Source organism: Mauremys reevesii, linkage group 2 (genome assembly GCF_016161935.1).
Source record: "Mauremys reevesii isolate NIE-2019 linkage group 2, ASM1616193v1, whole genome shotgun sequence".
Taxonomy (NCBI): Eukaryota; Metazoa; Chordata; order Testudines; family Geoemydidae; genus Mauremys; species Mauremys reevesii.
This window is the reverse complement of record NC_052624.1, coordinates 205,488,752-205,549,699: the sequence shown is the minus strand read 5'-3', so window position 1 is coordinate 205,549,699 and position 60,948 is coordinate 205,488,752. Positions and strand designations below refer to the sequence as shown.

Here is a 60,948-nt window from a genome sequence, read left to right as displayed (position 1 = left end):
CCACCACTTCCTGCACACCCTCCTGTAACCGTCCTCCCCCCAGAGACCACTGTAGGAGCAGGAGCCTGTCAGTCCTTGAGTGTAGAAGCGGTCTGTACATCACTGCACACCGTACCCACCACAGTCTGCGTCCCTGTTTGAACCCTTTAACGCGAATTTGTTAGTAAAGAAAACTTTGTGAATTAAAAATGTTCCAATAAATTTATTTTTAAACGTCTGTTGGAAGGGGGGAAACCTGGGGAACGGGGTATGTAACCACTGAAAAAAGTCAATAGTAAGTGAAACAGTGGCAGGTTCAGCTTCTCTGTAAAGAGACTGGACAGTCATAGGTTACCCTGCTCTCTGAGGAACCTAGCTTTCAAAGCCTCCCGGATGCACAGCGCTTCCCGCTGGGCTCTTCTAATCGCATGGGTGTCTGGCTGAGCGTAATCAGCAGCCAGGCGATTTGCCTCAACCTCCCATCCTGCCATAAAGGTCTCCCCCTTGCTCTCACAGAGATTGTGGAGCACACAGCAAGCTGCAATAACAATGGGGATATTGGTTTCGCTGAGATCCGAGCGAGTCAGTAAGCTCCTCCATCTCCCCTTGAGACGTCCGAAAGCACACTCCACCACCATTCTGCACTTGCTCAGCCGGTAGTTGAAGAGCTCCTTGTCACTGTCCAGGGCGCCTGTATAGGGCTTCATGAGCCAGGGCATTAGCGGGTAGGCTGGGTCCCCGAGGATCACTGTAGGCATCTCCACATCCCCAACACTTATTTTGTGGTCCAGGAAGAAACTACCTTCCTGCAGGCGTCTAAACAGACCAGAGTTCCTGAAAACACGCGCGTCATGAACCTTGCCCGGCCACCCAACGTAGATGTTGGTAAAACGTCCCCTATGGTCCACCAGTGCTTGCAGCACCATTGAAAAGTAGCCCTTTCGGTTAATATACTGGCTGGCCTGGTGGGCCGGTCCCAGGATAGGGATGTGAGTGCCATCTATAGCCCCACCGCAGTTTGGGAATCCCATCGCGGCGAAGCCATCTATGACGACCTGCAGAGGGATGGGGTGCAGGGGTGAAGGCTGCGGGGTGTGGCGGCAGATGAGGGGTTTGGAGTGTGGGAGGGGCTCAGGGCGAGAGTAGGGGTGTAGGGGGTGAGGGCTCTGGGGCTGGCAATGAGGAGTTTGGGGTGTGGGAGGGGCTCAGGGCAAGAGTAGGAGTGTGGGGGATGAGGGCTCTGGCTGGGACTGAGGATAAGGTGTTTGGGGTGCTGGAGAGGCTTGGGGCTCAGGCAGAGGGTCAGGCTGCGGGGGGGGGATGAGGGCTCTGGCTGGGGCTGGGGATAAGGTGTTTGGGGGGCTGGAGGGGCTTGGGGCTCAGGCAGAGGGTCAGGGTGCGGTGGGATGAGGGCTCTGGCTGGGGCTGGGGATAAGGTGTTTGGGGGGCTGGAGGGGCTCAGGACTAGGGTAGAGGGTTGAGGGTGCGGTGCGGGGGGGCTCTGGGGTGGGGCAGAGCTGGGGATGAGTTTGGGGTGCAGGCAGGCTGCTCTGGGACAGGGGCCAGAGAGGACCCCCCAGCTCTTTCCCTGTCGGCAGCAGCAAGCTCTGTGGAAGGAGCCCCCATTTCCTGCCCCCCAGCAGCACACTGTCACTGTAGCCTCACTCAGGGGTGGCTCTACATATTCCGCCGCCCCAAGCAGTCATGCGCGGGAGGCGCCCCGGAGCCCCGGGAGCAGCGGACCTCCCGCGGGCTTGACTGGTGAGGGTCCGCTAGTCGCGCGGCTCGGCTGGACCTCCCGCAGCTGCGGGCGGTTCGCTGGTCCGGCGGCTGTGGTTGAGCTGCCGCAGGCACGCCTGCGGGAGGTCCAGCCGACCCGCGCGACCAGCGAACCGTCCGCAGTCACGCCTGCGGGAGGTCCACTGGAGCCGCGGGAGGAGCGCCCCCTCCGCAGTCATGCCTGCGGCAGGTCCGGTCGTCCCGGGGCTCCGGTGGACCTCCCGCAGGCATGACTGCGGCAGGTCCGCCGGCCCAATCTGCCGCCCCTGCTGGCAAGTGCCGCCCCACGCGCGTGCTTGTCGCGCTGGGGTCTGGAGCCGGCCCTGGCCTCACTGGGGGTGAGGGATGGGGCTGCCTCCTTGCATGGGGCAGGAGTGGTGAATGCGGGCAGAAGGGCCCCCCCCTGTGCTGCTTGAGGGTCCTGCCGGAAAAGGGAAGGGTTTGAGGAGGAAGGGCAGGCTCAGAGTCAGTCTGTCCTGGCCGTGGTGATGGGGAGCACTAGGACCCTGCAGCAGCAGTTGCTGGGAGGCAACATGGAGCTGCTCAGGGAAGAGACAGTCAGTGATTCTTTGCTCCCGGCCCGGGAAAGACGAGCGGGGGCCAGGGCCCGGTGGCAGCAAGTCGGGGCCATGCAACACTCGGGGGAGGCATGGGGGGGGGCTCCACATATTGCTGGAGCTGGGCCCCTGGTTCTGAATATTGCTGGTGCCCGAGCACCACATGGGTATGGAACTCGCCGCCTATGCGCAGCACTGTCAGGCCAGGTACCACTCCAGGCTGGGGGAGAGAGCCAGGGGGTCTGGCTTCGGCGTGTGCGAGTACGTGCATGCCCCCTCCCCTCTCCATATTGCAGTCAAACTACACCTATGGTCAGACTCCACGTCCTGCAGTGGAATTACTCCTGCTTTGCATCTTTGTAAATGAGAGGAGAGTGAGGCCCTGCAATTGGAAGTGAAGAGAAAGCAAGTACAAGTGTTACTGGCTCCTAACAGTGAACACAACTTAGATGGTGAACAGCTGCATTCTGCACTAGTGGAAGCTTTCAAGGGCTCTTCAAGGGAAGTGATCCAAGCAGAGCACTTTGCAGTAGTCTATCCTAGAGGTGAAAAACAAACGGATTTGTGGATTTGGACTGTCTGTTGTCCGTCCATCACAAATTCATTTATCTACTAAAACTGGGAAAAGCGCACCAGAAATCTTTGTTTGTTTGTGAACCCATCATGAAATCCTTATCTATGGAAAGGTAAACAAGATTTCCCCTTTGTGACACTTTGTTAAATTTATTCTAGATTCATAGGAGGCTAGGAGGGAAATTCAGCCTCACCGAGACTATATCTATTATTTTTTCAAAGGCTGGAGAGGAAAGATTGTCTAGTGCTTAGGTGACTGGCCTACAATACAGAAGTTCTTGGTTTAAGTCCTTGATTTACTCCAAAATTTTTCTGTATGACTACGGGCAACTCAGCTGGCCTCTCTGTGCTTCAGTTTCTCAGCTATAAAAAGGCAATAATAATATCTCACAGGGGTGTTGCAAGTATAAATGAGTCAAAGAGCATAAGGCCCTCAGACCCCAGGGGAACGGGAGCACTGAAAAATGATTTTGGACTTATATAAACTTCACACCAAAGGGTGGCCAACCAGAGCTCTGGGCATGCTTGACGATTAAACACAAAACCATAGGACATACAAAGTAAAAATTGACTAAAGCAGCAGCACTTCTTCCCGTTACTCTACATGTATCATTTGAGCATCAGTCATGTGACCAATACCAGTTTAAAGCCCATGTTAGTTTCCCACCAGACAAATCCTTAGCCCTCTTGTCAAAGCCGATTTAGAGTAGTGTAAATGTTCAGATCACTTTACCTGTAATGTCAGACTTCAATAATTATTGCAGCCTAGTATATAGGTCAGGGGTCAGCAACCTGTGGCACGCGTGCCAAAGGTGGCACGCGAGATGATTTTGAGTGGCACTCACACTGTCCAGGTCCTGTCCGCTGGCCCTGCTCAGCCCGCTGCTGGCCCTGGGTTTTAGCCACCGGTCCTGGAGGCTCTGCTGCCATCCTGGGGGTCCCAGCTGCCAACCCGGGGCTCTGATCCTGGCCTCGGCCCGGGGCTCTGCAGCCGCCCCCAGCTGTGGCCCACTGGCCCCAGCCTGGGGCAGTGAGGGGTGCAGATAGGGGCAAGAGGGTGCACAGCTCACCACCCCCACCTTAAAAATTGTTCCAGCACCACCGTACTGGGATATTTTAAAGTCCTGATTTGCTGCTTACGTCACTATCATATCACGTGGAACAGCACACTGCGTTTGACGGGTGTGCCGTCTGTCACAATTTTTTTCCCCACTGTAAGTTGAGGGGTACATTTGACAAAATGTCAGCTCCTAAGAAAGCAAAGTTAGATGTCCGTTCATTTCAGCCTTCTTGGAAGATACATTTGGATTTATTCAAAAGAAGGACCGTGCTGTTTGTGCTTTCTGTTGTGAAAGTGTTATTTGTCGCACATCAAGTATTCGACATGTTCAAACAAAGCACGAGAAAACCTTTCTTGATGAAGCAGACAAGACTGAATCAATCGAAAAGGCAGTAGCAGGATATGAGAAGCAAAGCAGTGTTTTTAAATGCTTAAATGTAAGTAAAAATCAAAATACAGAAGGAAGTTACAAGATTACACCGTACATTGCAAAAATGGAAAACCGTTTACAGATGGGGAATACATAAAAGAAGTTTTTCTCAGCAGTTCGGATGTTTTGTTCAATGATTTGCCAAATAAAGATGCGTATCTACAATAAAAGAACTGCCTGTCTCTGCCAGAACAGTTGAAAGACGCGTAAGTGAAATGGCAGAAAACATTAATGAAAAGCAGATGACTGCATTAAAAGACACAGCATTGTTTAGCGTTGCATGGATATAAACAACATTCCACGTTGGCAGTTGTTGCAAGGTATTGTGCTTCTGATGAAATCCAAGAGGAACTTTGTTGCCTAAAACCCCTGCATGGCACCACAAAGGGGGAAGATATAGCAGATATTTTGTAAACCATTTTGAAGAATGAGGAGTTGACATCAGAAAAATATTTTGAGAGACAACAGATGGTGCTCCTGCCATGGTCGGAAAACAGAAGAGATTTGTAAAGTTACTTGAAGATCAAATGGGCCGCCCGACAGTCAAATTTCACTGTATCATCCATCAAGAAAACCTGTGTGCTAAAATGTCTAATTCAGATCTTAATAATCTGATGAATACAGTGGTGCAAATTGTGAATGTCCTTGTTGCTTGATTTGCTTTGACTCACAGACAGTTTCAAGCACTGCTAGAAGAGATGGACAGTGCTTAGAACGACATTCCACTTCACAGCAACATTCGGTGGCTAAGTCGTGGCAAGGTTTTGGTGCAATTTGTAAACTGTTTTGATGCAATCAAGGCCTTTTTGTTGGAAAAAGGACAAAATTACCCCAAACTGGATGATGACAAATGGCTGTGTAAGCTCATGTTTCTAACTGACATCACTGCTCACCTAAACGAACTCAACCTCCGTCTCCAGGGTGCAGGGCAAATGGTTCTGGATCTTTATGAAACTTGGAAGGCATTTGTTGTAAAACTAGCAGTTTTTCCTTGGGATATTCGAACTTTGACTTTCTGCTACTTCCAACACATAAAAGAGCTATCGACACGTTGCACTGTTAGTGTCAATAATATTAGAATGTACATGCAAGAACTGGAATCAGAATTTTCTGACAGATTTCAAGATTTCCAGCAATTTGGCCCAATGCTTTCTTCTCTAATTAAACCTGAAAAGTTCAACGAAAGCAGTTTGGATTTGTCTGTATTTCAGTGGATGGGTGTTGAAGATTTCGAAATGCAGCTCATTCAGTTAAAAAGCTCAGAATTGTGGGCATCAAAGTTTGGAGATCTGCGGAGTGCACTTGAAGCTACCGAGAGAAATCATGGGGCCTCTAATCTGACCTGCTGGATGTCCCTGCCAGTGAAATTTAACTGTTTGAAGAAAATTGCATTTGCAATGCTTTCAGCATTTGGATCCACATACCTGTATGAACAGGTATTTTCACACATGAAATCTGTCCTCTGTCCCTCTCAGAGCTGGTTAACAACTGATGACTCAGAAGCCTGTGTGCAGCTTAAAGTATCCAAATATGTGCCAGACATTGGAAAACTCAGCAAGGAAAAGCAAGGGCAAGGATCACACTAAACTGATGAGATCTGCATTTTAATTTAATTGAAGCTTCTTAAACATTTTTAAAACCTTATTTACTTTACATACAACAATAGTTTAATTATATTATAGAGACAGACCTTCTAAAAACGTTAACATTTATTACTGGCACACGAAACCTTAACTTAGACTGAATAAATGAAGACTTGGCACAACACTTCTGAAAGGTTGCTGACCCCTGATATAGGTTATACTTCAACATCATGCCCTCATTTGTTCTTCTGAATGTCCTTTCTTTGAGTGACTTATTATACAATCACAAACATATAGGGCAGGATGGGACCTCAAGAAGCCATCAATTCCAGCCCCCAGAGCAGTGGCAGGACCAAGGAAACTTTACATCATCCCTGAGAGGTATTCATCTTGTTCTCAAAAACCTCTAATGATGGGGATTCCACAGTCTCCTTTGGAAGCCTATTCCTGAGCTTAACTACCCTTTTAGTCAAAAGTTTTTCCTGATAGCTATCCTCAATCTCTCTTGCTGCAGATTAAGCCCGTTTCTTCCTGTCCTACCTCCCTGAAGGACTTTATGTATTGATTTAACCATTTAGAATTAAATATGATAGGGATATTTAATTAAGTAGATATTCAAGTTAATAGCTATGGGGACTGAAATCTTCCAGTTTTGTTTAAGGAGTGTTAGTGAAAGCTTTGGCTGAAATTTTTTTTTAACCATCTTAGAACATAATGTAAAGATGAAAGCTTTATCCCAAGATCAACGTAGGAGCCTCTTTATTTCTCCTGAATATGTTAATTAATTAATTAGCATGTCTATGGTGCTCGTCACCATTGACATGATCACTGAAATCATAGGGGAGTTTTATTTAAAAACTGATGTCACAATATGTCAGGGCTGGGTCATGGGTGGCCAGCCTAGTAGTTAAAGCCAGAGTCAGATATCAGGAATCAGAGTTGCAGTTTGATCTGGGGTCAGGAACCAGGGGCCAGAGTCAGGAGTCTAGGCTGAGTCACAACCTGGGAGTTGGTGCCAGGAGGTAGGCCAAGGTGAGGAAGCAGAAGTCAGAAGCAGGAGACAAAGCCAAGTCAGAAACCAGGTATCGGAGCCAAGAGGTAAAGCCGAGGTCATGAATTAGGGATCAAGAGTAGCATGAGGAAGCAGGGTCTGTAGCAGCAGTTAGCTGAAGTTCCACCTAGTTGTACAGACAAACTTTCTGTAGCCTCTTCAGGCTTAAATAGTATGTCATCAGGACTATCCTGTCTGTTAGACCCTGTGTGGGCAGCACCTCTTGTGGTGTGTGGGCCCCTGAGGCTCATACCTGCCAAGTGTTTCTGCAGCCAGAATTGTTAGGTGGCAGTGTGGTTGCTGATCAGGGACTCTCTAGATACATTTCTTGATTCACTGCTCCTTACACAATAAGGCCTATAATATCGTTGATCATGCATCAATAGTGCACTGAGACTGTACTCATTTAGGTCTCAATTCAGGTAAGCACATCACAAAGTCCACACCTTATTCAGGAAAAGCACTTAAACACATGCCTAACTTCAAGAATGTGCTTTAGTCCCATTGACTTCAGTGGGACGCAAGCACATGCCTATGCACCCATCCTGAATAGGGATTGTGACGTTGTCCAATTAAAACATAATTATACAAACCATTGTTGCTACCACTGCTATATAATTGCAACAAATCTTATACAAACTATAACTCATGGCCAGAAAGGGTTAAACAGCTTGCAGGCTGAATAACCCAAAGCCGATCTTTAAAGACATGTTAGAAATGGTAATTAGGGCCATTCTATGGATAGGTAGTCTAGAACTTTGAAATGCAAACCTATATTATTAGAAGTTAGAAGTGATATTAATTGTGTGTATCTTAGATGCTACCCATTTAAACAGACAGTTCCTGTCTGTCACTGTAACTACTAATTCAAAGATCAGAAGGGAATATTAACATTTAGATGAATCTTGGGTGAAATAATGTCATTGTCTAAAGCAACAAGGAGTCCTATGGCACCTTATAGACTAACAGACGTATTGGAGCATAAGCTTTCGTGGGTTAATACCCACTTCGTCAGAGGCATGTCTATATGTCATTGTCTATATGTCTCTTTGAAGTTTGTGATAGGGCAATTTATCCATTAAGCAGTCTATGTTAATTTGTATAACTAATGACTGGTTTGGTGTTGGAGCCGAAAGCAGTTTGGAGGAGAGCAGTTTGCAGAAGTGCTGTGGTGGGCCAGAAGACCAAGACCCTAGTTAAAGGAAAACCCGGCTTGTGCAGAGCAGAGGAACTCCACAGAGACAAGGGGTTGAGAGAAACTTGGCCCAAGTGGAGAGAGGGCAGGAAGCCCCCACAAGATAGAGGGCCGGAGAGGGAAGTGGCCCAGGGGAAAGAATCGCTAGTTCAAGTGGTCTGCCGCTATCCCTAGGGCACCTGGGCTGGGACCTGGAGTAGAGGGCAGGCCCGGGTCCCTCCCTCTCCACTCCCCTTCTCTGGGACACTAGTGGGACAGCTGATACACCAGATCAGGGGCGAGAAACGGTGCCCTGAAACCCCCGCAAAAGAGGAGAAAGCGCGGGACCCATTATAATACTGCCAGCAATTTGCCACACTTAGCAATATCAGTAAGTAGAGAAAAAAATAACAAATGGGTGAAATCAAAGTTTTGAGATTTGGTCCTAGCTATAAACCAATATGCCTACTCTGTTCTTCTATGAATTTCTTATGGATATGTTGGACCCAAGGCTCAGTTGGCTTATTTCTGAGTTTTGATGAGAGTAAATATTTCAATTACTTGCAAAACCTGAGTACAGGCCTCCAGGTTTCTTTGATTCCCCTGCTACAGTTGTTGTCGTCATCACTAAGAAAAGTAGCTCCTGCTCTGCTTCAAGTAAGTACAGCAAGAGAAGCAGCAGAGAAACCTCAGGGGCCGGTATTGTGTTCTTGGCAGGGAAAAGGTTTTCAGTTCATCTTTAAAACTGGTGAAAGTTTGTATGACTGTTACCAATGAATTCAAATAATGATCCTGGGAAATACCAAGGGTCTGGTTCTGCTCTGCTTTGCATCTTGGGTAGTCATATAGGCCCTAATTTATCCAGGTACTCAAGCATTTTTCCAGTTTTAGTCTTGTGAATAGTGACTTCAATGGGGTTCTTCAAGTGTTTAAAATTAGGCACCTGCTCAAGTATCTAGCTGAATTGATGCCTTAATCCTGTGCAAAAAGTGAGTGATCAGTCTGAGCAGTCAGAATGATAGCATTTTACCCCTTTGCAACTGGGCCCAAATTTGTCGTATTAATACTGTATCCAGGGCAGAGTACTATTTACGCTTGGACATCTGGCAGTTTCCTAAATATTGGAGATGGATCCAAGCTGCAAAGTATGGATCCAGATCTGGATAAGAAGTCTGAGCCAAACCATCTGTTTCAGAAAAGTTTCACAGCACTGGGGTAAAGAGTCCTATTTTGGATCCATAAACATTACGGACACCTTTCTGAATCGAAAGCATTCTCTCATTGTGCTGTTATGGTAACGAAGAGACCCAGTGGAACCCCATCTCCATTCCTAATTAATTCTGGTGGCTGCCATTGCAGGTGACAATCTAGGTTCCTCTTATTTTAGACTTTGCTGCTGGTGGAATCACTGCAGCTACTACAGCTGCTGCTGCTGGTTTGTCTATGGCCTCTGAGGTGAATCTAGGATCACAAATACATGCTCCACTGCATGAGGAAAGAAACCTAATTTTGCGCCTCAGGAAACAGAACTGTTGGTGCACAGTATCACCAAGTATTACAGCCTCTTTTATGGAGTGGGAGCACTGAAAGGGCAGCTTGAATGTGGAAGACAAGTTTGACTGCTAACAATTCTCCTGGGTGGCTACTACAAAAGATATGGGAGCATTAAAACACAACAACTTGGAAAAAAGTATCAAAGAAGACTGGTGGAGGTGAGCGGGAAAGAGCACATGGCCATCCCTGGCAACTGTGAAAGACAACTCTTCACCACTGCTAGAAGAAGTGAGTTCCATTCTAGAATTCCACTAGAAGAAATGATTGTAGGGACACAGACCACTCAAGTCAGCTATGCTAAAGGAGAGGGGACTTACTCATTGGTTAAGTGTTAGAAAGTATATTTGCAAAAAGGAGGTGTCTCCTGACTCAAATAGGCAGTGGGGTATTGATCCTTGCATCGGCAATGCACATACTGCATGTTTTTAGGGATATAGAATATGAACAGCATTATAGTAAGCTAAATATTTAAACAGAAAAATAAGGAGAACAAATATTGCATAATATGACAAAGCTCACATTGCTGGGGAGGCTATTTTCAGTTGAATCTCCACAGCAGTCGAATAGGGTGTGAAAAGATAAGACCGCTTGAGCTCCCCAGATTCAATGGGGGAACGATGCATGTCCCCACTCCACTTCTGCCCTGCTGACTTTCCCCTTCATCCACCCACTTTACATGGGAGTAGGGTCAAGGGGTGCAAAGCAGTGGAGAATCAAGTCCTCTTTTCCGATTCATGGGGATAATCTGGATCTACACCTGTCTAATTGCAGCAGGATTTGGCCCATGATTTTTAAGACATTTGCCATTTATCTATACTATCGTTCAGCATCTGCTGCCACAGAATTTCAATGAACAATGCATATCATGAATGTTAGAACTGTTTTATTACTACTGCATGCTTAGGTAAATTAAAATGTACAACAACAGATAGATGGCTACACACTGGCAGAACATAACAAACACTTCGCCCAGGAATCTGTTTTCTTCTGTGCAAGAGAACTTTAACATGTGAAAAGCAGACCCTTGGGCTTCATTCTACACATACAGATTGGGATGAGTATGTCATCCACCATCTTAGTTTACCTACATAGGCTATTCTGCCTAGAGACCTACATTGTCAGAACTTTAGCTAGTGTAAGTCAGTGTAGCTCCATTGAGTAAAATGGAGCTACACTGATTTACCCCTGCTGAGGATCTTGCTCCCTGTCTCCCTAGATTGCTGATCATTCAGTGCTTGCATTGTCCTTTCCATTAGTGCAGGATTCCATTAGACGTAAGGACCCAGTTAGATGACAACAAATCCTTAAATCATGCACAACAGCCATTGACGTTTTAGGAAAATCATGACAGTGGCATTCAGTAGTGTGACAAAGTTCCTCCTCTACCGTGGTGGATCCTGCGCTTATTGGCAGATTTGTTCACCTCAGTGATCTTCCCCACAGTCTGGATCAACTCCTCCTGTGTCTGATCAGGAGTTGGGAGGTTTGGGGGGAACCCGGGCCCGCCCTCTACTCCAGGTTCCAGCCCAGGGCCCTGTGGATTGCAGCTGTCTATAGTACCTCCTATAACAGCTGCATGACAGCTACAACTCCCTGGGCTACTTCCCCATGGCCTCCTCCAAACACCTTCTTTATCCTCACCACAAGACCTTCCTCCTGGTGTCTGATAATGCTTGTACTCCTTAGTCTTCCAGCAGCACACCCTCTCACTCTCAGCTCCTTGTGCCTCTTGCTCCCAGCTCCTCACACACACTTCCTCTCCTCTGGCTCCTCCTGGCCTGACTGGAGTGAGCGCCTTTTTAAACCCAGGTGCCTTGATTAGCTTGCCTTGATTGGCTGCAGGTGTTCTAATCAGCCTGTCTGCCTTAACTGGTTCTAGCAGGTTCCTGATTACTCTAGTGCAGCCCCTGCCCTGGTCACTCAGGGAACAGAAAACTACTCATCCAGTGACCAGTATATTTGCCCTCTACCAGACTCCTGTACCCCACTGGCCTGGGTCTGTCACAGTAGGTTGAATCAAATCTATACTGAGAGGACTAACGTGTCTGGCTCCATGTACCACTCCATGCTATAATTCTATACATTCTTGGAGTTGTGTTGCTCTTTGGCTGCATAGATTTTGGTGGCAGGAAGAACAATACATTCCACAGATGTTATGCAACTTTGATTGGTATAGTCAACGGAGCCTTGTAGACTATGCAAGCATTCAATATAGAGTCATAGAATAGAATCATAGAAGTGTAGGACTGGAAGGAACCATGAGAGGTCATCTAGTCCAGTCCCCTGCACTCAGGGCAGGACTATGTAATAACTAGACCATTCCTGACAGGTGTTTGTCTAACTTGTTCTTAAAAGCCTCCAGTGATGGAGATTCCACAAACTCCCTAGGCAATTTGTTCCAGTGCTTAACTACCCTGACAGGAAGTTTTTCCTAATGTCCAACCTGTGAATATCTTCAAATGGACAATCTGACGGTAAGAAATTTCAACTCCCTTCACTCTAAACTAATATTTTTGATTGGGAAGAATCTGGAAAGAAAAAACTGGATTACCCAATACACCCTGGAAAAGGATAGCAGTAGGCTTGGGTGAAGAAAAGGGACCTACATATCTAATAACTAGGGCTGCGTGTCTGTCATGGAGGTCATGGGTTCTGTGACTTTCCATGACCTTCCTGACTTCTGCAGCGGCTGGCGCAGCTGGCTCCACCGGCTGCTGCTGGGGCAGTTTGCATGTGGAAGGGGGCTCAGGGCTTGGGGCAGGGGTTTGGGGTGCAGGGCGGTGCTTACCTGGGCGGATGTGGGCGTGGGGCTCACTGGAAGCAGCCGGCATGTCCCTGCAGCTCTCAGGTGGAGAGGCCAAGCGGCTCCACATGCTGCCCGTGCTTGCAGGCGCTGCCCCTGTGGTGATTCCCGGTCAATGGGAACTGCAGAGCAAGAGCTCATGGTGAGGGCAGTGTAGGGAGCCCCCTTGGCCTTTCCTCCCCCTAGGAGCTGCAGGGACATGCAGTGCTGGGTAGGGAGCCTCCCAGTCCTGTCAACCTCCCCCCCAGCAACAGCAGGGGTCCTGGGCTATGCGTAGTTGCCCCCCCCAGCACCAGCGAGGGTCCCAGGCCACACCCCAAGCATCCGCAGAGCCCCCAGACTGCCCCCCGCAGAGCACCCATGGCCCCTCTGGCCCAAGGTTTAGTCAGGGGTATATAGTACAAGTCATGGACAAGTCATGGGCCATGAATTTTTGTTTACTGCTCAAAGCAACAAAGAGTCCTGTGATACTTTATAGACTAACAGACGTATTGGAGCATAAGCTTTCGTGGGTGAATACCCACTTCGTCAGATGCATGTAATGGAAATTTCCAGAGGCAGGTATAAATATGCAGGCAAGAATCAGTCTGGAGATAACGAGATTAGTTTAATCAGGGAGGGTGAGGCCCTCTTCTAGCAGTTGAGGTGTGAACACCAAGGGAGGAGAAACTGATTTTGTAGTTGGCTAGCCATTCACATTCTTTGTTTAATCCTGATCTGATGGTGTCAAATTTGCAAATGGACTGAAGCTCAGCAGTTTCTCTTTGAAGTCTGGGCCTGAAGTTTTTTTGCTGTAAAGTTTTTTTGCCTTTACATCTGCTATTGTGTGTCCAGGGAGGTTGAAGTGTTCTCCTATAGGTTTTTGTATATTGCCATTCCTAATATCTGACTTGTGTCCATTTATCCTTTTACGTAGGGACTGTCCAGTTTGGCCAATGTACATAGCTGGGCATTGCTGGCACATGATGGCGTATATAACATTGGTGGACGTGCAGAAGAATGAAGAAGAGTGATGTTGTAGCTGATCTGGTTAGGTCCTGTGATGATGTCACTGGTGTAGATATGTGGGCAGAGTTGGCATAGAGGTTTGTTGCATGGATTTGTTCCTGGGTAAGAGTTGTTATGGTGCGGTGTGTGGTTGCTGGTGAGAATATACTAAAGGTTGGCGGGTTGTCTGTGCGCGAGGACTGGCCTGCCTCCCAAGGTCTGTGAAAGCGAGGGGTCATTGTCCAGGATGGGTTGTAGATCACTGATGATGCCTTGGAGAGGTTTAAGCTGAGGACTGTAGGTGATGGCCAGTGGAGTTCTGTTTATTGCTCATGACCTGTCCATGACTTTTACTAAAAATACCCATGACTAAAACGTAGCCTTACTAATAACCATTTATTTTTTTCTGAATTTGCAGAAATTTGACTTCTCACTAGACCCACAAGCTAACAGGCCATAGAAAAGTTAAGACATTTTCTTTTTGCAATATGTAAGAAATAAGTCCCTCTCCATAGGCCACAGTTTGCCAACTATGAATTCCAAGATTTTGGGATACAGAATGACTTCAAGCAAGAATTGGCTTCAAGGCAATTATCTGGTAGAGAAAGCACTACAGATTATTACAACAAAAATATTAGCTCTGCTGAACTATTTAACCCACTAGCCATATCTGCCATCAGAGTCAGCCCAACTCAGCTGATTACGGGTTGACAGATCAAAAAATGCAGTCAAATGTAAAGGTAAGTCTGTTTCCTAAGTATTCTGTTTAAGGTTGAGAGATGCCAAATCTAAGAGGGATTAGTCTTTCTCCTTCAACCATTGCAATGTAGTTTAACCAAATTTAATTCAGGAGATCCAGAGATGAAAAAATGGAATGAGGAAAAATATTGGACTACCACAACTGTTATCATTAGATGTAGCTAATTGCACTAGGAGATCCTACATGGTTGAGGCTGATCAAAACACTCAGTGTAGATGAAAAAAGTGGCTGTTTCAGAACTCAGCTGAATAGTAGTGTGGCTCTAGTAGCAATGAGCCTCTCACTCAGCCTTTGTGAAGGGAGAAAATCCTGTTGGGAAGATCTCTACACTTATTGAGCAGGAGTCTACCCCTTTGGGATTTGACAGTGTAAATGAATCAACAGGCTACAATCCTCCTCATGGCCAGGAGAGGACCAGATTTGGACTAGTGCTGAAAATGGTGACTTGTCTGGATCTATAATTTTGGTTTTAATCATGAATTCTTGGTGAAGATTGTTCATACAGCAAATAAAGGGGGAAAGATGTTATAGGTTATGTTTCTCTGAATCTGTAGCAGAAAGCCAGGAAGGAGAGGGCCTGGGGAAGATTCTAGGTAGAAGCTCTGCAGCTGAGACACAAAGAGGGACTTCAACGATTAAAACTATTTTCCTTTTTCTAATAAAGGTTCTTGTTCATTGTTGGAAGACAGTGATTCTTTACTATTGTCACATGACATAAGGGACAACAAATCTCACAATTAAGGTCTAAACTGATTGCCACAGAGTTTCTAAGGAAATTCCTCCCTCATGTACAGCATTACAAAATTGACCAGGGGCCTGATCTAATGCCCATTGAAACCAATGTGAGTTTTCCATTGACTTCAGGGGGCATTGGATCAATCCATTATGATGGTACTGGTGTTTTTGCCTTCTGACAAGTCCTATGTTCCTAAAAAGCTAGTCTGTTGCAGTGTGCTAACCCCCCTCACTGTAAATCCTATGTTTATCAAAAGGACAAAGGATACCCCACATATAGCAAAATGTGTAATGAACTATGCAAAAATATGTAAGTATGGCTTAATCTGTGACTGAAATTGCTCAGCTAAATCCATCTTTAAATAGGAATGAACTTGATATACTTTTCAGAAAATGAAACAAATACAGTACAGCTATTCAAAGCAAACATCTGTTCAAACATAATTTTCCTGTTTATTGAGGTTTCTACTATATTGAAGAAAAAGTCTCAAGGAGGCTGAACAAGTCAATCACTGTATACCTTGTTAGTGTGACAGTCCCCTGTGTATTGTTTAACTGGAAACAAAACACAAATACATAAAACCCCTGCAGTGTCTGCTTCATGGTGCATAAATCTACCATGTGTCATGTCACTTGGAATATGATGGCAATGTACCAAATGGGAGAAGAAAATACACACTCAGGGCTAAATTTTCAAAAAAATACAATTGAAGGTTGTACAAATGTTCAAAAATATATAAACAGGAGTATTTTTACTAAAGTTATTTTAATAGTTAGTACAACTGGAATTGGGGGATTTTTGTGAGCAAAAATGTTGTGCTCAGCTGAGCATTCTAATTACACAAGCAAATCACCAGATTTTCAAAATATTCTTTTTTAACTTTGCAACTGCAGGCTAAGCAGTACAACGTACCCTTTCTCACTACCACACCTGCCCCAACATTCTTCATCCCTATTATGTTATGTATTCCTGGGAATGGGGCCAGTGGAAGTCATGAATCCTGGATTCTGCTAGAAAGTCTGCCACTGACTTGCTGTATGATCTTCACAGAGAAATATTTTCTGACTTAAGAGCCTAATGTTAAGCATCTAAATCCATAGTTAAACAACTAAATAACCGGATCTTAGCTCCCAAAGATAATAACAAAAATGGAAGCCAACAAGAAGCTTAAATGCTATTAATTGTTATTTTTTAATGTTGCTGTGGGGCCTAGGGATGTCTACACAGCAAAGAAAAATCCACAGCTGGCCCATGCCAGGTGACTCAAGCTTGTGGGGCTTGGGCTGCGGGGCTGTTTCATTGCTATGTAGACTTCTGGGCTTGGGCTGGAGCCCAAGGTCTGGAATCCTACCACCCCACAGAGTCTAGAGCTGGGGATACAGCCTGAGCCCGGAAGTCTACATTGCAATGAAACAGCCCCGTGAGCCCAAGTCGGCTGGCACGGCCAACCGTGGGTTCTCTTTGTTGTGTAGACATACCCTAGGCGACCCAGTCATGGACAGGGACCCCATTGTGCCAGATGCTGGACAAACAGACCAAAAAGACCTTGACCCTCAGAGCTTCACAATCTAAATTGATGGAGGTTTATGCGCTGGGCTAGGCAAAGTGGCAAATTATAAAAAAAATATTTTTTTTTGCCTGAATGATAAGATAGATAGCATTGAGAGTACATTACTAGCCTGGACCAGATCCTGATCTCATCTACACCAGAGTAAAGCTGAATTTACTCTGATTTATACTGTTATATCTGAAATCAGAATATGACCTTCTCCCTGTGCAAGTATAATTAATCTGATTGAAGGATTATCTACTTAAAATTTAACATATATGAATGCTTTGCTTTTAAGATTGGCATCCAACTATATTTGTCTGTGTCTAAGTCATTCCCGGTCTTTTGGAAATAAAAAAAAAATACATGGAAAAATGACTTATGGTTTAGATTATGGTACTTGGTCTAATTGAGAGGTCATTAATGGTACATTGCTTGTGAACTGTAATCTAAAGCACAGATTAGAACAGACAAAGATGATGTTCTTGGTAATAGGAGTAATAGAAACTTTCAGATCAGACTGGATCTTGTCAGATCTGGTTACATTATTCCCTGTCCTTCCATTGTCACATGCCTTCCGAGATTTTGGACATCTGTTCATATTATTTCATTGAGCCCCTAGGGCTCACATAACTGAAATCACGCCTAACTTTGTACAGTTGCTTTTAAAAGAGAGTTCTCTGTAACTTTAGTACAGAATAAACCAGGGTGGGGGAAGAGAAGGAAAAAGAAACAAACTAAATAATGTTGTTATGTTTCACCATACCAATGCCATTTTCATTAAGTTCCTAAAAGTAGACAGGGACCATACAACTACAGAAACAAAGGAAATTTAAATGCTCAACATCTGTATTAAGCCACTTGAGAATATTATGAAATGCTATGGGTTCAAATGCCAGCAATATGGTGGTCGTACATAGACACATCATATGTGTAGGCTATGATTTTCAAAGTTGCTTGATGGAGTTAGGTGCTCACAACATGCCATTGACAGTAAATGGCAGTTGCGTCTTTTTCCCCTAAAGTGCCTTTGCAAATGCACAGCCATAATTGTTGCCTGAATCAGACAATATAGTTGGCACGTTTACCCCATGTTTGGAAAAAATAAGAATTTGGATGAACAACTTGTTCAAACTCAACCTTGGCAGACTAGAGGTGATGCTGGTGGGAAGAGAGAAGCATTTCTGAGACCTACCAGAATCCATGACTGTGCCTCAGTTGAGGAAACCTGCCCATTAATCACCAGGAAGGAGGCCAGGAGTCATACTCAACAGCACTCTGCAGGTGAACTTGCAGGTCACAAGAGTGATCAAAACACTTTTTTCCCAAATGGAAACTGCATTTGCTTCTCATGAATGAAAACTTGATCTCAGGGCCTAAGTATGTGTGACTTCAGATATAGAATTGTAACAGTCTATTTACCTATCTCTGACAAAGGAAGCTACACAGAAGCTACAGCTGGCCCATAATACAGCAGCACACGTCCTAAATGGAATAAGTAAAGTGATCACATTAGAGATATGTTCCACTGGGTTCCTACACTGGTTCTTCACTGGGTGTTGGGTTCCATTCAAAATCCTGGTCCTCATTTTCAAAGGACTCAGTGGGTTAGGACCAGACTATCTAAAGGACAACTACCTTCTCACTAGTGCCTCTCTCTACAATACCATGAGCAACAGGCAGGATTCAGCTCTTCATCAGAACTGGTGATGAGACTTTCCTGAAGAGTTTGTGGCTGTGGAACTCAAGATCAACCTGAGCTCATGTTTTACCTGCTTCAAAGAAGAATCATCTGACTTGTCAAGTCTTCCCTCATTAGGAACAAGTCCTCTTTCTCTCATATAGATCTCCTTGGGAAGAAGGGTTAAAAGAAAAGCTACTTGCAGATCACCTTGGTACATAACCTGTTGGAGGGTTGAGCAGAGAATATTGTCTGAATAAGATGATACTAGTATCAAAAGTCTTGTATTTCAGCGCATAAATACCACTGATACCGGCCCAATTTAAATACATACATAGGACAGGGAGTAGAGAAATAAATAATGGTTTGTACATGAATGTTCTGATCACTAACCTAGTATGGAAAAAAATAGAAAGATTACTGCTTGCTATTCAACTCATTAATATTAATCTGGGGTAGGTAAAAGCATGTTTCCTTATTATACTAAAATGTATGTTTGCAGTTATCATTAGTAAATTAATATTTCTCTTTTATTAATGCTCCCCACTGAGACTGCAGTTTCAGAAAAAACCTGAGATTCTGCCTCAGACTCAGATAAGTTAGATTTTGGAGGCTTGATCAAATTGGGCATTTGTTCTTTTTTATTTAGTCCTCAATAGCATTTATTTTAATATTGACATCTATACAATATTGAACTCAGGGATTGACATTTTTCATCTCTAAGGAGTCTGTGCTACATTAGGATATTCTGTGGAAGAAAGAGACTTTTTGGGGAGAAAGATGGCAATGGAGAGTTGATGTATATGAATATTATAATACCATTAGGCCTGTGTGGAATGGAACGGACACTTATAATAGTTATTCATTCCACTTGAAAGTTAAATTAACAGGAAAAAATCCTGAAGGGGGAAAAAAAAACCTCCCTTCATACAGAAGACTCCATAGCTTTTCACACATTTCAAGCTTTCCACTTTATATCACATTGGAGTAGTGGTGGGATTTTTTTTTCTAGAAGCACTAAATATAAATGGACACAGTAGGGAGTCTTGCTAAATCCTCATTCTAGTCAGATGATAAATGATCTCAACTGCAGTTTGTAGTTTTTCTTAGTTTAATCCATGATCATTCTCTGAATAGTATCAGAGGGGTAGCCGTGTTAGGCTGGATCTGTAAAAGCGGCAAAGAGTTCTGTGGCACCTAATAGACTAACAAACGTATTGGAGCATGAGCTTTCGAGGGTGAATACCCACTTCGTCGGATGCATGAGATAAAGTGGGTATTCACCCTCGAAAGCTCATGCTCCAATACATTTGTTAGTCTATAAGGTACCACAGAACTCTTTGACGCATTCTCTGAATACTTATTGTTAATAAACTTCCTCTAGTGAACATCTCCTCTTGTGCCACATACTAAACCACACCTCATACATCTGCCAACCATGTGAAGGTAAAGGAGCGTATCCAAGTGTGGCGTAAACCAGCATAGCTCTGTTGACTTCAAGGGAGCTTTACTGATTTACACCAGCTGATCTGGCTCATGACTATGATTTGTGATGGGCAAACCTCGAAAGGTTAGAAGTTTGATTTGGAGAAAGTCATCAAACTATTGATGCTTGTTCAGTACTTCAGATGTTTCCTTTTCCCCTTCTCCTCTCCCTTTTTTCTCCACCCCCACCATTCCCAACAAGAACATCAATTCCTTTCTTCACTGACCCAAAACAAGCCCCCTCCTTTCCCCTAGCCATCAACTACTGCTTTCTGACCCTTTGCTAGTACACCTCTACCCCGCTATAACGTGTTCATGGGGAGCCCAAAATCCCTACCACGTCATAGTGAAACCCCATTATATCGGGGTAGGGGCGGCAGGGCTCCGGCAGTGATTTAAAGAACTCCGGGCTCCAGTTGCTGCGAGGAGCCCCAGGCCCTTTAAATTGCAGGTGGAGCCCTGCTGCCACAGCCCCAGGGTAGGGGCGGCAGGGCTCCAGCGGTGATTTAAAGGGCCCGGGGTTTTCCACAGCAGCTGGAGCCCTGGGCCCTTTATATCGCAGGCGGAGCCCCGCTGCCGCAGCCCCAGGGTAGCAGCAGCAGGTTTCCAGCGGTGATTTAAAGGGCCCAGGGTTTTCCGCAGCAGCTGGAGCCCTAGGCTCTTTAAATCGCAGGCGGAGCCCCGCTGCCACAGCCCCAGGATAGCAGCAGCAGTGCTCCAGTGGTGATTTAAAGGGCCCGGGGCTCCCCACAGCAGCTGGAGCCCCAGACCCTTTAAAGCGCCGCCGGAGCCCCACTGCTACCGCACTATATGCCAACCCGTGTTATATCAGGTCGTGTTATAGCAGGGTAGAGGTGTAATATCACATGAGTGGCAGTAAAGTGGGGCCTCAGGATTGTCTGCTGGACTCTGGCTCTGGCATCTTTTTTAGATTTCACCTCTTTGGCCCTTGTTCCAGTCAGAAGTGCCCCAGAATTCACTGCCTGCCTCCCTTCTGACCATGGAACTATGAGGTTTAAGAAGAGTTAAATAGCCTGCTCTGAATTTTTTGGGCCTGTTATCAAACAAAATTGCTTCCAGTGTGAAAGTATATGAAATGTTTTGCATGGACTTTTCCAGCCAAGTTATCCTCTGTTGAGAAAAGCTGCAAGAAAGTGTCACCTCAGGGGGCTGAAAATGGATTACATGAAATTAAGGACAGTGTCATGTAAAAAGTCACCAAAAGTTTTGTGCAGTTTCACACAGCTATAGTAGGATACTGTTCAGGTTTGGTTTGATTAGGGATTTTGGAGCAAAAATGTAGGCTAGTTCCCCCCCCCCAATCATTTCATCTTAAGAAGAGAAATCTAAATGTAAAGGAGGCAAAATTGACGTATCTTGGTAAAACAATACAGCAAAATCTTACCAGACAGTTTTCCTGAAGTAAGATCCAAAACATTCACCTAATTTGGACTATTAGGTAGGGACGACTACTAGAAAATCATGAACTGTTTTGTATTAAATAAAAATCAGCCCAAACTTTCATTCCAAAAATCTATAATGAAGAACATGAAAGTTTCTAAAAGATTTTCTCTATTTTCCAGTACCTCCACACTTCCTTATTTCAGCAGGAAGTTGAAATATTTTGAGAAGGGCTTCTTTTGACTATTGCTTCAGCCTGTCTTTTCAGAAGGTGTTGGTTTATGAGAACTACATTAGGAGCATTGGTGTTGCTGATGTAGCATCCCAGAGGACAATTTTTGAGATTTCAGCTAGTTAGTCTTGCCTCATACTCCCCTCCAACCCCCATTTATGTGTTTTTCTCATTGTACAGTTTACAAGCAAATGAATGGGCTAAAGTCTATTTTTTGTTATCATATACAAAATTGATGCATTTGCTCAGGTTTTACTTTAAGAAGAGATGCTACAAAGAGGTCTATTATGAACATGCATATTCTTAAAGAAAAGGTGAATTGCTTGCTTGTGAAAGAGATCAAAATGACAGCTCTGGGAACTGAAGTCCTCTGTTTATCGAGCAGAACAAGTACGGCCTGGATGGTAGCTGTGCAAGCTTCCCTCAAATTACCCCATCAAGGTGTACCAGCCCCGTAGTGGAGCAGTCTCCTTCAGGAGACTGCTCCAGTTTTTTTGCCAGTTCAGTGGCTGGCCCCTCTACTGAGAATGCCAATATAAATGATTTTGTGATCTGGAAACTTGTCCTGTAGGATATAATCTGAGATCTCCAAGGATCAGACAACAACTTCTGGGTCAATACAGAATGAACTATTTGAACTACTCACTTGTAGGCTTTATATTTCAATGTATATCCTTGAGTCATCTTCATCAAACTCCTATAGACTTCTCCCCCCTTACACCATGTGCAGGTACTCAAGCTTGATACACGGAGGAGGACTAAGTCTTTAAAGGAATGTCTACACTTCAGCTGGGCGCAGGCCTCTCAGCCTGGAATGAGAGACTTGTGCTTGATTTGTTTTAGCTAGTGCACTAAAAATAGCAGTGTGGACTTTGTGGCAAAGGCAGCAGCTCGGGCTAGCTGCCTGAGCTCAGACCTGGGTGGTTGGGTGGGCTTGGACGCAGATGGCTAGCCTGAGCTGCTGCCTGGGCCACAACATCCTAACTACTACTTTTAGTGTCCTAGCTCAGGCAGAACTACTGAGGGGTGGTCTCCACTACAGGGAGATTGCACTGTTGAAGACCCCCTAAATTGATGGCAGAATGCTTTACGGTCAACCCCGGTACTCCAGCTGTCTGAGAAGTGTAAGGGAAGTCGACTGGAGAGTGCTTCCCATCGACTCAGTGCAGTGAAGACACCGGGGTAAATTTATCTAAGCTACGTCAACTCCAGCTACATTATTCATGTAGCTGGAGTAGCGTAACTTAGGTCAACTTACCCCCATAGTGAAGACCAGCCTGAGTTCATCTACCCAGGCTGGGAGGTATGATCCCAGCTGCAGTTTAGAGACATACCCTCAGCGTCCCAAAAGATTAGCACTGCAGTTCATTCAATGTGTATCATTTAAATCAGGGTTTCTCAAACAGGGGTTGCCGCTTGTGTAGGGAAAGCCCCTGGCAGGCCGGGCTGGTGTGTTTACCTGCCCTGTTCGCAGGTCCGGCCAATTGTGGATTTCCAGCAGCTCCCATTGGCCCGGAGCAGCGATCCGCAGCCAGTGGGAGCCGCGATCGGCCGGACCTGTGAACGGGGCAGGTAAACACACTGGCCTGGCCTGCCAGGGGCTTTCCCTACACAAGCGGCGACCCCTGTTTGAGAAATCCTGATTTAAAGGATTATCAATCCATGTTATGGGACAAAGTTTGCCCAGGTACAAATCCATTTCTTTATTGGGGCAGCATAGAACAGAGAAGAATTCGACTCCATGTACTTTTGATATGCCATTTTGTAACTGTTTACAAAAAAAAATATCTTTGAAATGTTTAAGCAGCACAGGCCACTTTTGTTTTCTGTATATGAAATATATTATTGACTGCTTTCCAGGCTAACGGAAGGAAGTAAGCCATCAACACCTCTTTTCTCAAAGTAATCAGTGATAATTTGCAGTCCAGGAGAGTAATCAATACACAGGAGCTGCCTGTGTTTGTAAAATCTTTGATCTGTAATGCTGTCATAGCTACTATCTTCTTGGCTTACACTTGACTACAGTTTCCTGCAGTAGATGGGTTGTTAAACATGATTACCTTTATTTGGGTAAGAATAGTAATAATTAGGTGGTAAATGTGGAAACATGTCAGTTCATTGTAAAGTCCTTTACTTTTCCCCTAATCATTCATTATTCACCTACCTGAACAATGTACATATAAAGCTCCTCTATTATATCGTATGCTACAGATGGTACACAATGCACTCAAGATAAACAATGATTCTGGAAGCTTTTACTGCATGTATTATAGGTGAAGCTGGGAGCACGCTGTATAGTACAGGTCTCCTGACAGTTGCCCTTATAAAACCCTGGTTTCAGTTCTGTATAACTTTGCCAAACTTCAACTGTTCAAGCTGAAATTTTCCATGCTGAGTGTGTGCTTCAGGCTGAATTTTTAAAGAAACAGTTCAGCCATTTCCAAAAACTAGATTAGGGCAAAATACATTGTTTTGCTCTTGTTAAAAAAATTCTTACAACTGCTTAGTTGAGAAGCTCCAATAATGTCTCCATGCCTTGGAACAAGGGTTTGAAATTGGCAGGGTGCTTGCCCAGGTGTCAGGAATGTGCTGTTTGCTGTCCCCATGAAAATTTGCCCAAATCATAAGCCTCTGAATAACTGCAGTTTTGCACGTGCTCAGTAGTGACTTTTTAGAGTTTGGCATCTAAATTTGCCAAAGATTCACGTGCAATGAGCAATCTCCACTCCAGGGATGCAGGGACAGAGCAGGACTTTCCGTGTAATTGCTCCTCCTGACAGTCATGTGCCATGGTGGTGCCAGGCGCTGGAACTGAGAGTAAGGAGACTATTTCGGGGAAGGGGTTGGAATGGGGGCAGGGAAGAGGTGGGGCAGGGGCGGGGCCTCATGGAATGGGTGGAGTGGGGGCGGGGCCGAGGGCGGCAGTGGGGAGGTGTCAGTAATGCGGCCCTCGGGCCACTGTACTAGTCCTCATGTGGCCCTCATGGTCATTTGAGTTTGAGACCCCTGGTATAGTCTATGAACAGACTAATCATATACTGTGAGCCAAGAGCCCCTTAAGGCTAACTGGCAAGGGTAACAGGAATGTCTTGATTTTGGTATGTACATTCTGGGTCATCAAAGAGGGGCATACAAGGTCCCAAATGAAAACCATCACAATGGCTATTAATATTGTTGTGAAATGTGCATACAGATACTATATAAGGAGTTATATACCCTGAAAATATGTTATTAGCATCTGTATCACAGCAGAGGTGGAGAAATAGGTTTTCTGTCAGACAACAGATGTTTGTTCACCTATTTCTCTGTTGGGGTGTAAATTAAGCATTGTAAGCTAACATGGTGGATACCCATTTCTATATGTCATCAATGGAGAGATGTGAAGTCAACCGAGATGCAGCATACAGGAAAATGAAGCCTTGGGGAGTTATCCTGTCTTTGAGTATGGACAATGAACTTTGGGGATATAATTGGAAGCCAGAGATAACCCCTTTATCCTGAACATAGGAAGTAAATGGGTAGCACGTCTACATTCATGAAGACAGGATCCCAGCCAGCCTTAGTTGCAAAACTGCAGAAGACAGTGGGCGAGAGAACCTCCCATCTAAAGTAATTTTAACCTGTTTAAATTTAATCTATAGAAAGAATTATCATTTGGTTTTATATGTAACCATTTGTTTCCAATAGTCTTACTCACTATCACTTGAATCTTTGATGATAAACGTTTTATTGTCTTCACTGTAAATATATCTTAGTGCTGTGGTATTAAGCAATGTGCTGAGTTGAATCATATACACTGGCATGTATACTGTCTCTTTGGGGACAGAAGATTTGGTATTTCTGTCAGTGTTCAGTGGATGGGGGGGCTGAATACTACAGGGGAGTGCTTCAAAGGGGCTCAAGGACTAGGGTGCACTTACGACTTTGCCTTGCAGGTTAATAAGGGCTGGCATTGCCCAGAGGAGAGTGCTTGGGTGGTTAACAGGCTGGCGGTGTTAAGGAGCTAACACCCATCCAAGCACAAGCAAGACTCTCTCATGCTGGAGGTGGGGGGGGGATGGGGTTAACAAAGTGACTCACAGTCCTGGGTACCCTGGGAACAATTACATCTACAAAGATTGCGGATTTCAAAACAAACTATTTAATGTTCATTTATTTTAAAAATCTTTGCAAGGTCACCTGCCCGGCTATGGTCACTAAACAGTTTCCTCTGAGCATCCCAGTAGAGTTGGTTCTAGAAAAACAATTTGAAAGAAGACAACAGTGTATTTTTTTTAATTGACTTAGGAAGGGCGTATCATGTGGGGGCACCACAGAAGAAGTGCTAAGGCAGCTATTGGAGAATCAGACAAGCAGGTAATGGAGGCTGGCATCACTGATGGGGCAGACTCTGACACTATACGATGCAAGAGTGGATAAAGACAACTAAGCTTCTCCCAGTACCACTAATATGCTAACTCAGACAGTGAATATAGGTAGGCCCCTCTGCCAGTGTGGAAGCAATCTAGAGCAGGGCTTCTCAACATGCTATAAAACCTCCACAGCCCACCTGTGCCCCAACAACTGTCTTTCTGCATATCCAGTAGATTAAAAGCCAGGGCTGGCGTTAGGGGGGGTAGCAAGCAGGGCAATTGCCCGCAGCCCCACGCCACAGAGGGCCTCACAAAGCTAAGTTGCTCAGGCTTTGGCTTTAGCCCCATGTGGTGTGGCTCGGGCTTCGGCTTTCTTCCCTCAGCCCCAGTGACTCCAACGCCAACCCTGGTCTTTGGTTTATTTTGGCGGACTCCCTGAAACCTGCTCATGGCCCCCCAGGGGGCCTCAGACACCTGATTGAGAGCATTATACTTAAGCACGCGGTCTTTCTATTTTTCTTTTTCTTTTTCTCAAGTTGCACTGTTTTTAAGGGAATTTACTTCTGCCACAATGCTTAATAGGGAGGCAGGACATGTTATGCTGGTTTAATAATGATATTTTGTTTCAGTGCATGAATCAGAAGAGTTTACATACTCTCAGGCATTCCTGAATTTTGTATCCTTTCACCTACTTAGTTTCCTGTTAACTTCTAGCTGGCTCTGATTCTTAATGACAATATTTTATTATAATAACAGTATTTTAAAGCAATAGAACAGTTTCCTGACAAGCAATACTCCTAAAATTGTCTTTTGGTGACTCCTAGAAATTGACTGTAACTTTTAAGGTCTCCTGGTTTTAGCAGTGGTCCAGTGCTCCTTGGATATCTGGAGATGTTTCATGTGGTTGTTGTACTGCAGAAGTCTCAAAAATCCTGGAAAATTATCTTATGTGGCTTTATGTAGGCTTTTGTGTCATGTTAGTCAAAATCTTGTTGAGTCAGGGCCTCTGATTTAACAATAACCGTGAGAAATATTCTGTGAACTTTCTGGTTTAATAGGGACTTTGATTAATATTGGGCATAACATGAAAAGCACGATATAAAAGCTGTGTGAGATCAGTTAGTATTCTAATATATTTGTACCAGAAAAAGCCAGGGCTTTGGGCTAAATCAATGGTGCTGTTTGTTTAGTGTAAAGTTTGATTCTTTATAAGTCAGATCAATTTGAAGCTCTTTCCTCCTCTATTTTAGAAGTGCAGGCTAAGTTTCTTTTTCTCTGAAATTTTTGCACTTCTTTTTCTACATTTGCTTCTCCTGCTGTGAGTATTCTGTATGAAGGAGAATGATTGAAAAAGTAGATTCCTTGCTTCCTGTTCTGAATGAAAAATGTTCATCTGGATTCTTCTATTTTACAAATGTTTTTTACCCTCAAATTGTTATCTATAACAAAATGTCATGCACACAAGCAGATAGGTTTGCCTAGTGAAAATTTTGAATCTACACTGTGAACAATGGAAATGCTATGGTCTCATCTATGAAATCTAAATTCTCTTAGGTATCATTAAGCAACAGATAACTTGCATGCACTCTGAAAACAACATTACCTCGTTTCAAAAGGTGCAACTATGCATGGGAAATGTTACACTGCAAGGATTCAGTCTTGAATTCAGAGAAGGGATGTCTCTGACTCTTTGTACCGTTTTCCTGGTATGTTGAAAATAATAATCGTATGTTATGGGACATTTGTAGCCACTAGTTTTATCTAAAACCATACTGCGTAGTTCTTCCTGCACTATTTCCAGCAGTTTGGTAAGGGCTCAACTTGCCGTACAGTGCTCTTGCATGTCTATGCAAAACTCAGGAGCCTGGCAGATTTTTCTGGGAATTGGTCTGTAAGAAGTTGCTGGAGATTTAAAGTTATCACTGGTGCAACATTAAGTACAACTATTGTCTATTATTAGTTGGCGTCTGATCCTGTTACTATTAAAATCAATGAGTACTCCTTTTAATAGGAAAAAAGAGCAAACCCCGAATTTGGACAAAATCAGGAGTTGAAAGGGGGAGAGAGAACATTAAAAAGTCTTGTGTTCATTCCTGGAAAGGAGACTCTCCAGGACTTTTCTATGCTCAGAGATTTCCTTTTCTGTCTAGGCAGAGATACACTTTCCTGCAAGTTTACTATAGTAAAAAAAAAAAAGTGTCAAAGAGATTACCTCGTTTATAATATACTGGGCCAAATTCATCTCTGGTGTAAGTCAATCTTTAATGGAATGGAGCTTTCTTTTTCCACATAATTCTTAAAAGTTTAAGAATATTCCAGGGTTTGTAAATTGCCGTTGTCTGCCTGTGTGCAAGGAGACCATATTTATTTGACTCTCAGAGTTGATACCGCTGTATAGAGGAAACATGAGCTGTACTTTCTTATGAATGCTTTATTTTTCTTCTCTCTTCTTGTTGTTTTCCTTAATCAAAATAAAAGTCAACCAGACAAAGTATGTTGTTGCTTTTTCTGCGAGGAAGAACAAAAGTTTGCCAACTGAGTAAGAGCTTGCAGCAGTTACAATGAGAAGGCTTTTTGTTGCACTGGGAATTCCCTTTATGGTATCACCCACTTTCCAACTACTTATAATGATGCATTAACTTCCACGGAAAGCCTGTTGTGCTTAACTTTCTTGCCGAAGACAACTGATATATGGGGCGGAATGTATACAGAAGTCTGGTATGGAGTCATTTTTTAAAAAAGTTTGGCTCTCCTGTATAGCTTTAAACATTTTCTTTTTAGGATTCAGTTGCATGGGAGCCATTTTCCTTTGTTTTCCAAAAATACCTGTCTGTCCAAAAAATGTCTGTCTTAGGTCCTGGACATATCACCGGAAACCACAAATCATTTAGTGCAGTTTTTTGTCAACACGTGTGTGTGTGGGGAGGAGGAGTGGTTGTATCAGCCACTGGTCGCTTTCACACTAAAGAGTTTCCTGGCTTCTTTTCAGCCTGCTGTGGATTCTGTTTGTCACATGGCTCATTAATGGCAAGATGTTGACACTGTCATTTTTCATAAAGTTATAAGTGAGCTATGAGACAAATGCAGATAAAATACAAATTAACTTGGTGATGATGATCAGATTCAAGAAAACAAACTATGCAACATATAATACTTCTGCCTTTAGAAATAACTTCCTTTCTTTGCACCGACATAGACAGGATTTAATCAGTGTGTTCAGAAAGTATTAATTTACTGCTCAAGTTACTTCACATATCAATTTCAAGTGTGGTTTCATAACATGCCTATAATGTTGTGTTTAAGATTATACTTGTCATTTGAAATCTCAACTTTGCTTAAATAATAGTTTAGCATGTTTGCTTAATGCTCGTTTATTGTATTGATCAGTTTCAGTGCAGTAGGAGTAGCGTGGGCTTTCTCAATCTGCCAGCTAGAGGGGTTCTCAACCTTGCCAAGAAAACTGCTGTTGCTTGCACTTAGGTTGCAGTCTTGCAAGCTGTTCCATGCGGGTGGATCTGGGTGCGTGCACAGAGCCCTGTTGACTTGATTGTCTGCAGCAAAATGGAGACTGTGGTGGCAAAAGGCTGAATCTGTGCTGACTTGGAAAAATACCAAAATCTGTGGCGATGGAGTCCAAGGGGCTTTGATTAAGATGAATGGGACAATCCACACCTCTCAAAACTATTGTTTCAGCCTGTCTGCATAGTAAGGCAGGCATCATTACATTTGATACACTTGGTTCACTCTTTCAAGGTCATCTCTGCAAAAATCTAATTAAAAAAAATGAAAGATGAGATTCAGAAGCACAATTCCATGATAGAGGGATAGATTTCATGGCAAATTGTGCAGCCCTGCAGTTGTGGAATACTATACACGGGTCCTGCTCGTGTGAGGAGAGCTTGGTTTGCAAGCAGAGCTGGAGGAGTACAACTACTTTTCCCTATCAAGTTCCTGATAATAATATATGATTAATACTATTTATTTTCTGTGTTGCTATAGTGCCTAGAAGATCCTGTCATGGACCAGGACCTCATTGTGCTGCTAGATGCTGAACAAACACCTAAATACAAATTAATAAAAGAATCCATCGCAGTTGGCTGGCTAACCTTAAAAGCATAATTTGTATACTCATTTATACCCGTGCAACACCACTGAAGGGCTGAATGGCCAGGTGTAATTTAAAGGATAATGTAGCTCAAAAGAGTCTGTATATTAAGTTTTATCATCAGCTCATTAATGGACTATATCCACAAGCTATATCTTTTACAGCTCTAATTGTATTTCAAGGTCAAGAACTATGACCAACAAACAAAAAAGCTTGCAATATATCTTGCTTCAGTTGGATTTCTTTCAGTTCTAAAATAAATTCCATAATTACATTTTGTATTTATTTATTTTACTAGCCTGGGAATTGCATTAGTATATTGCATAAATAGCAAAAGGAAAGCGAACAGTCAAATTGGGTCCTCACTTGATATTTTCTAAAGATAGGATTTAAGAAAATGTAGGAATAGAAATATTGCCATGATTTAAAAAAATAACGGAAAGCAATTCTTTTGGAACCAAATATTCTTCTGCAGTATTTGCCACCCACATTACAAGTGAAAATGTAAAAGTAAATTCACTAGACATGTACTATAAACAGTGAAACGGACCAGTTTTTTCTCTAAGTCATAATCTGAAAAATTTGAATTAAAATATTGGTTGTCTGCTTATGACAGCTCTAAAATGAACAATTCACTTCAATTTGTTTTATATCCTGATAATTTCCCATTTGTATTAATCACATTTAATTATTTAGAACTAGTTTTAAGTTCTATTAATATGAATCTACTAGTCTCTCACACTGTAAATTAAATATTTATTTTACATTTTTATATGCCTTCTTTCCAAGTTTAATACCAAGGATTTCTCTCTTGTCTAATGGCCATAACCAGATCTTTTATTGCTAAATTAAAATAAAAGGAGATAATGGGCACATTGTGCCTCGTTCCAGTTGAAATGAAAATTATATGTATCAATTTGCAGTGACCATTGCTCTGGGACCTTTGTAGATGTTTTACCATAGCCGGAGCACAATATAACACCTATAGTTAAGTGTGCCTAATGCCTAATACTTCCCATTGTAAACCTGCTTTCAATTGCTCATCACTTTGCCACACTTTAACGATCCAGGCTGAAATTTTTCCCTATTGGTTGTTTGCTTCAGGTTGATTTTCTTTCTCTTTTTCTTTAAAGTTTCAGCAAAAAGGTTCAAACATTTTGGAGGGAAAAAAAACGGGTAGTTTTGAATGTTAAAAATGTCTTCCAATTGTTTGTTTGGACAGCTTCTTTTGTACATTGGACCAGGAACTTGACATTTGTCAGGAGAATAATCCTATGGCAAGAGAGTTGCCTTTTTCTGTTCGCGTACAAATCCATTGAGATGTGGCCAATTTATAATCCCTGAAACATCATAACACATACACATAAGAGGGTAGAATTAGGGCTGCATATTTCAAGGTAAAATTGTTGTGCAGGGGCGGTCTTAATTTCCTAAGAGTTAAGTTCTGAACTTAGCAAACTTAATGTTTTTTCAATGTAGCTCTTTTGTAACAAAATACACTTTACAAATTTACAGTAATTTGAAATAAATAGAGGAGCCTGTGCTGTTATCTTGCCATTGGCTTCAGTGGGGACTGGATTGGGCCCATCAATTCTGAGCAAATTTTTTAAGGGCAATCAAAATGTGCCCGCCAATCTGACAGAAGTACCTGTTTGCCATGTTAAATCTTGCACTTGTACAATGACGTGCATTACTGTTAAGCATAATATGCATAAGTACCTAATTTGTAATACAGAAATACCTGTGGGCATGCAGAAACATGGGGTTTTGTGTGCATTTATAGGGGTGTCCACAAATACGTTAGATGTACTTTCAAAAGCTTTTGAAAATTGGGCACAGAATGTTTGATGAAGCCCTCAAGATTTGGACATTTCATGGTAAAATTGTTTTCTGATGGAACAGGCATGGAAGCCCCTACAGGCTATGCATTTAATACAGACACATACTATGAACTCTTATACAATCGGGGGTGCCCAATGTCATGCATCTTGAGTGATACTCACAATTCCACATCTCAGTTTGAGTCTCATGCATTTGGCCACTAGAGGCGGTTTTGGCTGCCTCCTGAGCAGGAGACTGAGACAGAGATTGAGACTGAGGCAACAGCTCAAGTTGAGGAACCCAAAACTGGTTCCAGGATCCCTGTCACCTTGCAGCTGGTTGTGCCAGGCTCCCCTTCCAACATAAACTCCAACACCAGAAGATGAAAATTTATGCAAACTTGTAATCTACTGTTATTTTTTTCATCTTTAGGCACATGTGATTAAATCTGACAATGAACTTCTGCTCATCTGCACAGATGTTTCCTAACGTCACTGGCTACAGCCTAGGTAAAAAGAGATTCTGGTTCAACCACCTAAATAAAATGATTGATTCAGTAAATAATGCCTCTGAGATGATACTGAGTTCACAAAGGCAACTATATGATTTATTAATTTCAAATAATTTATCTGACAAATTTGGCATTTTTCTTTGACTAAATTATACATGAATAATTTAGTCATTATTCGACCAGCTGAGTAGTGGGCTGAATAGTGAATAATTTATTAGACAGTTGTATGTCCATCAATCAACTAATGAATTATTCACAAACATTTTTGCATTATTTAGACAGGTCTATTAGCAAACAAGTTGAGGACTGGTGGAGTCACAGGACAAAGTGGTTTAAATGATGATAATTTGATTACTTTGCCATATCAAGGTTGTTTTATATTTTTTGGGGAAAACATGTCCTTAGACACTTGGACTGCATTTATTTTATTATACTTTCCATTCTTGATTTATCCAATTTATTCCTCCGCTTTGCAGTTCACGTGAAAGCAGAATAGTTTGACACCAGTTAAAAAAGGGTGAAACAATCAATGATGTTTTCAAGATGTGCTTTACATTTCCTTTTCTCAGTTGCAAGACAAGGATCCTTGGGTTTTCACACTGGAAGGAAATCAACTGTTAATTAAAACCTCAAATGAGATGACTCTACCATCAAGCAAATTAAATCTGCTAAATGCCTAGGGATGGCCCTTTGACTTATCCTGGATTTTGGATTTGCTTGTGACTACTGTTGTGAAGCGATGGGTTAGAGGAAGAAAGTGACAGCTAAGTCAACATTAGGATAAGATTGCACTGTTCTTCTGTGACAATTCCAACTATAGAGTTGGAGTTGGGAAAAATTCAGTAACAGTTTGTTTGTTATGTGCAGAAGGCAAGACTGAGATTTCACATCTTGCCTGTATAACTGGCAGTTAGCAGCTGTGCCTCTTCAGGAATGGCCTGGCAAGAGTCACAATTAGAGCTGAGTGAAATTTTTCATCAGCATTTTTCATTGGGGAAAAAAAAGTTAGATTTGGTGACACAAACATTTTGCAACTTTGGTTAGTTTTGACAAATTGTTTTGTACTGGAAACAAACAAAACATTGCCCCCAAGTGAAATGTTTTGTTTTTTCATTTTTTTAAATGAAATACTTAGATTTTTCTAGTCAGAATGAATTTTTTGTTTTGAAACTTCTTTCAATTTTATTTTATTTTTAAATTAAAGACTTGTAAAAAGCCCCTTGAAATCTAAATTATTTTTTTGGGAGGTGGGGAGGGGTTGTAACAAAGTGGCCTTTGGGACACTACTGAGAGAGGAAAAATTGCCTAGAGCAGGGCAGTCACAGCTCAAGACTGGGGGTCCTTTACTACTAAGGCACCAAACCAGCCAAACAGATAGGACTTCAGTTTCACCCCACTGGCTAACCAGAAGTCATATAAGCAATTCCCTCAGACACTCCAGTTTTCCAGTATCACCACCAGCGCCACTCCTTGTGGGGATGAATGGTTATGAAAACCAATACCCCAGTAAAAGAAAAAAGGTTCTCCCAATCCCAAAGGACCAAGCCTCAGACCCAGGTCAATATACCAGTTAGATCTTACCCACAAATCACGCTGTTGCCAATCCTTTAGAATCTAACATCTAACGGTTTATTCATAAAAAGAGAGAAATATAGATGAGAGTTAAAATTAGTTACATGGTAACATTAGTTACCAAAGTTCTTGGTTCAGGCTTGTAGCAGTGATGGAAGAAACTGCTGGCTTAAGTTAAGTCTCTGGAGTATATCCACAGCTTGGATGGGTCATTCAGTCCATTGTTCAGAGCTTCAGTTTGTAGCAAAGTTCCTCCAGAGGTAAGAAGCAGGATTGAAGACAAAATGGAGGTGTTTCCAGGGCCTTTTATAGTCTCTTACCATGCGGCCTGTGCTTTCTTTGTTTCAAACACAAGCTGACCAGCACATGGCTTGGAAGCCTTAGAGTTCTCTCCATAGGCATTTCCCTGCATGCCTTGCTGAATCATAAGGTGTATCTGCCTTCTCTCAATGAGTCACTTATATAGCTGATGGTCCATAATTTGATGCCAAAATTTGATGCCAAAATGTCTGGGTGTCACCCAGAAGCATAGCACAAGTTTGAAATATAGGCATACATACATATCTATAACTCATAATACAAAGGTGATACAAACATATAAACAAGATTATCATATCTGGAAAATTATAACATCTTTGCAGATATCTTACATAGCATATCTGGCTGATTACTTCGTGGGCGTTACCCCAGGAGCCAACATTTGAAACAGGTATAGAGCCAGTACTTATAACTTTACATACAAAAATGATACATGCATACAGATAGCATAATCATAATGAGCAAATCATAACCTTTTCATAGACACCTTACTTGACCTCCTTCATACAAGATTTGGTGCAACTATAGGACCTTGGTTGCAACAATGATCTATACGGTCACAGTTCATGTCAATAACATCACAGGGGTCAAATGAAGTGTTTTGTTTAACTTGAAACAAAGTTTTTTTGTTTTTGTTTTTTACTTTTGGTATCCCAGCCCAGGTAACCCAGGTTGGTGTGGGTGCAGAGGGCAAATTACAATCTTGCTCTATATTTGTGGGTATATATTGCTTATCTGATGGTGAAATCCATGTGTCCATCTCCATGAGAAGAACTATGGTATGGTGCGGTATACGTCTATGTATCAAAGAAAATGTACTCATCACACTCTCACATAGAGAAATAGTTTCAGTTTATTGCTGGGCCTGTAAACACCACAGTATTCAATGTTTTCTTAACTTTAATACCCTGGGTAGGCTTCTCAGGCAAGTCAGATAATTAAAATTGATGATTTTTGACAAGATTAAGGGCAAAATTGTAATTATCCTCTGTGCCTGTATGGCAAAGTAAGGGGATGAAATGCCCCACCAATATTGCCCTGTGCAGTTTAACTGGATTGTTGCTCTGTCCATTGGGTGGTGGTGAAGGAGCAAGTTAGTTCTGCAGGATCACTACTTTCCCACCTATAGCAGAAAAGATGTAGAAGAATGGAGACTCGAGAGCCCTGGTCAGTCTTCCCTAGCATGATGTAGACTGCAGGTGAGTGCCAGAGTTGGAAAGTGGGGAGTAATCTGCACGTGGTAAAGGTTTGGTGAAGGTTACTTCTCCATCAGAACAAGGCAAGAAGCAGGAGAAGAATCGTGAATAAGTAAATTCATTCCTGAGAATCTCTGGAGGCAGCAAAACTATACATTACCCTCATGCAGGATCAAACATAATGTTTCCATCTCTTTCTAATGCAGTACAATATGTTGGTTTTTCACACCCTAATGGAAATGTCCAGTAGAATTTAATATAAAATGCTAACTTTACTATCGTTTTTTTTTACTGCAATATACATTTTAATAGAAAATTCTATTCCTGCTGTAGAAGTCTCTATCTTGGTTTAAATTTGTATAGAAGGATTACCGTTCTCTATTTATTTCTGTTGGACTCTTCCATAAGACATTAAATAAATATTAACTTCAGTCATCATTCAAGATGCAGCTCAAAACAAAGGGTTTGAAAAAAGGCGGTAAACTTAAAAATAATGCACATGCCTCCACAGATCCTAGCTGAAGCTGGAAATATTAAGAAAAGCTATTCTCAAGGCTGAAAATTAGATGGGCCTCTTGATAAGGCCTGTTTTCACAGGCTTTCCAGACCAAAGTGGTTAGATACATTTCTGATGACCATCTGATTTGAACATCTTCAGGTGTTCCCATAATTACTCATCTGCTTGTAGTGGGGTTATGGCTTTGTTTTGAGTAACTGTTAAGAAGGCTAGCAAATGGCATTCACTCAAGTTTACAATTAACTCTAGTTGTCTCTGCCAATGTAAGAGCTCAGTCCTCAAATGTAATATCTTTTCAAGCTGCTCTAAATAGGAACTCAAACTGGGCCAACACCTCTATGTGGGACTTACATTCTCCAAATCTGCTGCCATCTTGTGGAATTGCTTGCTATCGCACAACTATATAAGTAAGATTACATGTGGGCCTTTTTACTACTCATTAACCTTTTGGCCCTTCTCAGTTAGATATAGTGACTTTAATTTTGCAAGGAAAACTGAATAGGAGCAGTATAATTTTCTTTACTCAAATGATGTTGACAATGACCAAGTTGTAAATACACCACTACCTCGATATAACGCCACCCAATATACCATGAATTTGGATATAACGTGGTAAAGCAGTGCTCCGGGGGGGGGGGGGGGGTGTGTGCACACTCCAGTGGATCAAAGCAAGTTCAATATAACATGGTTTCACCTATAATGTCGTAAGATTTTTTGGCTCCCAAGGACAGTGTTATATCGAGGTAGAGGTGTAACTTGGTCACTATTTCTGGCACACATTTTGGGATTTCAGACACTGCATTCCAGTTGGCCAGTTTATTTACAAAGATTATTAAAATCAATGCCATTCCACACTGGGCTATAATGCTATCAAATATCCCAGGCTCAAGATGCATTGGTGCTTGGATTGTCCTCTGATTAGCCACAATAGGTAGGGATAAATTGAATAATTGGCACCCGAAAGGCTTCTGTTAGCTCCATTAGGGATACAAAAATTGAATAATAGACTTCCTCTGTACCCCAAATATCAGTGAGACACAAGAGAAAAAGCAGAAGACCCTAGGCCAGGGATCAGCAACCTTTGGCACGTTGCCCATCAGGGAAAGCTGCTGGTGAGCTGGGACGGTTTGTTTACCTGCAGCATCCGCAGGTTTGGCTGATCGCAGCTCCCACTGGCCATGGTTCACTGTTCCAGGCCAACGGGGGCTGCGGGAAGTGGCACCGGCCAAGGGATGTGCTGGCTGCCACTTCCCGCAGTCCCCATTGGCCTGGAGCAGCGAAATGCGGCCAGTGGGAGCTGCGATCGGCCGAACCTGCAGACACTACAAGTAAACAAACCGGCACTAGAAAAACTCCCAGAGCTCTGGAATACTTGAGGATGAATTTGATAGATAAATGTAAGGCACTGTTCTTGGAAAACAGAGATAAGAGGAATAATTATTTATTAATAACATTATTGTGTATAATTTTGGGTGAAGCTACAAGCTGTGATGGCAAATCCATGGAAAGCTCCTTTCTGATTTTATTGCTGACCATATTAGACAGGTAGTGCTATGACTCATATAGGTAAGGCTGTGTATACCCATTTGTAAGATGCAGTTGAGCACTTAAACTGATGAAAGGGTTAATAGAGCTCAATTTTAAAATATTTTAAAAATAAAATTCACTTCATTTTCCTTAGGATGACATAATTGCTTTGTGCTCAGACTGGATACTAATTGACTTACGTATTTAAATGGTGAAATGGCTTCTTAATAACTCCTCTTTAATTATTTAGCTGTTCAACAGAGCTAGCTCTTCTAATCATGAAGATACTGACAGTGAAACTGTTAGCCTGAGAAGCTTAATGTCAACTAGGTCCTGCCTGTGAGGGGGTGTTCACTCCACACTAGCTTAGAAGGGGTTAATGAGCCTGAGATGGTTCCAATTAACCAGCTATGTCACAGCTGAGGGGAATTAGGTGGCCTATGTAACTCCTGAATAATGATGGAGCCCAGCTGAGAAGGAACAGGCAGGGTTTGTGTAAAGCCAGGCAGCTGGCAGCAGAAGGGGACTGCAGTAAGGGAGGCTGGAACTATTCTGTGAGCATTGGAAAAGGAAAAGAGAAAACCCAGGGGAGAGTAGAAACCGAGGAGATCCAGGCCATCATAGAAGGGTTTACCCATAAAGGTGATGGAGAGGAAGGGTGAGAAAGGCAGAGCAGGAAAAGGCTCAGGGAAATGGCAGTAAGTTTGTAGACCTTGTTGACCTGAATTTGATGGGTTGGTTTTTATGGCTCGCTACTTATCACATCCGACCAGAAGATTTCTAGGTTCTTGTCCAATTCAGACTACAGAGTTCAAGAACTCAGAGAGCTCTATATGGGAAGAGGACTCTCAGGGTGCTTGGCAAGAATGCGTACACTGAGGACAATACCAAATTGATAAAATCTTTATTGACATTAACATAAAAATAAGAAATGCAATGAAACTTATAACTGCAAAACAGTAAAAGAATTCCAAAACTTCTGGTGGTAACACTTCTATTATAAGTACCTTAACCTAACATACTCACGCCCTTCCTTGAGGACCCAGTAATAGGAGGTGAAGGACCAGCTTCACTCCTGGCATGCCTGATTACAAGATGGTGCTGGCTTCCCCAATGAGTCTTTGAATGGCTTGCCAACTACAAAAACAGTTTCTCCTCCCTTGGTGTTCACACCTCAACTGCTAGAAGAGGGCCTCATCCTCCCTGATTGAACTAACCTTGTTATCTCCAGCCAGATTCTTGCTTGCATATATATACCTGCCTCTGGAAATTTCCATTACATGCATCTGACAAAGTGGGTATTCACCCACGAAAGCTTCTGCTCCAATATGTTTGTTAGTCTATAAGGTGCCACAGGACTCTTTGCTGCTTCTCCTATAGGTTAGTGGATTATGACACTTACTTTCTAAATATATTAATAAGGACAATCTCACTCCAAAACTGCCAACCTAGGCTCTCTTGATAACCTCAAGTTGTGGTATACCCTGCGGTTACCAACCGGTTGTAGAAAGTGGATAAATCTGTGATGTGATGTGGATAGTTCCTCCCTTTGGTTCCCCAAAGTTCAGGGACCATTCTTATCTGTGCCAAAGCCAGCTTTTATGCTGACATATTTATAACTAATTCTACTTTTTGCTATATTGAAGATGTTACAGACTGGTAGGCTTCTTGCATTTCAGCAAAACTTATTATTAGGAAACACATGCCTCAACACATCCTAAATTCCAAGGAATTAATACTAATAAAATATAAGAATAAAATTGATTAATTTCAGAAAAATAAATATATTAATTAATACTACTTGGCTGGATTGGTAGGATATAATAGCTAGCAAAATAATCCTATGGGCTACAACTTTGGCTGCTGATTAGGAGGTCCCTGAGCTGGAACCCAGAGTAGAGAGTGGGTCTGGGTTCCCCTACCAGCCATGGGGGAAGTGACATCATCTGGGCATTGAGGGAGAAGACTGACATTTTTGGATGGAGAGACCTGGATAACCCCCCCAAAGGGGAAAACATAGGGACCTGGTGGGAGGGACCCTGGTGGGAAGAGACCCTAAGCTGCAGAGAGAGACAGAGAGGTGACAGAGCACATGAACAAGTTACAGAGTTGGTAGTGGATCTGAAAAAAGCTAATCCCCAGAGCAGTGAGGAGGAGGCACCCTTGCAGTGAATAGACCCTGTAACACTGATATTATTTCTTGTTAAGGCTCATGGGGGAGGGGGATCCACAAAGGTACTTAGATGTTGGAATGCAGAGCATCATGATGCCTAACTTTTAGGTGCTTAGAAAAATCACAGAGATAACTTTGCAATCTACAAAGCCTGTGTTAGGTGCTAAGGCTTCCTTACAATGAATAGGGACAGAGGGGCACCTAAGCAAATGATCCACAAAAGCCAGCATGCTAGGTGGGAAGCTCCCTATCCTAGTCAATGGGAGATACTGCCCAGAGAGGTATGTCCTAAGCTCCTCCCCTCTCTGAGTTAGATACCGAAGTCTGGGCTGCAGGGAGGCACCTATCTCTATTAGAGATCCACAAGTAGGGACCCAGTGCCTCCAGTCAGGTGGTTTAAGCACTCAAGGTGTTTTTTTTAATGAAATGATTTTGGCACCTGCCCCACTTCATGCAAAACAACTGAAGGAGGAAGTGGTGCCCACATAACTTTTAGCCCAGAGGTTAGAACTGTCACACAGGAGACCCAAGTTCAATTCTCCCCTCTGTTTGAGGGAGCGAAAGGACTGGAACAGGGGCCTCTTATTTCTCAGGCGTATGTCCTAACCCCTGAGCTATGGGATAGCCTGATGTGGGACTTCCTCAGCTTCTCCTGTTGAAGCAATTCCATTGCGGCTAAATAATGACAGAGTGATCGGAGCAAGGGGGACTGGACCTGGTGTCTCTTATCTCCTACATGGATTTCCTAAACACTGGACTACTGTCTCTGTGTATTTATCCACAATGGAACTGCTTCACCAGGAAATCCCACCTCAAGCTATCCCATAGCTCAGGGGTTAGGGCACTCTCCTGACAGGAGGGTGTCATTTCTCTCCCTCGGGGGTGGGCGGGGGGGAGTGAACCTGAGTCTCGCACATCTCAGGTGAGTGCTCTAACCACTAGGTTAAAAGTTATAGGATGGGCATCCCCACCTTGTCCTCCTCAGGAATGGATTTTGAAAGCGACCAGATCAGCGTGGCGTTGTCAGAGGCCACCAACTGGATTGAGCCTGGCCTGTGATTTAGGAGGAAAAATGCTTATCTTCCCCCAGTTCATGAATGGTTCTGGGGCTTGGGTAGCTACAGAAAGCCAGCAATGTACATGCCACACTGTCTAAAACTTAGGCTCCTAGGAATATTTCACAGGGGAAAGTTGGGTGCTGAGTCATTTCAGATGCCTACAGAGTAAGGCAGCAGCCAAGCAGGAATTTCATGGATCACAGTGGTGCTGTGCTTAGGGTTTTAGGTGCCTAACTCTTGAGTTTAGGCACCTAAATTGCTTTGTGGATCACACCCATAATCCTGAAATGTCCAGCCATTTGAGTTCACATATTTAACTGCTCTCCTTTCCATTTGTTATCTCAGTTCCACACTCAGTGGCCACACGTTTAACCACATCAGTGCTGATTTGACCAGATCTAATTAATTCTGCATTGGGCAAATCTGGCACCAGCACTACATAGATTAATGGCTTCTGCCTAAATTGCATTTTGTTTGCCCTCAAAGGGAAGTATCCTTTTGTATGAGCTACTATAATGCTGTCGCTTTTATTATAGATCATTAATGGATGAGCATGGGGTTAGTTGAGCTTTAAATGTTACCCTTGTGATTATGTATTCATTTATAAATTATCATCAGCATACAATTAGACTCTGTTAGGATCTAACTAAACAAGCTCCAGGCTGCACAGAAATCCACCAGCTGAATTTATATTGGCATAACCGGGAAGAATTTGAACTTACAATTTCTTCCTGATTGTTATTGGGGTTAAGTGACCAGAAATGTGTTAATTTGGAAATGTCAAAAGAGTGTGTTTGGAATCTGAATGATTTACTAGGACTTATTTTTGTTAAAGAGTAAATTTATAATAGAAATCTATTAAAATACCTGATCTCTTGGAAATTGCTTTGAAGCCTAAAACTAAAGGGAGGAGATATCTGGGCTTTCAAATAAGTCAAACACACTTAGAGATGCATTTGCCACTGGGAAATGCAAGAAAAATGCAGAGGATTATCTGAGCACCTGCTACAACCAAGAAAAACGTTTATTGTCTCAAGTGAAAAAAGGGAGCAAGGGTGAAACTGTAGGAGGAAAAAACTATACCTGCCTGAAATGGCTTCATATTTTAAGATACATTCACAAATAAATGACCCAGATAGGAATTAATGATTAGAGTACAGCTCTGTATTGCTGCTATTGTAAAGAGTGACTCATGCTGCCCATTATAAACACCAGTTCCTAGAAATGTATATATTTCTGTCATATGTTTTCTCTAGGCTGACTCTTGGGCAAAGTTTGCAGCTCAGGAAGAAAGTTTGTAGTAAAGTATGTCATTTAAAAAAAATAAAAGATAAGTTTGGTGGAGCAATTAAATGCATTTCTATAATTTAACTATATTGGAGATAATCTTCTGAGTGTCCAGCCTGTTACTCACTTGGGCAGTAGAGAACTCTGAGGCTGGAAGGAGCCTTCCTCCAGGGTGAAGATTAACAGTTCCATAGCTGCAACACATTCATCTGCAAATAGTAGATACAATGCTAGAGAGTTTTCTCTCTTGCACACAACCAGAACAGATCCTTCAGCTACAAAACCACAGACTTCTACCACTTGACCTAAAAGAAGTGTTAGCTGCTACTACACCTCATTCTCTATGGGCTAACACCAGAGCACTAGCACACATTACTTAGCTTCTATGGCAGTTCTGCCACCCCTTTTCCATGGGAGAGGCAGTGGGAGGGGAATTGATGGATCTGTAAATTGTCAGTCCTCACCCAAAGCCACTCCCAGATCCTCACTGCACAAGCAGCTCTCATGGAACTGGGCTCTGACGTGTAAAGAATAAAAACTGTGTGTGTCCCCCTTGTTATTAGAACTGCATCATGTCCACAGCAACGACACACTGCAGCTATTAAGATGGAAGATAAGGATTTAATTCACATTATATATTTTACTTGAAAGAAAGACTGTAAAACAAAACATTTCACACTCCCAAAATGTGTCCGTACCAGTAGCCACACACTAGGAGCACCACTCATACTTAACTTTTTACAAACTGTCTCCATCCATGTAAGTCAATAACAAAATGTCCCATTAATTTGAATGGGAGCAGTATCTGACACTATGGGTCAGATTTTCAAAGGTATTTAGGTGTTGCAAGATAGGCACCTGGTGAGATTTTCATAAACACCTAAACAGGTTAGGTGCCTAACTCTGATTAATTTAGTGTCCGTATTCACAGAAAACATTGTGGATTTTACTTCAATTGCCTCATAATTCCATGGTCAAAACTTTCATTGACTTCAATGAGAGCTTCACTTTTGGATTGATGGTTGTCTCATGCCACTGAGGATAGTCAGGCTCAAAGATAGTTCACATGAGACATTAGTTGTTTCATAGATGAACTATTGCACCTGTGTACAGGAACATCTTGGTGTACAAGAACTTGAGGTTTTTGCTGGTCTGTTGGCAACACAATTATTGACCTTTTTCACTTTGGATTAGCTTTACAGAAGGCCCATTAAACTTATGAACTACAAAGACTCTGTGGGAGTGATCCTTGACTCTGATGTTTCGACCAGCTGTATTTCTATTATTTTGGAGTGATATCTATCTTGAGATCAGATTGTAATGCTCTTTCAAAAACCCCCATACAACTATTTGGAGTTACTTATGATTTGCAATGGAGTCAGATCAGACTCAGGCTCAGTTGTAAAATAATTGTTAATTCAACTACCTAGTATAATGGAGGTACAGTGGTTACCATTAAAAATAATTTACCAGCAGATGCTACACAGTGGCATAGTAGATACAATGGTGTTGCCTTATATTTAGGACAGGAAATAATTTCTGTTTCTTGGATACCAGTATCAGAAATGTGATAACTGTGTTATGACACTTCAGTGGCAACCCCCGCAGAAAGCACTTGAAATGCTAGACTGAATAATCTGGTTCCTAAGGTTTTCCAAAGATTATATTTATCTTCAGAACAGACTTTAAGGTCTGAGTGAACAAGGAATGCTCTCTGGGACTGATTCAAAAGCTTCCATTAACTGTAATGGGTTTTAGATCAAGATGTATCACCATCTTTTCAAAGGTATTTAGGCACCTACTTTGAAGATCCCACTAAGTGCCTATCTGGTTTTTTTTTAGGTGCCTAAATACCTTTTAAAATCTGCCCCTACCCTGTTTTCCCTTTCATTTCAGCTAAAGGAGACCATGCTGCACCTGTTGCCAGTCTCACTCAACTACTTTATAACCCTCACTTTATTTGCAGGAAACAAACCTATAAATCTAAAACAGATTAGTGTGAATTTGTAATTATCCTATTTGTCTATAAAGACATCTGCAAAATAATAGCCCATAATTTATATTTAACTCCTGCCTTAGCAGCTCTAATGGATAGAGTTTGGTTGCCCAAAATCAATAGTATCTCCTCTGCCTCATATCACCAAATCACTACATAGAATAACAATCAGAATAGTTTAATCTAAATGGATACAATTAGCTCTGCAGATGAAGCCATTAAATAAAGTCCATTGATTGTTTATCAGGCACCGAGGTGAGAAAATTAAAGTATACTCACTATTAAGAGTGATAGATAAATTGCCAGCATATTAGCATGCAGCCAGCACATTTAGTGTTAATGATTAATTTATTTTATTTTTTAAACTTTAATGACAAAAGGAAAGAAAACGCCTTATGATTAGAAGTGCTTAATTCAAAATTAACTCAAGGAAAATGCAGCAGTTTGATTATTAGACATAGGATAAAACTAAGATCTCAAGTATTGGTTCTTTTGAAAGCTATGGAATCAGTATACTCAATTTGAGGAATTTATAAAAAGAATGGCTTCACTGAATGTCCCTATATGAAAGAATATTTCACATGTGTGTTAATATTTTATGTCTAAAATACAGACTTTCTTCCCTTGGCAAAGATTTGTTTTATTTGAGCTTTGCTTGTTCACTAAGAACCAGCAATAAAACTTTAATTTAAAACTAATGCATATTGAAATTCTTTCAAGAATAAACCCAAGACATTTTCAGTATGGACTAACCTATGAAAATATAGAGGGATAGCTTAGATTCAATATAAATTATTTTTAATAGAGCTGTGGAAATCTTTCCCCCTTTTCATGATGGTAGCTTTTTCTCCCATAAGCAGTTCCATTAACTACAATATATTTAAAGGCTAAAGGCTACTCATATGAATAAAAGTTCGTGAAACTATGCCCTTGGCTGCCATGTTTTTGGCCAGAATTTGGCCTGAAGTTTTAAAATATTTGTGTACAGCCCAGTTTTCACTTCTATTCTCAGAGGAGGAAGCTTGGGGCAAATACTATGTTAAGATTTGATTCTATTCCCATTCATGTCCAGAGGAAAACTTCCATTAAGTAGAATAGTCTTGCAGAATCAAGCGCCTAAGGAACAGTCAGTCATTGGAGCCAGTGAATAGTGTCCCTTGTTGTATTCACCTCTGGACTCCGACCCTAACTCACATAAGGGGGTGGGGGGCCCCGCTGGGAATTAAAGTTGCAGTTTCTAACCACCACTCCTGTGTGACAGACACTGATTGAATGAATGTCTGAGATTCTTGATGAAGACAACATTTTAATTGGGAATTATTTGCTCAGTTCTAGTCACCCCAAAACACTTAAATCCATGTCTCCAAGGGGTTTATAAAGATGACCAATATGACAGTGTGACAAAAAGAATAAGCAATTTAATGAGATAAATACCAGTCACTTTTTTTTTGCACCAAACTTCTGTAGAATTGTTGTAGAAATTTCTTTTCTGTGACTTCTGTGTTTTTAACCAATTGTAACTCAATGGCTTTTCAGTCCTGTCCCTCCCTTTTTCATTCTTCACTGGAAATTTTGATATTTTTGTTGTTTTTATTGGTTAAAAAAATCTGACTTCTTTTGAGAGAAATTCAGAAAATGAAATTATGGACACTTTTCATGAAACGTATTTCCCATTTCTAACCAGCTCTACGTAACCATGAAGAAATAGTTAAACTTAGAAAAAAAAATCACACACATGTTAAGGTAATATCCTTTCAGTGTGTCACTTTCTTTACTGCTGTTTTGTTTGCTATATAAAGAAAAAGCAAACACAAATGGAGCCACATGCTCACAGTGCATAATTTTTGGAGAAGCAGCAGCAATTTTAAAAGTAAACTTCACACTAGCTCTGAGACTTGTGTCAGGTGCTGCTGGCTTGCTCCAGTTCATGAAAGCCCTTTATATTCTACATTTAAAAATAACTTGGTGCTGGCACATTCCATTAATAAATTAGGAACAGAATTTTATGTTTTCAAAGGGTATGGCGAGAGAGAAATAGACATGCTAAAAAAAGATTGAAAGTGTGCTAGATCACTTTTCTTTCACCTGTTTTCATTTCAAGCTCTTATTCCACCATTCTCTGCTTCCTCATTTCCAGCTGAGGGCCTAACCCTGCAACCCTTACTAATATAAGCAAGCTCCTTGAAGTCAGCCTGACTGCTTGCATGAGTGAGGATTTGTAAAAATTGGGCCTTAGAGCAATACTAAGGTTCATGTTGTTCAGTCATGGAAGGGTGGCATATAGGTTTCATGACTTCACAAGGGGATTTATTGGGGAATCTCATGAAGCCAAACTTCTGGTTCTGCTAGTGATAATACATGGAGATATACCTATCTCATAGAACTGGAAGGGACTATGAAAGGTCATTGAATCCAGCCCCCTACCTTCACTAGCAGGACCAAATACTGATTTTGCCCCAGATCCTTAAGTGGCCCCCTCAAGGATTGAACTCATAACCTTGGGTTTAGCAGGCCAATGCTCAAACCACTGAGCTATCCCTCCCTGCATACTTCTCCCATACTCCAATTCAAAGGGCATGATTCTCCAGTCACTTACCCCAGTGTAGCTCCATTGACTTCAGTACATTTCTTCCAGGTTTAACTCTACATAAGCGGGAGGCCAATCACAGACAAAGCCTTCCCATGTGACCAGTTCAGAGACATTTGCACACAGCCACATGAAATTAGCAAACCTGCAAAAGCAGAATAAGATATAACAGGGACAAGGCATGTTTGGACCTCCTTGGCATAACTGCATTACAGCCCCAAGGTTGCACACACTGGTGCTTGCCAAGGCTGATGCCAGCTGAACCTTTCCCAGTCTAAGGGCATCATTCAGAACAGGTGTGAGTCAGCAGATAGGTGAAAGTTGGTCCAAAAGGCTAGAAGTGGCAATGTGCTGTAATTTGCAGCAATTTGGCATTCCATGTGTTTGTGCAGAGTGAATGTAACTTACACTCGGAGCATGTGGGTGGCAAGAGAGGTGAGGAGAAGGGTCAGTAACTGAAGCAGAAGCAGTGGAAGTAACCTTCAAAAATGGAGGAAATCCACCCTGGGGAGAGTCTTATGAAAAAACAACTGACAAGAGGGAATGAGCTCAAGCAGCTCCTTCTCTGTTAATGTTTCCATGATAGCAGATATCTCCAACAATGTCAGAGCTCTGTTTTACACCTTCTTGGAATCTAAGCTCAAGAGTGCTGTAAATCTGCAATAATTCCAGTGAGGTCAATGGAGTTATTTGGCATCTAGACCTGTTTTCCAGAGATTGCCATCTGGCCCTACGAGTGTAACTGCTCTACGGCTTGTACTTAGATGCACCTCTTGGATCAGCTAACCCCAGGCTTCACATATTTGAAAACATTGTGGAAAACTGCTACTGGGAAGTCTGGTGTCCCTGATGGGTAAGTGCAGGACTGCTCTGTGCTCTTGATTTGCAATTTAAATTGTGTTATATTGGGATTCCCATGTTATAATGCTTTTTCACCAGCATTAAGTTGTATAAATTCATATTCCAGCAAATGGTCTAAAATGGACCAGAATTTTCCTTTAAAAGTCAATTAATTTTTTTAAAACTGCCCCTCCCTTCTTTCCCCCACCTCATCTCTTGCAAAACCTTAGGTAGAAGTTCAAAGGAAAAAAAAACTTTCCACCATACTGATTAGATAGTCTTTGGTATTATAGATCCTTAAACTATTGCTAGACTACTCAGAATTGCTTCAGCCTGCCCACAGAAGAGACACTTGCTATACGTTTTTTACATGGGTACTTTACTTTTGTTCTTTCTTGTTTTCCTAATTGAAAGTATATGGTTGCTCTTTGTGTGTGTGTGTGTGTGTGTGTGTGTGTGTAGAGAGCACAGGAAGAGGGGCTCCCACCTAAGGTGTCTGGTGCTAGTGTAACACATGATTTATAAATAGTGTCTATGCCTCAAATTGGTGTTTAGCGATATAGCTTACAGCAAGACCAGAAATCACTTAGTCACATTCATGAATGGAAACCTGCTTTTTGGAAAAGGCTTGCAGTGGTAACAATGCTTATTTTAGGTAACAAACCATGGGCAAAAACCCTCTATATCCCTCTGCTCTCCTGACCCCCCCCCCAAAACAAAACACTCTAAGCTACTGTTCTGCAACTGACATGAAGTCCAGAAGAGCATCGGCTTATTTAGTGGGTCTGTTTCTCTCATGGAAAGACTTGACAGTAATAAATTGTAGCAGCTCCTTATGATGGAGCCCCATTATGAAACTCTATGGGGGAGTGAGGAAGAAATGTTCTGCTGAATCATGAAAGGGTCAACATTGCTTTCATGCCCTGTGGCAGATGCTAGCTCCCTCCCTCTAGCTTTCCCCAGGCACCTTCCATAGTCTGCATTCAATTAACATTAGCAAAATTAATGCTCCTGACATTTCCTGGAGATAGCAATCCCAGTTTTTTCTAGTGGAATTATACTCTGAGTGTGGCTACAGGTTCATTTCCTAGCTCACTTCACTCCCAAGGAATGAGGTCCATTGAACAATGTGCAGGCTGCATCGAGGCTGTAGTGAATAAAATTCATATTTAACAGTCTTTCTGACAAGAAGAGAATACGAGCTCTCCCCCTTCAACACGAAATACATAATCCTCTAAATGGTCCTGTCACTCAACTGTAATAGTTTATGCAGGTTGCATCTGAAGAGTTCAAAAGCCAGCTTTTATTGATCACCATTGGTTTTTCAGTCATTGTAAAGCTGCAACATTTGTAAGAAGTCAGGCTACTTATTTGAATCTGAGTAGGTGTATAAACTCGGTTATGATATAGGTATACATTCTATTTATAGGGTGCAGATTTTTCCCTGTGATGAAAAATGATCTCTACAGCGCAAGACATTAAAATGAGAATTGGCTCACATGGGATACTTCAACTTATCTATTTGTCCATCTAAAACACTTAAATGGCCCCCATTGTTGTGGTATCTGACTGAGTGCCCATTTTCAGAGGCTGGCAATGAAAAGCAGGCGCTGATGTGTTGGGGTCCAATATTCACTTAAAGTTGGGTCCAATAGGTCACAGGTTTAAGAATCTTAACCCTCACCCCTTATTTTGGGCTAAGAATAGATTCTAGCTGATTTGTTTATACAGCACTAGTTTTGCTGATATAATTTGCTAGCTTTTATATGCCACTGGATCTCTCACTGTGCAATATGTACCAAGTAGCTAATCAGTTACTCTAGCAATATCTCTGCTTAAATTTAGCTTTCAACTCTTACGTCCTCAAATGCAGATTTTATCCCAGATGCTTGGTGTCTGGCTTTTGTTACTGCATTTTGTTCTATAAACAGCTTTGTTTTACTGTGCATGATGTCAGAAAGAGATTCAGAGTATGAGAGGAAGGTAATAACTGCCTCTAGTGGCTTTGGGTGCACTGTTTGTCCTATATAAAAACTAGAAAGCTGACCAGATCACATCTTCCAGGTTTTGTGCACTCAAAGTTACTGTCTGATCAATGTTACCAAACAGGTAATTTTCAGTAATGCTGTACTGGTATGAATGTATATGTTAGTGCCCTGTCAAACAATGAAAATGGATAAGAGGGGACTTTCCAGTTTTCCCTGTAGATATAATCACATGCAAGGGCAAAAATCATTTTCTTCCTGTAAAATGATAGTGAAAATCAGGACATATTCAGATTTTACAAGCTCAAAATGAGTCAAATAGCCTCTAGATTTTATTTATATATATTATATATATATATATATATATAAAAAAAATCCACCACTATAAGGGGCAGGGGGGACTTGACTCTCCCCCCTTACCCCCCGTGGTCAAATAGGGAATAACTTTGTCATCATGCCCTCATGTCATTGCTGCCAGATCAGCAAAAAAAGAAAATAAGGGACTAAGAGGGGAAAAACCCTAAGAACTAGGTGGAATGTATGATTGCTTTTCAGGGGCATGCCATCCAACTTTGCTGAGAGAAGACAGGGGGAAAACAAGAGCACCTTCACTCCTAAGTATGTAGGATGAGTCATCATTACTCTGTCCGATGCCAGCACTGACGTGAAGCAATTCGAGCTCTGATGCAGAAGAAAGTTAACTTAACAATAACACTCAGAGCCATGTAGACTTTTCATTTTATACACGAAGTAAATCAAACAGGCACATGGGTTTGCTTTCCTTAAACAAAAGACAGATAATATTTGCTAAATGGAGAGGCGTCAGTAGGTAAGGATATTTTTTCCAAAATATTAGTTAAAAAGCATGAAAATAATTTTACTGTGTCTTACAAGGAAATACACAATATTGTCTAAATAGGTTGGAAACTCAATAGTATGGGATTTATACACCCTCCCCCAAATTAGGGGTAATATGCTCCTCACATCCCTCCCACCTCTCTCCAGTACAGGACTTCCTCTTATGAGAATTTTGTTTTCCAAAACATGTGTAACCTCTGTGTGGGCTACGGTTTACTTCTCTGCACTTCTCCTAGTACCTAAAAACTCAGAAAAGCACAAGGAGGCCCAGAATTTAGTCAGAGGATTTTCAGCAAGGATTGCACAGGGTCAACCTCCCCAAAAAGAATAAAAAGCAATGAACTTAATTCTTAGATACCAACTTTATAAAACTTTGATAAACACTAACTTAATTTCTACACCATAACTTAAATGTATGTGAATCATAAATATCTTCAGTCGTGCATAAAGAAAAGTTAAATCTAAACAGGTCAGTCCCCACAGAAACAGTGAGAAGGAAGAAGAGTTCCCAAAAGCTTAGGCTGCTTTCACTGGAGTCTCAGTTACAGTCTTTGATCACCAGAAATCCATACAGTTTGCTAACTTCAAAGCACTGTAGCAATATCTTCTCTCCTCTTGCTTGAAGAAACTTCCAACTAGAATCCATGTAGACTCTTCCTCTCCCTCTGTTGAAATCACACAGTTAGCTAACTAGTCAACCAACCACTCAGTTTAAATATAGATTAAAAACCCTTCTGCAAAATTCTTCCCAGTTAGAGGAAAACAGACTCTACTCCTGAGGCTCACCTTCTCCCAACTTGCACAGGTCACATGGCTTTTTGTAAAACAGCTCCCCTCACTACTTGCCCTCAGTGGAGTCTGAATCCAGTTACAGGGAACCTGTTGAGCATACCCAAAACTACTAAACCCAATTCCAGAAACTTCTGGGTGTGGAGTGCTAGCTGTGCATTTGCCTAGCAAGAATGACCCAGACATCTTGTTCCCCCCACTCCCTACCTGCAATAGATCCTAGAGCGATCTCCCTATTAGGCATGTGGATTATCTACAGCCTTAAAGTGTTAGCCCCAGAAAGGCATGCATATTTGCTAAGGACATTTAAAGAAGCCATTTTGCAGCTGACACATCTCTGTATTCAAGCTAGCACTCCTGCTTTGCATTTGTATTCTAGATTTCTGCATCTTCTTGCTTTAGTTCCTCCTTCATATCTTTTGAGAGGGGGCAGGTGCCAGGAAACAGTTCATTCTCCTTTCCCATTGCATTGTATGGTCTCTGGAGTCTGCTAATAGAACAGCCTCAGTTATAATCAGTACTATCAAGCGTTGAACCAATGAGTTCCAGAGCTAAAAAGCATGATTCTCTGCAGCTCGAGCGCCAAGCTCTTAGAGGCTCACATCTGCTATACTTGAGGCACAGAGGGAGACCCATAATGCACAATGCTCTACATACTTCTGGGCAGAGGAAATTCATCCCAAGCATTGGAAGCTCACAGAAGTTTCAATCCTGAAGAAGCCCCCCAATTATGTGACTGCCACCATGTTGGCCAACTCTCTAGAGATGGAATTGGTGACCGGCACAGCCAAATACACAAGTCTTTCAACTAAAGAGCCAAAACTAGAGCTGGTTGAAAGAAACTTTCCCTTGGAAAGAGTTTGATTCCATTGAGAGTTTTTTGGGGGGAAGCAAAATATTTTGATAGGGTCTGACCTTATTGGAACTGGTCATTTTGACTAATTACTTTGAAATTACTTATTTAAAAAAAACATTACATTAAAAAAATTAACTTCAATTGTCTGGAAATGAAATGGTTTTGACTAACCCACAGTGAACATTTTCCTTGTAAATATCTGTTTCACAGGAAATGTTGAAGTTTTCTGGTTTTTGTTCGTTTAGAACAAAAAAAAATTAGTGCCAGAATTTCCCACAGAACAGAGATTCCTAGATTTGACCTGCTCTAGCTGAGAGCTATAAGAGTGGGACAGAATAGCCTTACTAGTGGATTACTCCAGGGCACAGTTCTTTGCTCTCTGTCCATTTAGAGGGAATGAATATCCTGGTTTGTCCACAATGAGATGATGATCCTCCTCCTCCTCCTCCATGTGAGCTGCGTCTTGGGGACAGTGCTCCATTTCCACCAAAGTTCTACAGAGTGAGGCAATTCACTCAGGGAAACAATTTGCTCCATTTTAAGACTGTGCACAGAAAAAAAACCCAAACAAACTATAAATCAAACTACTTGCCAGTTATTTGGAAGGTCTACTTTCCCTTCGTACTCCAAATCTAGCATCTGAATGGTTCTATATTTGGCAGAGTGAGTAGGCATAAGAATACCAGATGTAAAGAGGGCACTTAAATGGTGGAAAATGGAAAGGGTGTAATTCAGCTAATACCTGTCCATTGAAATATGCAATTTAATTTTTCCAGAGCAGCTGCACAGTCAGTTCTACCATAATCAGCATTTCTAAAAATAAAAAGATGGGATGATGAAAATGACATTAAGAAGCACAGTCCAAAATGTGTATAACAATTAATTCTCTGATCCACACTTAAGAAAAAAAAAAAAGGAATTAAGGTTAGGGCATGGTGCCCACAATCCTTTGTCAGGAGAAGCTCCCTATTGAAGTCACTGAGTTTTGTCTGAGTAAGGCCTGACAGAAAAGGGCCTATATATATATATTTTTCAGCTTATCCTTTGTTTGACTTGGTCTCCTGAATCCACATCTCCTGTGTGCTGGTTTGCTTGTTGCGCCATTGCTACAATGTTTTCTGCCAGTCAATTCTGCTTACTGCCTTTTTGTCAGTTCTGTGACAATGTGATAAACACCACAGAATCCACAAGAGGCATTGACTGAGCAACATTTAAAAAAAAATAGGGAGAATGAAAGGGAAGGAACCACAGACTGAGTCAGATAGGAAAGGTGAGATTTCCAGGATGACCTTTTCCATCTAAACGAGAGAGCCTTCTAGTACCACTGATTTTTTTTTTAAATCAGAACTGTCTATTTGATGGATGGTATGATAAGGCTCTAAATATTTCACCAGCAAGTACTGGAAAATTCAACATGTATTTCTCCCAGCTAAAGTCTTAATTTGCAAACAAGAAGTCTTTGCTAAAATGTAAAATTTAAAATAGCAGATGAAAGCTAAACTGTAAATATTGTGACCCCAAGATCACTCCAGTGCCAGAGGGCAAGGGTCTTGCTAGTACGTAGCAGGGAATTTCAGCTGGTCTGACCACCTCGTTGCACCTGGCCCACTATTGTCATGATATTAATTTTAAAAGGTAACTTGTAATATCATTGAGAAACTAACTCACTGATTTAAGATTCCTGTGTGATGTACAGAACTAGACAGGTATGATGGAAGTGTGACTAAAATGTGTTTAAACCAGGCAGGCCAGGAAAAGTTGATAAATAGGTTTTTCCTTAGAGGGTTATGAATTCCCCCTGTCTACTTTATAGCCATGTAGATACGTCAGCAGTAACTAAAGCAATCATCTTACGGGTGGTGCGGGGTGGGGAGGAGACTTCATTTGCATTGTAAAATTACAGCAAGAAACCTCATGGGAGCCCATCAGGAGGGGACACTGTTCAAGATGAAATTGCCCCTCCTGGAGGAGACAGGAGATGGAATCACCCAGGGGATCATTTGTCTCTTGCCACCAGGACAGTTACAGTTGGAGGAATATATGGGAGTGGAAAATAATTTGGGGTTCTCCTTCACCTGAGGAGATAAACCAAGCACTTTGGCTCTGTGTTGGATCCTGGCTAAGGCATGGCCAGCTATGCTGGAGAATGACTGAGAAAACTGCTCTCGACAAAAGACTTGTTTTAGTTTAGATTTTTAGTTGTAGAAGTGTATTTACATGGTTCTCTTTGTAACCATTTCTGTGCCTATTCCTTCTAGTTGGTATCACTAAAAATCTAGGTTCTATTAGTAAAAGTGAACCAAGTTTAATGAGATCTCAGTGCAGTATATTAAGCAAAAGGGTAAAATCTTCAGTTAATTGAGCAGGCTAGTGTGCGCTCTGTCTCCTTGGAGACAGCAGACAGACTTCTATGAGGTTCCAGTGGGAGGGACTGGAGGGGAGTAAACTGGTGGAAGCCAAGATGAGGCCACTGTGCCGTGAACATGCTGCTGGTATTAGGGCTCAGCCAAAGCTGCAGAGCACAGAAGCACCAAGGCTTACTGGGTAGGTGGTGACAACCCTTTGCTGGACTGGTTTGAACCCCAAAGCACCAATGATAATTTAGTTACTTGTGAGTATTTTGAAGATTGATTAATTTATTATAAGGTCATTTAATATTCTGACTTATACAAGGCACCTGTAACATTTTGAAGGAGCCACAGAGGTATTTCCTCTCAGTCAGCAACTTCAGTGGTCTGTACTATTCTTACCAAGATATTAGGTTTTGGTTGTTTTGACAGAGGAGTTACATCAGGCCAAATAATAATAAGAAGTCTTAGTGAATGCAAAATTTAGGGTGTGATAAAAAAACAAACCACCAAAACACACTCTTCAGGAAATTCTCATTCCAGTTTCATCACCAACTCTGCTTGCCTGTCTCTCTAGTACCATCTGTGCACTCCTGCTCACCTTCCTATAGCATATGGGTCAGCGCACTTTCTGTACCTACCCACCATCTATTTTGTACCCATGTACATGCTGGAGGCCTTTCTTCCCTTATATTCCCCCATACACCCTCTGCATTCAAACTACAGAATGAGGATTTCATGTTCTCCTGTAAGCCTTATGGTGCGTCTCCCTATAAAGAGGGAAAGAGATGTAGTGGCAGAGGTGGAGTCTGAGGAGCCTTTCCAGGTCTTCCTGCTATAAGAGAGCAGTGAGAGGATATTTAATCCAGGAACATGGTGGGAGGGGGCTGGGCACAGTCACCCACTAAGAAGTGGGAGGGAGAAGTGGAGTTGGCTCTCTCTGAGGAAGATGTAGAAAGCCACATCTGTTGACTGGCTGCAAAAGATTCAGCTAGGAAAAGCATCCGAGAGCCACTGCTGGTCGTGCCAAGTCTTCAGAATGACCTGGCCCCACCACCTGGCACTTCTTGTTGGCCAGGCCCTAAAGCAGGGATTGGCAACCTTTCAGAAGTAGTGTGCCGAGTCTTCATTTATTCACTGTAATTGAAGGTTTTGCGTGCCGGTCATACATTAATGTTTTTAGAAGGTCTCTTTCTAAAAGTCTAAAATATATAACTAAACTATTGTATGTAAAGTAAAGAATATTAAGATGTTTAAGAAGCATCATTTAAAATTATGGGCAGTGTGAGTGCCACTGAAAAGCAGCTCGCGTGCCACCTTTGGTGCTCGTGCCATAGGTTGCCTACCCCTGCCCTAAACCATCACTCCACATGAAGCTGCTCTTAATAGTTCTTACAGAAAAATGTTTGAATAGCATCAAAATATGGGTTTTCCTCTTAACTCCCTCTGTCTGCAGATATCTCCAGCAGGTGCCATTGATACAGTACCATAGCCTCCCCCGTATAACAGGATATGCTTTGCAGTCATAAGACAGGAACACTGTGTTTCTCTGAGCCTCATCCATAGCGGCAGAAAGCAGTCCAGGAATGGTGTTGGTGCCAGGTGATAGAGGAAAGGCTAATAGGTTTTTGACCCCCTGCATCAACAAACTCCTTCACACCAGTAGGACCATGAAAATTGTCCAGAACACCATGAGTTTGGAGAGAGTGCCAGTGGGACTCTGGGACCTAGTCATACTGCATCATGCTTAAATTGAAGTAGTTTGGTGTTATGCAGATGTAGCCCTTGAAATTAAGTGTTGCTTGCACCAGCACAAGCACAGTGTAAACTAACATAAGAATGGCCCTACTGGGTCAGGCCAGGGGTCCATCTAGCCCAGTATCCTGTCTGACTGGCCAATGCCAGGGGGCTCCAGAGGGAATGAACAGAACAGGTAATCAAGTGATCCATCCCTTGTCACCCATTCCCAGCTTCTGGCTCACTCAACCAAAGTAGTTATATCAATGTAATAAGATTAATGATACCAGATAAATGTTTGTGTCCAGACCAGCTAGGGTGACTAGATAGCAAGTGTTAAAAACCCACACTTTTTGGGGGTGAGGGCATTTGTTTTCTATGCAAGACTCCTAATATTGGGACAGTCCGATAACATTGGGATGTCTGGTCACCCTAAGACCAGCCCATGGTGAAGGACAAGAGGAGAAGAAAAGCACGGCGATGGATGAGATGAAGTGATGAATTATGACTGCATGCATACACCCCCTTCAGGAGGCAAGTGGATACTAAAGACTTCTGTTTGAACAAACATTCTGGAGATTCAGAAATTCACCCAGCTTTGTGACTGAAGTCATACTGGCCTCTTCCTGCCTGGCCGTTGGAACCTAAGCTTTTAGACTCTTCATGAGGAGGGGTACTTGCTATCAATCTGGTGCTGTGCTAGGAAGTCAAATGATTACATTATTGCTCAGATTTTTATTAGCTTGACCTATTGAAGTTTCAGCCAAGGGAAAAAAGTGCTTTGAAAGTGTTGAGCTATGATAGATCTTCTGCATCCTAGACTGTTCTCCTCTCCCCCATTTTAAATCCCAGGGGGCTGACATTTTTATAGTAGCATTTTAAGGTATATTTTATATAATGTCAAACAATGCTAGGTTCTGCACACAAGATACAAGAAAGCATAGATTGAAATTTGAGACAGTGTCTAAAGATTTCGTGGGAGTGGGATGTTTAATACCTGAAAAAATTGGGCTGCTTAGGTGCCCAGTGCTAGACACCCATGTTTGGGCTCTCTCTGGAGTATTTAGCACACTGATACTATAAGGTAATGTATGCGATTTTAAAAATGTGTGTTGTCTTGGTGCAACAGAGTATAGGTCAGAAGGCTGGATTCTGCATTCCATATTTTGAAGGGCATGGAATGATCATTAAGTGTATATATTTAGGCTATGTGCAACAAAACTTAGGCAGGTTCGAGTTTTGTTTCAGTTTCTAAGTGTTGACGTATTTATAGGAAAGACCAAAAAAATTCTATAGCAAATACAAATGTAATTCTCCCTATCTGATAAAGAACTGATTTTAATAGGAATAATTTTACCAACTATTTTCCTTCACGAGAGGAGAATTGCAGCTGATGCTTCTTTAATATGAAAATAAATGATATAAAACTTGCTTAATGCAAAAAATGTGAGTTTTTTTTTTTAAAACCACAAACGTCAGGATAATAAAGTCAGGGAATTAAAAGTTATTGCATCACAAGTACTGCAATTCAGCCCCCATGTGCATACAGTATTTTTATTTTACAATATTTGATGTTAACCTTAGTGACATACTCACACACTGGGTCAAGTTCTCTTATTTAAGTCAGTTTTATATGGTGTGACTCCATTGACTTCAATGCAGTTAACTCAAATGTATTTATTTCCAAAATGTAAGCAAGTTATGGCTGCTGTGGGAAACAACGTATTTCCTGAGTAATCTTAAATATAATGTTGCATTAACCTACTTTTTTTGTATGCCATTTTCTTGGGGGGGGGGGGAAGTGCTGAAGCATTTATCCAACCCTTCAATCTCTACTGCATATTATAAATTCAGTGCCTGATTCACTGCAGCCTTGGACTGTAGTTCCTATGAAAAGTGCATATAAAATGCTACCGAGTCAGAAGGGCTGTCCTTTATATCTACTGTGCACAGGTGTATACAAATAGTCTGTGGAGAATGAGGACTTAATTTCTTCAAATGGAAATATAAATCACACTCAAAGGCTTCTAATGCCTTTAGATTAGGCTTCCAAGCGTGCCTCTAAAGTAGGCTTCAAATGGGCATGGACCCGTTTGCCTCATTTTGCATCAGCTTGCAAAAGTCATGCCATTAGACACTTCCCTACCCAAGTTGCTCAGTGAAATGCCCAGCTCAGTGTGTGTAGTTGTGGGTGTTTCTTTACATCAAGTCACATCTAAAAAAACTTGTCCCATTATCATTAAGATATGGGACTGATTTCAATATGTAGCAATGGTGTAGCTCTGGAAAACTATGTATCTGAAAGCACCTGAGAATTTCCCCCCCCCAAACTTGGTAAAGGCAGACCATCCTCAGTGAGGACGATATACTCAATATGGCAAGTGAGAAGTTTTAAGTCCATGCCAGTGGAGTTATGGATGTCAAATTGCAATGGAACCATTTATTTAAAGCATGAAAGCCCTTATTCACATGTGTACAACTTTACAGGCTCTGTTCAAACTTTTAAAAAGGAAAATCACATTTGAATTAAGAACAGCTGTAAAATAAGCACAAAGGTGGTATTTTTATAAAGCTACATGCACCTGAAATTTTTTTTTGACAGCTGAAATTATAATAATGGGAGTTTGGTGCTGGTGATATGGAACAACTGCAGCTGACAGCAAGGTTCATCCTCTTTCCTGGCCCTTTTTCCTCCTCCCTCCTTTTTGATGTCAAAGTTTTTAAATGTCTAAAGACCCCACTTAAGATCAGAGTTCCCATTGATCTAGGCAATGCATGAACACATTATAATACAGTCTGTGCCCTGAAGAGCTTACAGTGAGAGGTGGGAGGAACAGAGAAAGAAACAGGAATAGACTTGTCCAAGGTCTCTCAACAGATCAGTGGTAGAGCCAGTAATTAGAAACCAAGTCTCCAGAGTCCCAGTCCTATCTACTGGACCTTGCTGCCTCTAAAATAATTAGAACAAAGTGTATCTGTGGGAGGAACTGCCTTGGTCTCTTTCCTGGCTAACAGGCCAATTAGCTGACCTACCTACCCACCCGTATTAACTTTTAAAAGGAAAAAGATTTAAAAAAAAATTCCCAAAGCCTTAAGTACATTGTTGTCAGAACCCAGGCATCAGCTCTGAGACACTGTCCTACAGGATTTATTGGGTAATCCTCCCTTTGTGGGAAGCCATATGGTAGACTTGGGCTCTCTGCTAGCAGCTGCAGTGCTGATGTCATGGGATGTATGCTAGCAACAGGAAAAACGGTTGGCCTGTAATTATAGCAATTTTCTATAATAAAAGTGCCTCCAAGTCCTCAGCTGTAACTGGAGCACCAGCACCTTGATTCCATGTGTTCCAAAGTGGTTTTAAGAGAGCTAAGCTGACGGGGAACCATATGCTATGTACGTTTTCATAACCAGGGAGGACAATTCTGTAATACAATATAACTATTTGGAGGAGCAGCCATGTGGCTGGTGCTGAACCTGTAATGGCTTTGCAGTTTTGAAGATGCTTCATTCCTATTATACAGAAGAATCTACCTAACTGGGTGGACAGAGTCCCAATAAAGAGGCTGTCCTCATTAAGACATTGTATACATAATAGGAAGAGATTAAAAAATTAACTAATACCATACCAAACAGATTAAATGCAATAAAACATTTGTTCTAATATTTCATGAGCCGTATTATCCTTTTAAACTTTACTTGGGCACTTCTCTATCAGAAGACTGTAGTGTGGAATTTCACACCTAGTGAAAAGCATCAGTTGTCACTGGGTAAATGTATCCCTATTAAGTAGAATGTATGCTAATTGTGCCCTGATTAACCAGCAATCATTGCCATTAAGCTATATCTATTCCCTTGTAGATATTCTAATAAGGAGGCTATCTAGATTAAACATGACCCAATGAAGTGGAGGATAGTGTGCCATATAAGAGTTGAAGTAATTATTTTTCTAAGGAAGGGGACTACATATCACTGGTGCTGTGTGCACTTCATTATTGTTCAGTAATGATAACTATACGTGACTTAAGGGCATTTCTCCCATCCCCAGTCTGTCATTTTCCAAGGATATTATAAGAGTCAACTTACAACACCAAGAAAACTTTGGGTATTCATAGCCAGCTCTTCCACACCTTTACCCCATTATGGTTTTCCTCCCACCTAAGTTCAGGAAAGTTGGAAATTGGTTCTGCTGAGGACTACTACGCTGTCCTACAGCCTCTGTCCAGCTGGTAGTCTGTTAGGAATGGCACTACAATCAAAACCAAGCAAATCAAAAGGAAAATGTTCTCCAAATTTTTACCTGTTGAATGTATATTCAGTATGTAAAGTCAAGTGTGTGTGTGTGCGCGTGTGCCCGCATGTATACATCTGAATGGTTGTCTGTCTAGTTATATTAGAAGAATTATGTTTCCAGGACAGAGGCAACAGGAACAATAAATACACATTTCAGATTTACTGAGTGGCATTACATTAAGTGTGTGAACATGCTGCTTGTGCAATATGCTGGTTTGAGAGACTTGCAAAGTAAGTCTAGAATCTTCTGTTGGCAGAAGAGATATATCATGGGCAACATAGTGCTGTTTTCCTACACTGCTCCATCAAGATGTTTCAACCTTACATTATAGAGGTTACCTCTACAGTTAGAGGAAGTTAGCTGCTTTGGCCCATTAAGTTAAAAAAGGACTGCATCCAACACAGGGGAATTCTATATTAGACCTCATCTTGACAGATAAAGAGGAATTGATCACAGAACCAAAAGTTAATGGCTGCTTTAAGTGCAAGTGATCATGACTTGATTACCTTTGTTATGTGCAACCAGAATAGAGACCCAACCACGAATATATGTGCTTGTTGCTTTTAAAAGGCCAATATCAGAAAGCTGAAAACAGTTATGAGTCAAATCAGCTGGGAGAATTTAAACGGAAAAAGGGAATGACAATTGAAAACTGTTTAATTAAATTTACTAGGTGGGTAAGATCATCTTTTACAATTGACACACACAAAAAAAAGCCTGGCTATGAAGGGAGGTGAAAGCACCAATTTAAAAACCCCCAACCATAACAACCCACAAACAAACATCTAAAAGACAACATATGTAAAAAACAGGAACTGATATAAATGAATGTAACAGAAAATTGATAATG

At 42.0% G+C, this 60,948-nt stretch overlaps 2 long non-coding RNA genes across 2 annotated transcripts in view; one reads left to right on the top strand and one right to left on the bottom strand.

The window, feature by feature from the left end:
- The first annotated feature begins 6,901 nt into the window (after positions 1-6,901).
- On the top strand, positions 6,902-29,819 carry LOC120398790. The gene is made up of 3 exons (XR_005594709.1): positions 6,902-7,043; positions 25,662-25,730; positions 29,726-29,819. It is a non-coding gene; the product is annotated as an uncharacterized LOC120398790 (long non-coding RNA).
- Positions 29,820-49,945: 20,126 nt separating this feature from the next.
- Positions 49,946-60,948, bottom strand: part of LOC120398789 — a 22,811-nt gene continuing 11,808 nt past the window's right edge. Inside the window, exon 2 of the long non-coding RNA XR_005594708.1 lies at positions 49,946-50,742. This is a non-coding gene — a long non-coding RNA (uncharacterized LOC120398789). The remainder of the gene's footprint in view (positions 50,743-60,948) is intronic.